Source organism: Benincasa hispida, chromosome 3 (assembly GCF_009727055.1).
Source record: "Benincasa hispida cultivar B227 chromosome 3, ASM972705v1, whole genome shotgun sequence".
Taxonomy (NCBI): domain Eukaryota; kingdom Viridiplantae; phylum Streptophyta; class Magnoliopsida; order Cucurbitales; family Cucurbitaceae; genus Benincasa; species Benincasa hispida.
Window position 1 is genome coordinate 2733684 of NC_052351.1, and position 72089 is coordinate 2805772.

At 36.7% G+C, this 72089-nt stretch overlaps 3 protein-coding genes and 1 long non-coding RNA gene across 6 annotated transcripts; 3 read left to right on the forward strand and 1 right to left on the reverse strand.

Moving 5' to 3' along the window:
• The first annotated feature begins 30291 nt into the window (after positions 1–30291).
• LOC120074725 (p21-activated protein kinase-interacting protein 1-like) lies at positions 30292–32813 on the forward strand. The gene is made up of 3 exons (XM_039027945.1): positions 30292–31076; positions 31886–32189; positions 32391–32813. Exons 1-3 carry the CDS (start codon positions 30432–30434, stop codon positions 32474–32476), a joined length of 1035 nt encoding a protein of 344 aa, XP_038883873.1. The 5' UTR covers positions 30292–30431; the 3' UTR covers positions 32477–32813.
• A 2105-nt stretch (positions 32814–34918) lies between these two features.
• On the forward strand, positions 34919–45452 carry LOC120073147 (putative ALA-interacting subunit 2). Of its 3 annotated transcripts, none has more exons than XM_039025798.1 (9): positions 34919–35237; positions 39712–39931; positions 41310–41371; positions 41475–41549; positions 41672–41788; positions 43094–43164; positions 43330–43627; positions 44211–44497; positions 45134–45452. In XM_039025798.1, exons 2-9 carry the CDS (start codon positions 39835–39837, stop codon positions 45192–45194), a joined length of 1068 nt encoding a protein of 355 aa, XP_038881726.1. In that variant the 5' UTR covers positions 34919–35237; positions 39712–39834; the 3' UTR covers positions 45195–45452. The 3 variants fall into 3 exon arrangements, with proteins under 3 accessions (XP_038881726.1, XP_038881727.1, XP_038881728.1); XM_039025799.1 differs by having other exon boundaries at positions 39720–39931; XM_039025800.1 differs by lacking the exon at positions 34919–35237 and having other exon boundaries at positions 39813–39931; positions 40313–41371.
• Positions 45453–47723: 2271 nt separating this feature from the next.
• On the reverse strand, positions 47724–53440 carry LOC120073146 (DEAD-box ATP-dependent RNA helicase 1). The gene is made up of 10 exons (XM_039025796.1): positions 53271–53440; positions 52587–52821; positions 51894–52148; positions 51180–51334; positions 50857–51034; positions 50375–50562; positions 49636–49840; positions 48658–48763; positions 48269–48378; positions 47724–47860 (listed from the first exon to the last, which is right to left on the reverse strand). The coding sequence occupies exons 1-10, from the start codon at positions 53384–53386 to the stop codon at positions 47855–47857; spliced, it is 1554 nt and encodes a 517-aa protein (XP_038881724.1). The 5' UTR covers positions 53387–53440; the 3' UTR covers positions 47724–47854.
• Positions 53441–56316: 2876 nt separating this feature from the next.
• On the forward strand, positions 56317–56748 carry LOC120072992. The gene is made up of 3 exons (XR_005480653.1): positions 56317–56367; positions 56450–56545; positions 56631–56748. It is a non-coding gene; the product is annotated as an uncharacterized LOC120072992 (long non-coding RNA).
• The last annotated feature ends 15341 nt before the right edge of the window (positions 56749–72089 follow it).

Genomic DNA, 72089 nt, shown 5'->3' on the forward strand with positions numbered 1-72089 from the left:
GTCAAAACAACTTGATACGTCTGGATGCGGTGGTCAAACTTTGCGTCATTTATTAGAGACTGTTGATCATGGTTACACTCTTTGTTTTGGATTGTTCCCACGGGTGTCATGTGAACATCCAACTACGGTTGTGTGCCAATCTCAATTTTAACTCATGATTTTCAGAGGAGTTGTCTCTTGTATTCTTTTATTTTTCTTTTGCGTTTTTCTCTTTTCATATTGCGTCGTTCTTGAAAACCCACCTTCGTTTTGGCTTGCTCCTACGGGTGTCATGTGAACATCCAACTACGAGTAGGTTCCTTTCACGACTAACTCTTATCAGGGAATGCTTTTTAGTTTTCCCTTGCGCTGACATTGGAGTTTATATGAATTATATATATATATATAGATGAAAAATGAACGCATTTTTCTTAATGACCGCATATTCTTGATCTCATCTGCTCAGACCTTCCCCACCCCCAAATTTAGAGGTACGCAAGGTCCTCATTGCGTTGTTTGGAAAGACTAGACAAGCACTTAGACAAAATTTCAAAAAAAAGGTTTAAGCAGACTTTTGAAGGATGAAAGGTAAAACATTGCTAAGTTATGAATTAACTAAGTGTTAGACAGAAAAATACAAAGTGTGGGAAATGTTTCTAACTGTATGCTTATTATACATCATGGCAGCGCAATGAATAATGCAAAAAGAAAGATTAAGAATATCGCAAAGTTGACAATGGATGATCAAGAAGAGGCACAGGCATATAAAGAGAATTTCTACTCAGTTGCATTGAAAATTAACTAAGTATACAAGTAATTACAAATATCGCAATACAGAAATTTTTGCCTGTACAAAGAATCAAAGAATTTAGTTAAACAATGAATGAAATAAAGATAACAGAATGGGCGCAATAAAAATGAAATTGTAAAAATTATTGAGGAGCAAAAGGTTCTAGATGAGGGTTCGGATGTGGTACTTGAGGAGTTTCTTCAAAAATCAGATGCTGCTTGAGATGCGGAGGTACCATGGGTCCATGAAGATATGCTGTCAGAAAATTAAAGTACTCATGTTGCACTCCGCTAGTTGTCTTTGGTGCAAGTGAATCGTATAAGTGTTGAGCTGAATATTGATCAACATCTGCCTTGTCATGGTAGCATTGCATTGTAAATCGTCGACTCGCTCGATTATCGCATCAATTCTCTGGCCAAAGAAGGCTTGTTGCTGGGAGAAGAGTTCTTGCTGTTGGGAGAAGAGTTGTTGTTGTTGGGCAAGAAGGGACCACATATCTGCTAACTCAGCAGCTAAAGAAGCAACGGTGGGTTGTGCCTGCGATGCCTCACCATCGACGTTTTGGGGTTGGGCAGAAGTGCCTTCACCCAAATCGTGTGGGTCATCAACATGCGGCTGTGGAAGGGGAAGTTGCGGTGATGATGAAGAAGGTGATGATGGGACTACTGGGTATGCGGTTGAAGAATCTGGGTGAAGGAGAACATTGGTAAAGTGCTCGGGAAGGGAAGAAGAAGGTTGTGTGAGAAGGCATAGAGGGCAAATTATTAAGGGTAAAAGGTCCAAGGGTTCTGGTTCTTGCGTTGTTGAGTCTTGGATTTTCTCCTTTCCCTTATCGTCTTTGCGCTGTTTCTTCGGCTTGGGCTCTTGCGACGCATTCAAATCAATGTTGGGCCTCTTCAAAGGGAACTCAGGGCAGTGTGGGGAATCTTTGAGAAGCAACCTCAAAATCTTGACGTTTATTAGGCCGTGAACTTCTACCATTGGCTCTTCATCAATGGCCACACCAAGTGATAGCCATAAACTTGAAACCGTCAATGGGAAGAAGTACTGCCCTCTGATGTGCCCCACCAAGGCTCTAAGCTACCTTGCGATCAACTGTCCTATATCGATTGGAATGCTGCGTGCAATACAATATGCGGCCATGACGCGATCCCTTGAAATTGTCTTATCATGCGTTGTTGGGATCAGCCGCTGTTTGACCAAGTATACCCATAATCACGCCTCAGGAAACAGTGTCTTGGACGTCAGAGTCCTAATGCCTTTTAATGAAACCATCTGTGCCCGGTTGTGTTAATATTCGCAGCACATCTTCCATCTGCCCTTCAGTGGGATCATCAATGATTTTGTTTCCTGGTGCATCCAGGCTATCCTTCATCTGGTACAGTTCATTGATGTCCCTTGTGTTGAAAGACACCATTTTCCCTTTTATGGTCACCACATCCTTGGTGCCATATAGCCGTCCGTGGTAGAAGTCGCGCACTACCTTTGAAATGACAATGGTTGGGAACTAGAAAAATGTGTCCCATCCATGTTTTACGATCACGCTCGTAATCAAGTCTGGTGGTGGCGTTGGTGCAGGGAAAAAGCCCATCTCCATCAGCAAGTCATCGTTCTCATTCTTTTTTTATGGACGCCCCTTTGCCAACGCGGGTTTGCTTCTCTCTGCGACTTCTTTGCCATTTTCCTTGGTCAACGCAAAGTGAGATAGCTGCCTTTGTTTCCTTTCTCGCTCCTTGCGTTGTTCCTCTTTTTCCCATTCAGCAAGTTCTTTTCCTTTCTTCTTTTTTAAGCGCTGCACGTTTGCTTGGCACTTCTTCTCCTTCTCTTCCTTCTTCTTTTTCTTTTCTTCTGCCTTCTTCTTCTTTCTTCTTCTGCCTCTTCTCTCTCTTCTATTTCAAACTCTTTTTCAAACTGCTCGGAGGCCAGCAAAAGGCATTGTTCCTCTTCGAGCCTCCTTATTTATTCGACTCTAGATATTTCATTATTGCGGCGCACCTTCTCATCTTGTAATCTTCTCCTTCTACTACCTTCTGCCATGATAAGTTGTGCCCACGCCATTTTTTCCTGCTTCTCATCCTCCTTCTTTCTCCTCCTCTCATGCTCTTCTAATGCGTCAATCAAAATTGAAGGGTCAACAGTTGACCCTTGTGACGTATTCTCCTTGCGACGCCGCATCAGGGGGGTAACATCTCTTCTTCTCCTTCGTCAATCACAACTGTTTGCATTGTTTCAGGTTGCGCTGGTTCTCTAAGTTATGCTAATTCCCCCTTGTCCTCCCTTACAGAAGTAGATTCTCCGTCTAGCTCTAGGCTTGCAGCCCTCTTTTTCCTTTCTTCTTCCTTCTTCATGCGCCTTTCCTCCCGCCTGTGTTCTTTCTTCTCACTCATTTCTTGCTTCTTCTTCAGCCTGGCCTCCTCATCTTCTTCATCCTCATTCTCTTTGATCTTCTTCTCTGCTTTGCTTAGATGGGATGGCTCATCTTCTTCAGCCTTATTTTCCTTGCTCTTCTTCTTCTTCTTCTTCTTCTTCTCTTCAGCCCCTTCAAGCTGCTTCTCCGCTGCCGCTTCCTCCAAAGCAACTATGATGGGTCCTTCATAGGATTCTACTTGCATAGTTTCCTTAGGATCCACGATGACCAGAGCGCTTCTCCTTGACTCCTCCTCCGTTACCTCCTCCGTAGGCAGTGGTTGGTTCATAACCCCAGCCTCGGGCAGTCCTTCTTCTTTCTCCAGGTTGATGAGAATGCTCCCAAACACCTCCTTATCATCTTGTATCTTCCTCTCACTTTCAGAGAAGATTGTTGGTGTTGGGAGTGGGGTGCTTTCAGAACTTTTCCCCCTCTTGAACTGAAGTGACCTGGCTACTAAGGGATTTCGCCGAGGTCTTTCGGCGACTCGAGGGACAGTCTGTGGCTGAGCAGCGAGACGACAACTGGTTGCAAGGAATGCTGCCTCTTACATGGTAAGCTAGGTTGTCGAAGGTGATGAAGGTGAAGAAAATGGCTAGGAAGTCTGGTCTGCCATGATTACCAGAGTAAAAGAAAACTAGAAGTCGTTAAGGTTCTGGGAAGGAAGAAATGTTTGGTATGCAAAGGCGATTTAGGGTTTCTTTTTGCAAAATGAAGCAAGTAAACGATCTGAGACGAAGAGACCCGCTTTTATAGGTTGGGCCTTGATGGCCCAACACAAATTCCTGAGGCGGCAGGCCCTCCAGTTGCTAAAAAAAGCCTGCCGTTTGCACTTCTCACAATTTATGAAGTTGCAGATATCATACATCCTGTCTTCAACTGCAAATTCATCATGTCCTTAGAAGCTGAAGCGATTAGACTTCTCAGTTTGCAAAAAGAATTTTCTTTGGAGTTTTATTCGAATGGGCGCAAGCAAAAGAATTAACGGAATGAATTCATCAACACGCAAATGCATCTTTGGACAGAGGACGGGTAACAACGCATGTATCCCCGCAACACACCCCTTAACTCAACGCATTTCTGGAGGACGGGCGCACGGTATTTCAACCAGCGCATCACTACCTCAATATAGTACATTTTTGCTAAGAACGGGCAAAGAACACATACGAGCGCAACACACCCCTCAACACAATACATTTGAGTTGGATGAACACAAAGTGTATCTTGTTGGCACAAGATGCACCCATTATCGCAATGCATACTGGATGTTGATTGTCTTATTATTATTATTTTTTTTTATTTAATTTTTTTTCCATCAACGCAAGCCACAAGGATCTTTCGGTAATAATTTTCTTCTTATTCAATCAATCATTCATCATGTTTAAGAATAACGCATTTATGACAGAAAAGTTAAAGAAATTAAAGAGAGTACAGAAATAAATGCAAGAGAATTAAATGATTCATAAATTCATAAAACATTGAAAGACAAATTGAAAGAAGCAGTAAATGACAAAGTTCATAAATCAATAAAGACAGGAATTTAAAAGAAAGCATGTAAACATAGAATTGAGATATGGACCGGAAGATAGTTTTCTTTGATGGATGCAATCCACACATCCGCAAGTGGTCCAGCTTGCCTGCCCAATGTTTTCAGGGACATTGCTCCTTTCCATGAGATCCCGGGGCTTCAGAATTGCTAGGCAACGTTTCAGGTGTTCTATTTCGAAGTTCGGTTGCCAGCTGCCCCACTTGAATCTCCAAATTTCTTATTGAAGACGCCTGTGCCTACATCACCGCATCATTTTTATCCATGTATTGCTTGAGCAGGGCCTCCAATGAATTACTAGAGGTGTTCGAAGATGAGGGTTGTTGGTTGTGCGATTGTCTCTGTTGACCCTGATTCTGATTGTGGTGAAAGGGTGGAGGGTTTCCTCGATTCCCCAAATTGCCATTCTGATGGTTACTTAACCCACCTTGATTTTGATTCCCTCCCCAACTGAAGTTAGGGTGACTCCTCCAACCAGAATTATACGTGTTGCTGAAGGGGTTGTTCTGGATTGCACATACTTGCTGCATGTTCGATGGACACATTTCCGCTACATGGCCTCCTCCACAATTAACGCAACTAATTATGGCCACTTATGCCGGCGCATTGGGTTACGCTATATTTTAGGAGAGGGCACCTTGATTAACGCCATCGGCTGGAGGATAGAGGTCACTGCGGCCATCTGGGAGGCCAAAGTATTCACTGTCTCTAAAGGGACAATGGCAGTTTCATTTCTTCTTCTTTCGGAGCCTCTTCCTCCGTATCCATCATTTACCCAGTCATCCATATTCCGCAAGATGCGGTCAAGGATGACCTTGGCCTCAGTATATGTCTTATCCATAAAACCTCATGCCGCGGAGGCGTCAGCAATAGCCTGCGTTGAACTGTTCAGGCCATTATAAAAGGTATCCATCAGGACGTAATCGGATATCCCGATATGCGGACAATTCTTCATCAGTCTTCTAAATCGCACCCAGGTGGTGCTAAGGGTCTCGTTATCCATCTGTTCAAAGTTCAACACGTCCTTCTGTCACCTTGCGTTGACAGTTGAAGGGAAGAACTTGTTCATAAATCGCTCAACCAGCTGATCCCATGAAGTAATCTCATTTGGCTCCAGTGAATGAGCCGACCTCTTGACCTCATCCCTCAAGGTGTAAGGGAAGAGATATAATTTGATACCTTTAGGGGTAACGCCAGGTATAGAGAAGTTGTAACACATCTCGATGAAACTGGTCAGGTGGGCATGTGGGTCCTCACCTTGTAGACCCCCAAACTGCCCTGCATTCTGGATCATTTGGAGCATGACCGGTTTGATCTCGAATCTTATGTTCTCCTCAATGATTGGCCTTGAAATTTCGGGCAAAAAATCATACAGATTGGGCGCCATATAATTCCTCATTGGAATTTTGCGGTCAGCGGCAAGGAAAACTGCATCATGCACTGGCCGCCCCATCCCTTGATTTCCTGCAGAAGCCACATTGTCCTTGTTATTATCTGCCATGTTAGCCTTCTTTCGCCTCACTCAGTTCTGGCGTGCCCGTGCGTGAAATGTACGCTCGATCTCTTGGTCAGCCTTGAATTCTGGGTCAGTTCTAGTACTCATAAACTGTCAGACTGCTCTTCGCGATGAACAGTTAGTACAAAGAAATCTGTCCTGCAAAATACCACAAACATATCTGATGATGGAGTTGAGGATCCATTGTCTTATAAGCAAACAATGGAATATGTTGACAAAGATGAATGAATCAAAGCCATGAATCTAGAAATGGAGTCTATGTACTTCAATTCTATCTAGGAGCTTGTCGATCAACCTGATGGGGTAAAACCTATAAGTTGTAAATGGATCTACAAGAGAAAAAGAGGTGTCGATGGAAAGGTACATATCTTTAAGGCTAGACTTGTGGCAAAGGGTTATTGTTACGCTAAATTTGATGTTTCTATTTTAGGCACACGCACTACGATATATGATGCATGATACAAGTCCATGTCCCCAGCAACGGTGCCATAAACTTGTTAAGGATAATATTTATCTTATGTCACACAACGCATGGAATGATGCGATGCGATGATTCTAAATAAGCATGTGAATGGGGATGAAAGATGGATCGAACAAGCTCATGTTTCCATAAACTTGATGACTTGGGATGGAAATGGAATGTGGATGATGTGTTATGCTTATTCAGACTTTATACGATACTACTTCTCGATGTATGCGTTATTAATGGAATGCTTGTAGTACGCTATGCGTTGTCACAAGTTTCCTTGCGTTGAAACCAAGTATAATTCCACAGTAAGTTTCTCGGAGTGATCCGAGGTCGAACACAGAGATTGTTTAGTTAATGCTTTACATTCGTGATATATGCGACCGAGGGCTTTTCAATTAATAAAAGTTGTGTGTGTACAGGTATTTAAATTACGGTAAAGTAAAATCATGCGGTAAAGTAAAGTTGCGATAATAAAATAAAATGCGATAGAAGTAAACCTAAGCTATTATGATACAAGATACAGGATACTGATACACGATGTTAAGTTTGAGACTGACTGTGAAGGTTATACAAAGGGTCGTGTTATGCAGTGGAAAGTCTTTATGTATGAAACAGAAATAGAAAAGGAAATTAATATAAACATCGCAAGTTCATTAATTGCGTTAAAGATATAACTACAGTTTCGCTTTCCCTTGGCGTACACCTCTTGGTGATCGGCCGCATTCCCACATCTTTGTGGTGAAACAGGGATGGACGTAATGAGCACAAGGTTGCTTCCATCTCTGGAAGTACTTCTCGCTTTAGTTAACGCATTCTTCCAACCTTCTCTCGACAGGAGGAATGGCATCTTCACTTTTGCTCTCACAGGTGAAGGTGTCGTCTAGCATGCTTTAGCTAAACATATTTATCTCCTTAGCATAGATTAATTTACTTATTAGATCCATGCTAATTACCAAGGGATTAAGAAAAGATCGTGGAGAAAGCGATTCATGGATAAACGAAAATAGACAAAAAGATGGAGATGAAAATGATCATGACATTCAATACTATATTTAGCATCTGATACATGATGTGAATGATCAAGATTAAGAAGATGAATACAATTGATGATGAAGAGATAGAAACAAATACAGAAGAGTGCCAACGTCTTGACCAGATCTAGATGGTGGATTTGCTTGCCAGCGAATAAATCGAATGTAGAGAAGAGCTTCCTTCTCAGGCTTGCTCGTCCAGTAGAAGTGACCTTGATACAGAGCTTCAACGGTGGGAATATAAAGGATTTGCCCTGAGACTCACCTCTCGGCCTTGTCTCTTAAATCTTCCCAGATCTTCTCTGATTAGGCTCTTCAGACCAGTCTCTCTCTCAATATACAAATATCAAAATATGCTCGCATCAAGTATATTTTCCAATAGAAATCCAGAGGCTAACTATAGGCTCAGCTTTGACTCTCTGCAGTGTGGACCCCACTTTATTGTTATGGAAATTTTGGAAATGGTGGAATGAATATTCCTTCTGTTGCGCGATCAATCCCGTCAGAAGTGCACAACGGTCAGCTGTACACGTGTCTAGATCCTCCTCAATTGCGTTACTCTTTCACATCTTCGATCGTTTACCCACATGCGGTGTTGCTTTTTATTACCGCATGCAGTTGAAGTTGCGCTAATCGCTTAGCTCTTGATCAATTTTCGCATGCGCCATCATTGCGTTGATCGTCTATTCATTCCTGAATGATGGGCGCAATGCGATGTAGATGCGTTGTTCTTTTTATCTTGAGCCATGAACAAATTTGATGACTTGATTTCCTGCAAAATAGACTTGAAATATTCTTTTCTACCATCGCAATGGTGTTAGTGGGTGTATTGACGTCAAATTATAATTCTTGCATTTCTTAGCCAATTTCTATACAATTGACGCAACTTTCCTCTCTTTTAATCGCAATATCTAAATAAAGTAGTATAAATAACTTGTATTTCTACAAGTTATCAGTTATACCTAGGTTGAGGGAGTGGACTATGAAGAAACATTCTCACTTGTTGTCATGTTAAAGTCTATCAGGATTCTTCTATCCATAGCCACATATTTTGACTATGAGATATGGCAAATGGACGTCAAAACTGCCTTTTTGAATGGTAATCTTAAGGAGACCATCTACATGGTTCAATCAGAAGGATTCATTAAACAAGATCAAAAGCAAAAGGTTTGCTTGTTTAATCGGTCCATTTATGGACTGAAACGAGCTTCTAGATCTTGGAATATAAGATTTGATACTAAGATCAAATCTTATGGCTTTAATTAGAATGTTGATGAGCCTTGTGTTTACAAGAAAATCATCAACAACTCAATAGCTTTATTCGTGTTGTATGTGGATGATATCATATATATGCATTGGGAATGATATAGGTTTTCTGACTGACGTTAAGAAATGGCTAGCTGCCCAATTCTAAATGAAAGATTTAGGAGAGGCGCGGTTTTTTCTAGGGATCCAGACCATAAAGGATCGAAAGAACAAAAGGTTGGCCTTGTTTCAGGCATCGTATATTGACAAGCATGTATATTGACAAGATGTTTGTCAGATATTCGATGCACAATTCCAAAAAGGGTTTATTACCTTTCAGGCATAGAATTGTTCTATCTAAGGAATAGTGTCCTAAGACTCCTCAAGAGGTTGAGGAAATAAGACGGATTCCCCATGCATCGGCGATTGGCAGCCTTATGTATGCAATGTTATGTATTAGGCCTGACATTTGCTATGCAATAGGGATTGTCAGTCGATATCAGTCCAATCCAGGATTAGATGACTGGATGACGGTCAAAACGATCCTCGAGTATCTTCGGAGAATGAGGGACTATATGCTCGTGTATGGAGATAAGGATTTGATCCTTACAGGATACATAGACTCTGACTTTCAGACTGATAGGGATTCTCGAAAATCCACATCAGGGTTAGTGTTCACTCTAAATGGAGGAGCTATAGTATGACGAAGCATCAAGAAAAGATGCATCACGAACTCCACTATAGAAGTCGAATACATAGCCACTTGTGAAGCTGCAAAAGAGGTTATTTGGCTTAAGAAGTTCCTTTCTGATTTGGAAGTTGTTCCAAATATATCTTTGCATTTTGTACTTTATTTGTAGTGTACATTAGTCTCCCTAGGCTTTAGGACAAGTGGGAGATTATTGGGAATGGTGTCCTAAATCTCCTTGTAATCTCATGTACAAATATATTGTTATTAATAAAATAAGTGTTATTTTATAAGCATATACCCAGTCCAATAAACTAAGATCTGAGACTATTTTATGTAAATTTAAACGAATATGTAGAGACATACAGGTGGATTTTGTTTAAATAATAACCTAAATGGTCTGTAGTAGATGGATAAGGTTGGGTACCTTATCCTGGTGATACTACGGATACGGCCCGTTTTGTAGGTGTTACAAATGTTGTAAAGTGCTACAAATGATCTGATCATAATCATTCATGTGGAGACATGCGAGCGGGGGTATCCTATACAAAGAGTTTGTATAAGACCAGACCACGAAATGATTAGTCTCTTTATATAACACCGTTGATAATAGAGACTTACATATCACTAGGATGACCATAGGTGACATGACCTAAATCCTAAGTGAGTTGTGAACTCTTGCTCATGAAGGTGATCCTTTGATTTGTATCGGTGAGAGTGGCCAGATTACCAACTCAACAAGCCTACCATTTTGGCGATTCGTCAGATTAAGGAGCTGAGAACTCAGCTACACAAGATGGAATTCACTTCTTTCACAATGCAAGGGTAAGTATTCTGGGTCTTGAACATAGTGGTCACACCCTTTCTTGGCCAGAGAGGACTCAGTCATAATGAGACTATGGCTTATTGTTCATTAGAAGAATCAGTGGTACTTAAGGAGTTAGATGTAACTACAGGGGCAAAAAGGTAATTTGGCCCAACTATACTTACGAGCAATTTGTGAAGGATCATCGTACTGTTGATTGGTTATATCCAATAGACACAGAAATATATCTATTAGTATGAAGAGTGCAACTGTCGATCTTTAGTGGAGTGCCCAATAGTTAACGGATGGTGAATAATGTAATTAAAGAGTTTAATTAATTATTCATGTACTGTTGGAGCTTCAAGCTACAGGTCCATAAGGTTCCCTTGGTAGCTCAAAAGGATTATGTTGAGAATCAGTTTTTGGGTTAATTTGAATTGTTCAAATTAATACGAGAGAATTTAATTATATATGATATAATTGATAATGTATTTGATACATTATTTGGAGGAATAAATATTTGAATGAGATTCAAATAGTTGTTAATTTAATATAAATATGATTTATATTAAATGTCATAAAATAGAGAAAAAAGAACTATAGTTTATATTGTATGTGATGTAATATTAAAAGTATAGGTTATAAATATAATATGATAAGTCAGTTAGCATATTTATTTATATTATTTATTATTTTGAATAATAATCCTCTTTCTCAAAAACTACCTTAGTGGGTGATTATGCAATTTTATGATAATTGGAATAAAATGAAAAAGAGTTTTTCATTTTAAAAAAAAAGTTTTCCAAGAAAATAAATTACAACAAGAACGCAAAGAGAGACTATATGATAGTTTACACAACAAAAATAGAGCATATACGATAGGCTCTTTGTCTATGCGATAATAGAAAGTCTATGCGACAATAATAGAAAGGCTATGCGATAGTCATAGGAAGATTTTTGCTATGCAATAGCCTAAACAATTGAAGCAATGCGATAGTGCTTCTTTGATCGTCTTCCTCCTCCAAACTCACAAATATCCTCTTAACCAAAATAGTCAGAGCCCACCATTCCTGGGTTCTCACCCTAAGTATACTGAGGAATCTGAGTGGTAGTGTCTCTATTGGTGTTGATTTTATGTCATAAAACTCGTAGTTTGTAAATTGATAAACATATTCTGTTTTGTTTTTCGATAAAATTGTTATTGAAATTGTATTCTTGAATCCAATAAACTAAGGACCTGAGGCTATTTAATGTAGACTTGAACTTTATGTGATGGCATAAAACATGGATCAAGTTCGAGTATATAGCCTAAAATGGTCTATAGTATAGGGATAAGATTGGGCGCCTTGTTCTGGGGACACTATGGATGTGACACACTTTATAGTTAGTACAAACGATGTGATCTTGAATCGTTCATATAGAAATATGTGAGTGGGGACATCCATGCAATGTGTTTGTATAAGACTGGACCACAACTTAGTCACTTTTACTTTATAACACCGTTTACTGTTTAAAACTAACTAATTAAAATTTGATGACCTAGGTAACTCCATCTCAATCTTGAGCTAACTATGAACTCCTGTTTATTCGGGATTATCCTTAGATTTGTATGGGTGAGAGCAGCTCAACAGCGTTGGCTCAATAAGCCTCCCATTTTAGGGGTAAGACCGGATAAATAGCTGGGGACATAAGGTGCAAGACGGACTTCACTCCTACCCGTCTCTAAGGGTAGTAGATAGGTTGTTCCCTTAAGTATTGACTTCAGAATAAGAACAAGGGGCCTCACCCTCTCACTAGGCTGAGAGGAACTGGATTTGTTGGTTGGACCACAAATCAATTGTTCTTTAGAGGCTTAGTGGTATTGAAGGAACAAGAAGTGTTCTCACGGGTAAAACGATATTTTGACCCAGCCAAAACCATGAACAACTTATGAAAGATTGACTTACTAGTTATGTTTATATCAGATGGACATGAATATATCTACAGTAAGGGGAGTGCAACCACAAGACTTTAGTGGAATGACCCGTTAGTTAATAAATGTTGATTAATTAGGTTAAAGAGTTTACCGGTTAATCTCGGATTGTTGGAGCCCATGATATGTAGATCCATTAGGTCCCCCTGCTAACTCATATAGATTAAACTTAGAACAGTATGTTGGATTAATTCGAATTGTTCGAATTAGGAAAAGGGATTAAAACCGACAAGTATATGTGATATCGCTATCGGTTTTTTGTATGGCGCTTTATATTCAAATGTGATTTGAATTTTGAAAATATGAATACGGATTCATGTTCGGGAGGTCAAAATTAGTCAAGAGAGCCAAAACTGTAAAAAGTCAAAGGGTTGACTTTTTCGCTAAAAGTCAAAGTTTGACTTTGACCAAATAGAAAAATACCATTTTGCCCTTGGCTAAGAGTTAGTGGAATTTCCAACATTTTTGTTGGATAATTCCACTAACTTAAGTGGACTATGTGTAAACATTATAGAATGACATATAGCCCACTTTGGTTTAGTGCTTTGTGAGATGTTGAATTTTGGTGAGTTTTTACATGCATTAGATGCATGTAATTGTTTAATAAAAAGAGGTTTTTGAAATCTTTTTCCTTCCTTCTTGGAAAAGTTTTCTATTTTTGGTTTCCAAAAATTCTCCTATCTTTCTCACATTAACCTTGAACCACCATTTCTTCCCTTTTTCATTCATTCATTCATTCACCGGGTCCCACAACCTGATTCTGAGTCCAGAGAATAGCAGGTAAACTCTAGTGGTGGTCCGAAAGAGTTCGGGTCGAGATTCAGCGAGGAAAAGCTTTTTTCGAGAGCTACAAAGGTTGTACTCTACTCCTTTTTAATTTATTGTTTTTCCTTCTTCTTTTTTTTTTTTTCCCATGTTCTTTCCTTTTACTTAAAAGCAATTAGAGCGTAATTAGATCCTTATTTTGCTGCGTATTTCTTGTGTTCTATCATGTGGTATCAGAGCATGCTTTAATTACGCTCAATTGCTTTTGGTGGGTATTTTTTTCTTTTCTTTCAAAGTTGAATGATATGTGGACTAAAGTGGATTTTTTACGATTTTGGCATTGTTTTTCTTTAAATTTCTTGTGAAAATTTGTAATTGCTCACATGTTTATGAGCATTAATGTGTGAAAAATGGTCTGTAATTTTGTTAGAGTCATTAGAGTTTAAATTAGGTTGTAATTACTCGGTTATGAAAGATAGGACAGCTTCAAAAATTGAAGGAATTTTGATTCCAGACTCGTTTTGGCCACCAGACCCAACGATCCGACCTGCCGGCCCGAGTTCCAACCCGGTTTGAAGCAGCTTCGCGTGCCATGCATCCGCACCGCCTGCCTACTCGCGCCTCCCAATGGGTACATTATTATTATTATTATTATTATTATTATTTTGCTAAACTTGATTGGATTTTAAAGATTAATGTTTTTACTAAAAAGGATATGTTTTTCTTTTCAGCATGACTAGCTCTTTAGTTCAACTATTGGCTTCTAAAAAACATAACGACGACAACTACTCAACATGGAAAAACAATCTGAATACAATACTAGTAATAGATAACCTGAGATTTGTCTTAACTGAAGAATGTCCTCAGGCCCCTACCTCGAATGCTAGCCGAACTAGTTGGGATGCTTATGATCGATGGGTTTAGGCTAATGATAAAGCCCGTGTCTATATTCTTGCTAGCATGACTGATGTATTGGCAAAGAAATATGAATCCTTGGTCATAGCTAAAGCTATCATGGATTCATTAAAAGAGATGTTCGGGCAACCGTCATCAATCCTAAGACACGAGGAAATTAAGTACATTTACAATAAGCGTATGAAGGAAGGGACCTCTGTTAGAGAACATGTCCTGGACATGATGGTTCACTTCAATATTGCTGAAGTAAATGGTGGTGCCATCGACGAGGCAAATCATGTTAGCTTTATTATGGAGTCTCTTCCAAAGAGCTTCATACCTTTTCAAACGAATGCTTCTCTAAATAAGATAGAGTTTAATCTGACAACCCTTCTTAATGAGCTCCAGCGTTTTCAAACTCTTACAAAGTCTAAGGGGAAAGAAGTGGAGGTAAATGTTGTCACCACAAAGAAAGTTTAAAAGGACCATCCTCTAAAACTAAAGTTAGACCTTCAAAGAACAAAAATGTTCAATTGAAAAAGAAGGGTGGGGGGAAGACTCCCATGACAAACAAGGAAAAGAAAGTTGCAGAAAAAAGAAAATGTTTCCACTGTAACCAAAATAGGCACTGGAAAAGGAACTACCCAAAATACCTTGCTGAGAAAAAAGTAGAAACAGAAGCACAAGGTAAATATGATTTACTAGTTGTTGAAACATGTTTAGTGGAGTATGATACCTCAACCTGGATATTGGATTTAGGAGCCACTAATCATATTTGCTTCGCTTTTCAGGAAACTAGTTCCTGGAAAAAGCTTGAAGAAAGCGAGATCACCCGCAAGGTTGGAACAGGAGAGATTGTCTCGGTCGAAGCAGTGGGAGACTTGAAGTTGTTTTTCAACGGTAGATATATCATACTTAAAAATGTTTTGTATGCTCCTAAAATGAGACGGAATTTAATATCTATCACATGTATATTGGAACAAATGTATAAAATATCTTTTGAAATTAATGAAGCGTTCATTTTCAGAAAAAGTATTCAAATTTGCTCTGCTATACTTGAAAACAACTTATATAAGTTAAGACCAACTAAAGAAAAATTTGTCTTAAATACTGAGATGTAAAGAACAGCCGAAACTTAGAATAAAAGACAAAAAGTTTCTTCTAATGTCTATCTATGGCACTTAAGACTTGGCCACATAAATCTCAAAAGGATTGAGAGATTGGTTAAGAATAGATTCCTAAATAAGTTATAAGACAATACTTTACCTCCATGTGAGTCTTGTCTTGAGGGAAAAATTACTAAGAGATCTTTTACTGGAAAAGGTCTCAGAGCCACAATACCCTTAGATCTCGTACATTTGGACCTCTGTGGACTGATGAATGTCAAAGCTCGAGGTGGGTATGGATATTTCATTAGTTTTATTGATGATTATTCAAGGTATGGTCATATTTACCTAATGCATCACAAGTCTGATTCTTTTGAAAAGTTCAAAGAATATAAGGTTGAGGTTGAGAACCAGTTAGATAAAACAATTAAGACACTACAATCATATCAAGGTGGAGAGTACATAGACTTAAGATTCCAGGACTATATGATAGAACATGGAATCAAGTCACAACTCTCTGTACTTAATATGCCTCAGCAGAACGGTATATCTGAAAGAAGAAACAGAACCTTGTTGGACATGGTTCGCTCAATGATGAGATTTGCTAAGTTACCTGATTCCTTTAGGGGACATGCATTAGAAACTGTTGTCTATATTTTGAACCTCTAAAAGTATTTCAGAAACACCTTATGAGCTATGGAAAGGGCGTAAAGGCAGTTTATGTCACTTTAGGATTTGGGGATGCCCGACACACGTGTTGGTGCAAAATCCTAAAAAATTGGAACGTCGTTCAAAACTATGCCTATTTGTAGGTTATCCAAAAGAAACAAAAGATGGTCTATTTTACGATCCTCAAGAGAATAAGGTATTTGTATCGAAAAATGTCACATTCTTAGAGGAAGACCACATAAGAAGTCATCAACCTCACAGTAGACTAGTATTGAATGAAATTTCCAAAGACGCTACAAATAGAGCTAATTCATCTACTAAAGTAATAGATAAAACTAGTACATCTGGTCAGTCACATACTTCTCAAGAGTTGAGAATGCCTCGATGTAGTGGAAGGGTTGTTCATCAGCCTGACCGTTACTTGGGTTTAACAGAAACACAAGTCGTCATACCTGATGACGGCATAGAGGATCCATCGACCTATAAACAGGCGATAAAAGATGTGGACCGTGATCAGTGGGTCAAAGCCATGGACCTCGAAATGGAGTCTATGTACTTCAATTCTGTCTGGTAACTTGTAGATCAACCAAATGATGTAAAACCAATTGGTTGTAAGTGGATCTACAAGAGAAAACGAGACCAAGCCGGTAAAGTACAGACTTTTAAGGCTCGACTTGTGGCAAAGGATTATACCCAGAGAGAGAGAGTGGACTATGAAGAAACTTTCTCTCTCATTGCCATGCTTAAGTCGATTAGAATACTCTTATCCATTGCCACCTTTTATGACTATGAAATTTGGCAGATGGATGTCAAGACAGCCTTTCTAAACGGCGACTTGAGGAGAGTATCTATATGGCTCAACCAAAGGGGTTTATTGTACAGGGTCAAGAACAAAAGGTTTGTAAGCTTCAAAAATCCATTTATGGGTTGAACCAAGCTTCTAGATCTTGGAATATAAGATTTTATACTGTGATCAAATCTTATGGCTTTGAACAAAATGTTGACGAACCTTGTGTTTACAAGAAAATCGTCAATTCTACTATAGTGTTCTTAGTTTTATATGTTGTACTTTTTGGGAATGAAGTAGGTTACCTAACTGATATCAAGAAATGGCTAGCAATGCAGTTCCAAATGAAAGATTTGGGAAATGCGCAGTATGTTCTCGGGATTCAGATTATTCGGAATCACAAGAACAGAACACTAGCCATGTTTCAAGCAACTTATATAGACAAAATGTTGTCTTGGTATAAGATGCAGAATTCCAAAAGAGGTCTGTTACCTTACAGATATGGAATTCATTTGTCAAAGGATCAATATCCTAAGACACCTCAAGAGGTTGAGGATATGATATGCATTCCCTATGATTCCACAGTAGGGAGCCTAATGTATGCAATGTTATGTACTAGATCTGACATATGCTATGCAGTAAGGATATTCAGTAGGTATCAGTCCAATCATGAATATGATCATTGGATTGTCATTAAGAATATCCTCAAGTATCTTAGGAAAACGAGGAACTACATGCTCGTGTATGATACTAAGGATTTGATCCTTACTGAATACACTGCAAAACATTGTTGATCCTTTTACAAAGGCCCTCACGGCTAAAGTGTTTGAAGGTCGCCTACAGAGTCTAGGTCTACGAAGTTTGTAAACTAGGACAAGTGGGAGAACTTTTGGGTATATGCCCTAATTTATTGTATTCATGTGTTTATTGTACTCACATGTTTCTTTTCCTCACTTAAATTTAACATTGTGATACTCCACTAGGAGTTTTAGTCCAGGTGGGAGTTTGTTGGATTTTATGTCCTAAAACTCGTAGTTTGTAAATTGATAAACATATTCTGTTTTGTTTTTCGATAAAATTATTATTGAAATTGTAATATTGAATCCAATAAACTAAGGTCCTGAGGCTATTTAATGTAGACTTGAACTTTATGTGATGACATAAAATATGGATCAAGTTCGAGTATATAGCCTAAAATGGTCTATAGTATAGGGATAGGTTGGGCTTCTTGTTCTGGGGACACTATGAGGGCATCCTATGCAATGAGTTTGTATAAGACTAGACCACAACTTAGTCACTTTTACTTTATAACACCGTTTACTGTTTAAAACTGACTAATTCAAATTTGATGACTTAGGTAACTCGATCTCAATCCTGAGCTAACTATGAACTCCTGTTTATTCGGGATTATCTTTAGATCTACATGGGTGAGAGTAGCTCAACAGCCCTGGCTCAATAAGCCTCCCATTTCAAGGGTAAGACCAGGTAAATAGTTGGGGACATAGGGTGCAAGACGGACTTCACTCCTACCCATCTCTAAAGGTAGTAGATAGGTTCTTCCCTTAAGTGCTGACTTCAAAATAAGAACAAGGGGCCTCACCCTCTTACTAGGCTGAGAGGAACTGAATTTGTTGGTTGGACCACAAATCAATTGTTCTTTAGAGGTTCAGTGGTACTGAGGGAACAAGAAGTGTTCTCAGGGGTAAAATGGTATTTTGACCCAGACAAGACCACGAACAACCTGTGAAAAATTGACTTATTGGTTATGGTTATATCAGATGGACAGAAATTTATCTAAAGTGAGGGGAGTGCAACTATGGGACTTTAGTGGAATGACCCGTTAGTTAACAAATGTTGATTAATTAGTTTAAAGAGTTTTACCGGTTAATCTCGGATTGTTGGAGCCTATGATCTGTAGGTCCATTAGGTCCCCCTGCTAGCTCATATGGATTAAACTTAGAATAGTATGTTGGATTAACTCAAATTGTTTGGATTAGGAAAAGGGATTAAAATCGACAAGTATATGCGATATCGCTATCGATTTTTTGTATGATACTCTATATTCAAATGTGATTTGAATTTTGAAAATATGAATGCAGATTCATGTTCGGGAGGTCAAAATTAGTCAAAAGGGCCAAAACGGTAAAAAGTCAAAGGGTTGACTTTGACCAAATAGAAAAATACCATTTTGCCCTTGACTAAGAGTTAGTGGAACTATCCAACATTTTTGTTGGATAATCCCACTAACTTAAGTGGACTATGTGTAAACATTATAGAATGATGCATAGCTCACTTTGGTTTAGTGCTTTGTGAGGTGTTGAATTTTGGTGAGTTTTTACATGCATTAGATGCATGTAATTGTTTAATAAAAAGAGGTTTTTGAAATCTTTTTCCTTCCTTCTTGAAAAAATTTTATATTTTTGGTTTCCAAAAATTCTCACAAAAAATTCTCCTATCTTTCTCACATTAACCTTGAACCACCATTTCTTCCCCTTTTCATTCCTTCATTCACCGGGTCCTACAACCCGATTCTGAGTCCAAAGAATAGTGGGTAAACTCTAGTGGTGGTCTGGAAGTTTTGTTGATCGCAGTATCGAATCTCATATTCCAGGATCAAGATGCTTGTTTTAACCTATAAATGGATCTATTAAGCTTGCAAACTTTTTACTCTTGACCCTGCTCAATAAACCCCTCTGGTTGAGACATATGGATTCTCTCTTCAAGATAGCCATTTAGAAAAGTTATCTTGACATCCATTTTCCAGATTTCATAACCATAAAAAGGAATCAATGTATAAGAGTATTCTAATAGACTTGATTATGGCAGCTGGAGAGAAGGTTTCTTCAATGTCTACTCCCTCTCTTTGGGAAAGGGCTTTTGTCACGAGTCTAGCTTTATAAGTCTGTACCTTACCAGCTTGATCTCGTTTTATTTTGTAGATCCATTTGCAACCAATAGATTTTACCCCCTCTAGTTGATCTACAAGTTTCCAGACTGGATTGAAGTATATTGACTCTATTTCGAGGTCCACGACTTTTATCCATTAGTCTCTATCCAGATCTTCTATTGCCTATTTAAAAGTCAATGGATCCTCTTGTTGGGGTAGATGCATTAAGTCTCATAAGGTTCTATAGTTTGTAATAGTATTGTACAAACATTTTATTTATGTAATAAAATATGTGATATTTTATTTCAAAATTAGTTGCATTAACCACAAACTAATAAACTAACATCCAAGGTTATCTTGTAGCTTAAACATGTACGTAGAGACATATAGGTGGATCATATTTAATTGATAACCTAAATGGTTTGTAGTAGATGGATAAGGTTAGATACCTTATCCTTGTGACACTACGAGTATAGCCCGTTTTATAGATGTTACAATTTTTCTAAAGTGCTACAAATGATCTGATCCTGATCATTCATGTGGAGACATGTGATTGGAGATATTCTATACAAAGAAGTTTATATAAGACCGACTACAAAATATTTAGTCTCATTATATAATGACGTTCATAATAGAGGCTTATATTTCACATGGATGACCATAGGTAACATGACCTGAATCCTGAGTAAGTTATGAACTTTTGCTTATGAAGGCAGTCCTTTGATTTGTATAGGTGAGAGTGGTCAGATAGCCGACTCAATAAGCCTACCATTTTAGGGATTTGTCTAATTGTGGAGTTAGGAACGTAGCTACACAAGAAGAAATTCACTCATTCCCCAATATCGGGGTAAGTAGATAAATTGCACACTTAAGGATGATTTGGGGCTTGAACAATGTGGCGTCACACCCTCTCCTAGTTCGAGAGGGGTTTGGTCATAGTTGTAAAGGAAATCACAAACGGAGATCTCCATGAGCAGCGGAAGCGGATCATTCCAAATCCCATTCAGATTGAACACAACGATTACAGTCTAATCGGAAACTAATAGATTATGCATCAATAGAAATTACAACATGCTATAAGAAGATTCAAGGGATAGAGTATGTGTACCCTTGAAGAACCATTTTTCAAGTATCCCTCGATCAATTTATAATGTGTCCAAACAAAGCATTCGAACGCAACGAACAGAACAACACCTCCACGAACGACTGAATGCTTCTCAAACCCAATCGAGTCCAACTCGATTCACGAACTGAGTTAGAACACCACCACGAGTGTTACCTTGGTATTCTCGATGTGAGAATTCAAGAGTCGTGGGCTTTGTATGATCTTGTATTGAGGAAGACATGAGGTATACGATCGAGTAGACGATCGAGTAAGTGGGAGATAAGAACACTATCTATCACATAGATGATGTACTCGATCGTTTAGTAAACGAAAGCCTATCGCATAGACTTTGCTACTCAATCGTGTAGCAACGATCAACGAGTAACTATCGTATAGTCAACTCTAAATGATCACTCTCAACAACTATCGCTTAGTAAAAACTATTTTTACTTGATAGCCTTTTTCCATGAGAAATTTTCGAATGGAGCAACTACTAATTTTGGAAAATAATTTTCCTTTTATCTCACGGTTACCATAAAACTTCCAATAACCTCCCACTCAAATCAGTTATTAGAGAAAAAAATTAATTATCATATAATTGATATTATTATAAATAAATATGATAACCAACTTATCATATTATATTTATAACCTATAGTTTTAATATTTCATCATATGAAACATATAAACTATAGTTCTTTTTCTATTTTATGGTATTTAATATAAATGATATTTATATTAATTCCTCCAATTAATGTATCTAATACATCACACCAATTATACCACATATAATTGAATTTCCTCTTGTTAATTTGAACACTTCAAACTAACCCAAAATTTGATTCTCAATTTGAACCCATTGAGCTACCAAGGGGACCTCATGGACCTGTAGCTTAAAGCTCCAACGGTACGTGAATAACTGACTAAACTCTTTAGTCACGAGATCCACCATCTGTTAACTGTCGAGCACTCCAATAAAGACTGACAGCTGCACTCTTTGCACTACAGATATATTTTTGTGTCCATATGACCAATCAACAGTGCGATAACCCTTCACAAATCGCTCGTAAGTATAACTGGGCCAATTTACCATTTTGCCCCTATAGTTACATCTAACTCCTTAAATACCACTGATTCCTCTAATGAACAATAAGTCATAGTCCTACTATGACCGAGTCCTATCTTCCAAAGAGAGGGTATGACCACTATGTTCAAAACCCGGAATCAGCCCTTAAGAGAACAATTTATCTATTTATCCTGCATTGGGGAATGAGTGAATTCTGTCTTGTGTAGCTGAGTTCCCAATTCTCCAATCAAACGAATCCCCAAAAAGGTAGGCTTGTTGAGTTGGCAATCTGGCCACTCTCACCCATACTAATCAAAGGACCGCCCTCATAGACAGGAGTTCACAAAATACTCAGGATTAAGATCATGTCACCTATGGTCATTTTAGTAAAATGTAAGTCTCAATTATCAACGGCGTTATATAAAGAGACTAATCATCTTGCGGTCCGATCTTATACAAACTCTTTGTATAGGACACCCCCGCTCGTATGTCTCCACATGAATGGTCAGAATCAAACCATTTGTAGAACTTTACAGCACTTGTAAATATCTTCAAAGTGGGCCGTATCCGTAGTGTCACCAAGATAAGGTATCCCTCCTTTATCCTTATACTGCAGACCATTTAGGTTATTATTTAAGACATGATCCACTTGTATGTCTCACATACATGTTTAAGTTTACATGAAATAACCACGGATCTTAGTTTATTGGATACGAATAAATGCAAATAAAATAATACTTATTTATTAATAACAATGTGTACAAAATGTTTACAAACTACGAGACCACCGAGAGAATTAGGACACCAATCTCAACAAATTGGACTATGATTTATTGTTCATTAGAGAGATCAGTGGTACTTAAGGAGTTAGATGTAACTACAGGAGCAAAACGGTAATTTTTGCCTAGTTGTATTTACGAGCAATTTGTGAAGGGTCATTGTAATGTTGACTAATTATATCTAATGAACACAGAAATATATCTGTAGTGCAAAGAGTGCAGTTGTCAGTCTTTAGTGGAGTATATGATAGTTAATGAATGGTGAATAATTTTATTAAAGGAGTTTAATTAATTATTCATGTACCGTTGGAACTTCAAGCTACATGTCTATGAGTTCCCTTCTGTAGCTTAATGAGAATTAATAAGAAACAATTTTTGGATTAATTTGAATTGTTCAAATTAATTGAGAGAATTAATTATATGTGATATAATTAATTTAATCTAATTATATATGATATAATTCCTATAATATATTTGATACGTTATAATATAAAGTTTATTTGAGAGGAAATAAATATTTAAATATGATTCAAATATTAATTATATGAATTTGGTTCATATAATTAAATTTAATATAAATGGATTTATGATTCAAATATTAATTATATGAAGTTAGTTCATATAATTAAATTTAATATAAATGGAATTTATATTAAATATCATTGATGAAAGAAAAGAAATTATAGGTTATGTGTTATATTTGTTATAACATATAGTTTAATATATATTATATGATAAGGTAGTTATCATATAAATATCTATTAAATTGATTTATGAAAATAAATTATTTTATTTTATTTTATTTTAAAAATCATTTTGGGAGGGAGTTGTAACTCCCTCCCCCTCTTTTCTCTCTAATATGTGATAGTGAGGCAGAAGAGAGTTCTTCTTCTCCTTCTTGGTGTGGTTTCATAAAAGGAATATAGATTCACATAAACGTTATGAGAAAATCTGAATCCTTTCACTTCCTCTCGTCTCTCTCAAAATCCCTCTCTTCCAAAATACCAGAGCCCACAAAACTTATGGATTCTCACCCAGAGAATACTGATGCAATCAAGTGGTGGTGTCCATTGTGAGGTTTCGAGTTCGTGATTTTTGGAGAAGAGGATACACAAAAAAAGTCGTTCTTCAAGGATTAGTTCTCTCATTACCTTTTTGTTTGCATGTTGTAAATTTATGATTATGCATAACATTTGCACTCTGTAATTTTGATTATGTGAAAATAAATTTTGGATCAATTTCCATGCTTCTTCTTAAGAACCTTCAAAGGTTCCTTTACCTCTAAGCCATCATCAGGTATGATGACTTGAGTTTCTGTTAAATCAATGTAACGGTGAGGCTAATAAACAACGCTTCTACTACGTCGAGACTTTCTCAACTCTTGAGAATGATGTGAAGTACCAGTTTCATCAACAACTCTTGTTGAAGAACCAGTTTGATTAACAACTTTTGTTGATTTATCTGTAGTTTCCCTAGACATCTCACTTAATACTAGCTTTTGTGAGGTTGATGATTTTTATTGTAGTATTCCTCTAGGAATGTTGCATTTGTCAATACAAATACTTTATCTTCCTAAGGATCATAAAAATAACCACTTTTTGTCTCGTTAGGATAGCTTATAAATAGACATACTTTCAAACGACGTTCCAATTTCTTTGGGTTCTACACTAACACATATGTTGGACATCCCCAAATTCTGAAGTGATGTAAACTACTTTTACGTCCTTTCCATAACTCGTAAGGTGTTTCTGAAACACTTTTTGAGGGAACCATGTTCAAAATATACACTGGAATCTCTACTACATGACTCCGAAAAGAATTAGGCAGCTAAGCATACCTCATCATTGAACGAACCATGTCCAATAGGGTTCTATTTCTCCTTTTTGCTACACCATTTTGTTATGGTGTGTCAGGTGCTGTGAGTTAAGACTGAATTCCATGTTCTATCAAATAGTCCTGGAATTTTAAGTCTATAAACTCATCATCTCGATCTGATCGAAGTGTTTAATCTTTTACCTAATTGGTTCTCAACCTTTGTCCAATATTCCTTGAACTTTTCAAGTGTTTTGGACTTATGATGCATTAGGTAAATATAGAAATATCTCGAATAATCATCTATAAAGCTGATGAAATATTCATACCCTCCTCTAGCTTTAACATTCATCGGACCGCAAAGATCTGAATGTACTAGCTTTAAGACCTTTTCCTGAAAAAGATATTTTGGTCATCTTACCTTCAAGACAAGATTCACATGGAGGTAAAGAGTTATCTTCTAACTGATTTAGAAGTCCACTCCTAACCAATCTCCCAATCCTATTGATATTAATATGTCCTAATCTTAAGTGCCAAAGATAGGAATTTGGAGAAATCTTTCGTTTTTTATTTTGAGTTTTAGCTGTTTTAAACATCTCTATATTCAAAACGGTGATTTCCTCAGTTGGTTTTAACATGTATAAGTTATTTTCTAAATTTGCAGAACATATTTTAATACCTTTCAAAATAATGAACACTTCGTTATTTTCAAAAAGACTATGTAATTTTGTTCAAGCAAATATGAGATAGATATTAATTCCTTTTCATAAAACGAATATAATAGACATTTTCAAGTAAAATGTGTTTATCTCCAACAAATAACTCCATATCTCCCACTGCTTTAGCTGAAATAACTTCCCCATTCTCTACCTTATAAGTTGCTTCGCTTTCTATAAACTGCCTCCAGGAACTAGTTTTCTGAGTGAAAGCACATATATGATTAGCAACACTTGAATCTATTATCCAGGTCTTTTTATCATGTTCCACTAAGCACGTCTCAATGACAAACAAATCGTATTTACTGTGTCGTACTTTCTTTGTTTCTTCATTTATGACATTCATGATTTCTTTAGCAGAAGCCATGTTCTTTATTTTCTTAGCTATTATATCATATATATTTGCTAGAATAATGTTTCGGGCCTTTTTATTTGCCTTAATCCATCTGTCATATGCATTCCAACCATTTTAGTTTGCAAAAGACCAAGAAGATCGAGGACATTTCTCTGCTAAAACAAAATTTAAACAATCGTTTGCTAGTATATTTGATTTTCATGTTGAATAATCATTACCGTTAAACATGTTGGAAGCGAGTAATTTTGCAACGATACTATAATGAGTCAGAATAAGTGCTACCAAATGGCAGTCAAATACTCATTCACTAAAGCAAGACATTCTTGACTAAATACTATATCCATAATAACTCTTATTCCTATACTCATTTAGTTACTATTTCGGTCAAGAATTTACTAACATTTAGTAATTCTGTAAGTGTAACCTTCCATTTTTAGACTTCAGGGGTCGGACCCAACGATGCTTCTGAATTGGATAGTCAAAGTTGGGAATTGACCTAAGAAATCTTATCCATTCCTGGAGTTTGAGTTGTTTCGAATTCCATGTTACGACCCTTCGAGGGGATAGCCGTTTGTTAAACAACTAGCAAATGTTGCCTAAAGTCAACAAGCAGGTGCAACATAGAAATCTCACAATCAAAATTAACAGAAGAGAATGTAGGGCACGTTGACACATATCCTTCACCCACTTACTATGAACTACTTTCCCTATTCATCTTGATATTGACCCTTGCAAACACTTTTCGAATGGAGGTCACTCCTAGAGTAACACAAAGCCGAGTATGAATCTCACAGTGTGAACTATTAGGGACGTGAGAACTAAGAATAACATATCGTATATATTATTAATCTCTCACTAAAGTGTCCTAAATGTTTGGGTATATACTTTTACTTAGGCATATTCCAACTAAAACAACCTAAGTCTATGTGGTTTATCTAAGTATAACGTTTATAATTGGATTTAATCTATGATGTCTAAGTGATAAACCGAATTTAAAACCTCAAACCGCTCACGCATGCTTATAAAACTGGTTAACAACGCTCAGTATTTCACCTATAATCCCCAGGTAGGTACGTAAATTGTCAACTTAAGTACCTCCAGCCTTAGACATGATTATAGATCGATTGAGTTTGTAATAGTGTTTTATAAGATAACCACCTATTTTAGCTATTAAAACAAGTTGTTATTAAACCTAAGTGAGCATGCATCTTATCTTTTTATAGATTTTAAATGTCTAATTCATTTTATAACTCTTATATAAAAAAAAATAGACATACTATAACAAATACTTTAGCATTCCACACATTAATATCACAATTATATTAATCCTATGAAACCCTAATCATGCATACTATATACTATTGGGGTTGATGCTCTAAATCTCGTTAGGTCCTGTAGTTTATAAACCTTGTATGAATAAACAATTATGTGACTAATAATATTTGATATTTTATTTACTTCTGTCTATGAAATATATAATATTTTAGTTGCATTAACCACAAACCAATCAACTAAAATCCATGGTTATCGTTGTAACCTAAATATGTATGTGGAGACATATAGGTGGATCGTGTTTAAGTGATAACTGAAATGGTCTGTAGTATATGGATAAGGCTAGATACCTTATCCTGGTGACACTACGAGTATGGCCCGCTTTGTAGGTGTTACAAATATTGTAAAGTACTACAAATTATCTGATCTTAATCGTTCATATATTTGACATGCGAGCAAGGATATTATATACAAAGGAGTTTGTATAAGACCGGACCACGAAATATTTAGTCTCGTTATATAACGTCGTTCATAATTGAAACTTTAATTTCACTAAAATGACCATAGGTAACGTGACCTTAATCCTAAGTGAGTTGTGAACTCCTGCTTGAGGGCGGTCATTTGATTTGCATGGGTGAGAGTGGCCAGATCGCCGACTAGACAACCCTACCATTTTAGAGATTCGTCTGATTGAGGAGTTGGGAACTCAGCTACACAAGATGGAATTCACTCCTTCCCCGAAGCAAGTAAGTAGATAAATTGCTCTCTTAGGTGGAGGCAAATAAACATAATTAATTAATTAATTAATTAGTTACTAAATTTAATTTAATATGATTATTTAATTAATGGGGTAATTAATTAAATAATGGTTATTTATTTAAATTAACCCAAGGGGTAATTTTGGAAAACTATGGAGAAAGTTTCCAAACAAATTCATCGTTTTGTCCAAAATAGGGTAAGGGAATTCATTTGGTGAAATGAAATCCTAGCCTCCAAAATTATTCTCCTCTCAAAATTTCTCTTCTCCATATTCTCTATTCTTCTTCCTCAACCAATGTGTGAGAGACCACTTTTCTCCCCTTGTTCCTAGAGAATAACGAGGTCTCACTTACGGTGGTGTCTATTTTTCGTTGGAGAATCGTTTCGGAGAAGAAGACGAAGAAAACGTGAAGAGTTCGAGAATCGATGAAGGTATATAATATTCTTCTTCCCTTTTCTTTTCTACTGTTCAAATAGCATGCTAGTTTATTGAATGTTTATCCCCTGTTTGGTTTTGTTTTTGTACTGATTTTGTTTCATTTAAACTGAAAGAACAAAATGCAAGACATTCACATGCTTCCACTCAAAATTTGATCCCTTCATTAACACCAAACTTAGTACGAGCCTTATGAACAATATCTTTAGGAAGGGAGTGATCAGTAGAGATAGACCTAAAATCCTTTTTCAAGCAGTCCCCAGTAACAGATGAAGAAGCTTGCCTATGATAACTCTGAGTTGTATTCATTGAACAATTATGGTCAGAAATGTACTTTCTAAGCATCCACAACTCACCCTTCTTGTACCAAGATGCCCGAACATATCATTGATAGCCTTCTTACAAACACTTCAACTTAAGCGACTTTGAATTTGATCGTGTAATCCTGGATTGAAAATTCTTATTCACTACTATTACACAAAAGCATTTGGACAGTATTTCTTTACTTCCAAATACATCTTTTTCCTTCAAATCACCATTAAAACCAACATCTCGCATGACTTGATCATTTGAAGAAGTAGAATAACCTAAACATAACAATCTACCCACCTCCACCACTGATACCACTAAAAGATCCTTTTACACAATGATGACTAATATGAGCAACTAAAGGATGCCTAGTCCCTGAATCTTTAGCCAAAGACAGATACCAACTAACGTCCTTATCTTTTTTTATTCATAATACAAATTGAATATTAATTTGACCAAAATCCAACAATACTAATAAATCTATAGAAACATCTAATTGAATTTCACCCAATATCAAACTAATTAAACCATTGAAGTCTATCATATCATCAATAAAAACTCCAACAACACTATAATCTTCATAAGAATTGTAATGAGTACATTGTCCACTATTAAAAATAACTATAGGAACATTAACCATAGTATCAATTTACTGCAAGAAGAAGAAGAAGAAGAAGAAGAAGAAGAAGAAGATTGTATATGAAAATATTAAAATGTATATAGCTCTATAACTTTATATCAACAATAGACAGTGATAGAGTTCTATCACTTTGTATAGCTGATAGACAGTGATAGAGTTCTGTCACTGTCTATCAATGGTAGAGAAATGTTCACATCCATACATATTAAACACAAAAAAACTATCTGCACAACAACAAATAAAAAACAAGGAAGAATAATAAAAGTAGAGTCACTAGTTAGTAGAGCAGTTTTATGGCTTTCATGGCGGACATGCTTTAAATACATTTAAGGTGGTTGTATGTTCTTTTCTTACATCATAAGAATTTAGATTGAAAAGAACACAAATACAACAAGCAAATTTAGAGAAGAAATAGAGTTCTATCACATTATATCATGAACAACAGTGATAGAATTCTAAGATTCTAAAAACCTAGAAGAGAATGAGAAGAAAAATAAGAAAGCCTACATCATACCAAGAAGAGAAGGAGAAGAAGAGAAGAGAAAATACCGATGATGAAGTCGTCGAACAGAAGGCAAGAAACCGTGGACAAGTGAAGAATGCCTAATCGATGAAGGAGAGCATTTTTGGCAACAAGGACGTGTGGACAAGGAAGAACCGTAGACAACCACACACACAAAATTGAAGAAAATAGAGGAAAAAGACGTCAGCAAGGTCGAGGAAACATTGTGCCCACATAGCAAAAATTTGAAGAAGAAAATCAAAGTCATGCTTGAGAAAGAATATGGCGAGGAAGAAGACATAGACGATGAATAAGAAGCGCGTGTGGAATTCAAATTTTAGGAAATTTCAAAAAAGGAAAAAACCTAATTAGCGTGAGACATTTTTTTGCTATAGATTGTAAATAGTTTGATTATTTTTCTATTAATATGAATTACCCTTTAAATAACTTATTTTTATTAATAATATAATTACATTACACTAATTGTTAGAAATAAAATATTTTTTCTTTATGATGGGAACTTAATTGGGACTGGTTTTAAATTAGAACTATTGATATTTTTTTTAATTAAAACACAAATTTGAAAGTATAGACATAAAATGGTTGAATATTAGGGGACATTTGGGGCAAAAACTATCCTACGATTATAACAACTACCTATTACTATAATAAATACTATTTCGAAACCTCAAAATAACTACACTCAACACTATTTCAAAACCCCATTTGCTACGTATTTACTATTTGCTACCATTTTTACTATTTTATATTCATTATTTTTTTTAATTTTTTGCTACAATATTTATTATTTTCTTCTCAAACGAAAAATAATTTACATCTCAAATATATACTATTATAACCTAAATTAAAATAATCTTCATCCCAAATACAAACTATTATAAACATAACCATAATAAACTATAACTATAATAATTCATTATTAACATAAACGCCCCGAGTTTTGAGATTAAAAGGGTTGAATATTAAAATGAAAATTTACAAAAGAAGTGAAAAAAATGGAGTAGCAGCGACTGGTGCGTTTCCTAAAACCCTAGCCTCCGCTCGACTCCTCTCTGCTCCGCCTCCACCTCCCCCCACTCAGCTCCACCACCGCCTCCGCCTCCATGAGTCTCATTGCAGGCTCCTATGAAAAATTCATATGGGGGTTCAAGCTTAGACCTTCCGAACCCCAAACTCTGACTCTAACCCCTATTTTCTCCTATCCTTCTCATCTTTCCGTCATCAGAACCCTCGCCGCCGCCGGCCCCGTCGCTGCTTCCGGTGGCGCTGATGATACCATCCATCTCTACGACCTCTCCACCGCTTCCTCTCTCGGATCACTTCACGAGCACTCTGCATCTCTAACCTCTCTCGCCTTCTATACACCTCCTAACCTATCATTCCCTCGTAACCTTGTCTCTGCTGCTGCAGATGGTTCCGTATGTATCTATGATGCTGACCCTTTTGTCCACCTCAAGACTGTGTTGCCTCACAGGAAGGCTGTTAATGATCTCTCTATCCATCCCTCTGGAAAGCTCGCGTTGACTGTGGGCCATGACGAGTGCTTGGCCATGATCAATTTGGTTCGTGGAAGGAGGAGTTTCTATTGCAGGTTGGGTAAAGAGGCCAGTTTGGTGGATTTTGACGTTGGAGGAGATAAGTTTTTCATGGTTATGGAAGAGAAGGTTTCGGTTCATGAGGCAGAGGATGCACGGTTGTTGTGCGAGTTCGAGAACAAGAAGCGGGTTCTTTGTGCCACTCCTTGCGAGGTCAGTCTCTTTCGTAGGCTTTTTTCTTCTTCTTTGGATTCTGAACACCGTGTTTCATAATTGTGTTATAGAACTCCGTTTTCCTGTCTGGTTGGTCTCAGATTTCTGAATAACATCGAAAATAGAGATAATAAGGATGATTTATCCTAAGATTGTTACTTAAATTGTTGTACATTTCTTAAATAAACCGGTTCCTCTGGCACTCTGAGATGTTTCAAAAGTTCTATTGGAGTCGTATATTCCACTTTTTAAGGATCCAGTTTGATTTATTTGCATTGACCTGGATGTGCATTTGTACTTTGTAGCTATCTGTTTGTGTGTGTGTGTGTTTTTTAAAGAAAGTCTAAGAGATTAATCCTTTGGATTAGATAAAGCATTCTCCGAGACCAATTAGGTATGAGAGGAATTCTTCTAGACCAATTAGTTATGAGGGGAGTAATTCAACTAAGATTGTGAAATATCTTATAGGTGAAGTATCTTATATGTGTGATACTCAACAGGCCTCTCAAGATGGTGGGTTTATAGGTTCACCATTCTTGAGATGGATCCCAAACTTTTTTTTATCAACCATCTCAAAATCAATAGACTATGAGGGGATCAACTCATTTGTCTTATAAAAAGTGTGAGGTTTCTTCATCATTTCCATGGGGATATTAAACAATTTGGTCATTGATCCTTCATTGGAATTGAAGTTCATAGGTGGTCTCAGAGACATGTAAATGTTTAAATCTCTCATCCTTTTTTTAGTTCTTATGTTCATAAAAGGCTTCTTTTCTCCTTGTGTTTAATTGTTATGGAAACCTGGTCAGAACGGCATCCTGCTTACTGGTGGAGAGGACCGTTGTCTTACGGCGTGGGATGTAAATAGTGGAAAGGTGGCATATACAATAGAAGAAGCACATGCTGCCCGTGTCAAAGGGATTGTTGTACTCACAAAGAATTCCTCTAGTACTTTCTCTGATGATGATCCCCATGTAGTTGCTTCTGCATCAACAGATGGAGTTATACGTGTTTGGGATGTTCGAATGACTGCTATTAAGGACAAGCCAAATCCATTAGCTGAGGCAAATACAAATTCAAGACTGACTTGTCTTGCCGGATCCGCTCTTAAATGTATTATTTCTTGTCTTTTCTCTCCTTATGTTGCTTCGTCTTTACCTACTCTTTTCTATGATTCATTTTCACCATTTCCCTTACATGTTGCACTTTGATATCCTTACTATCCTCTGTTGTTTTTAGTATGTGAAAACAAAATGTATGTGCCACTTCACTTATACCTTAACTATTCTAATCAATTTTTCCTGTCTTAATCAGCTCTTAGGCGACGGCAAGTCAGGAAGAACACATCAGATGAAGGGCAGGGCGTACTCAATGCCACTGACAAGAAGTCGGCTGAGTAAGGAAACTATGTTGTATACATTGAGTTTGGCTGATTATTTGGTGATGCTGCTGGCTGTTGGGGTGAGAATTGTTCTTCATATGGTTTCCCCTATGTGCCTGCTGTACTAAATTTTGACAAGAAAACAATTTGTTTATATCGATTCGCATAGGAGATATTATTTTATCTTTCAACTCCAATTTTTGTTAGTGGGATTGGCAACGGTATACATATTGTTGGGCTGTGACTTGCTTTGTGATGCAGTAATTAGTTTGTATCTAAATGGTAAGTAGTAAACATTTTGGAATCGACGACTTCCCATTATAGTCAATTTGAGTATAGTCTAACTAGGTTGGAATCGCTCACTCTTCCCACATATTATTGAAAAAATAAACTTCTAATTATATAAATGCTTGTACTGGAGTTTTTTAAGCCTCTTCATTGAGCGTCAAAAGAAATTTTTAGCGCTTCAAGATTGAACTTGCCAAAACTGTTATGAAGACCTGTTATTCTCGAACTTGCAAATGCAGTCTTGAGAGTTTTAAACAAAGAATAAATGTGGAGGCCATAATTGTGAAGTTCTTTTTCTTCCCTTTTCTCTGAGACAAGATGTATGTTGGATTGTGTTTGGATGATTGTTATATTGTTGCTTCACAAGCTGAAACACATGTATATTAAAGAGAAGAGATCTCATGCATCTATGTGATGTAGCAAAGATTGTATAAGCAAATGGATTGGTCAAATTTAAATATAGTGAAAGAATGTAACAATATTTTTCTCATGATTGGTTTTTCTAGTTCACTTAATTTAAAATCAATGCATGTCTTGGAAGATGTCAACCCAATCATTAAGAGGTCGTTTGATTGATAGGCTTTCTGCATTGGAATTGGCATAAAGGCATTTTCATTTTCCACGTATAAGAGTTTTCTATTCTCTTCCAAAATTATGAGTTTTTTTTTTTTTTTTTTTTTTTCATTTACATATAACTTCACTTTGAATATAGTTAATTAATAAATATTAATTTACTAAAATATTTACTTGACTTATTTTTATAATAAAAATTTATTAAATGAGTGAAATTATTTTTTACATAAATTATTAATTTATTAACTAATTATACCTTAAATATATTTACTTAGTAAACTAGGATTAGTTAAATTTAGTTAGTATTAAACTTCATTTTCAATAATAGTAAATTATTACTTTATTATTTTTTTAATAATTAAGTAATTTATGAAGATTAATTTTAATTTGATCGTTCATTATGAACATATAATCATCACTAGTTATTTATAAGAAGTTAATTATTTATTGTGATTATTTTTTATTACCCCATTCGTTATTAACATATCATATTTACAAAATACTTTTAGTATTCTTTATTAACATATAATATTTTTATTTCATTTTCTTCACATTTTATATAATATATTGTCTATTTAAATATATTTTCTTATATTATTTAATTAAAAGTAAAATTACTAATGTTGAGCTTAATTAATAATAAAAATGATTAAATGTTAGATGCATTAAGCGGTTAATTTTATGACGTTCATTAAATGCATTAAGCGGTTAATTTTAATTTAAAAATTATTAAAATATTATAGTTATAATTAAAATATTGAATAATTATAGTTATAATCTTCAAATATTTATAATTCTAATTATTATTGATCATAATTAATTACTTTTTTTTATTGATATATTGAATATTATTTATTCTTTAAATTATTAATCTATTACAATTATAATAAGATTTTTATGCTTAATTTCATAAATTAAACACAAACACAATTTTTGTTCACAAAATTATGATAGTATTTTCATGCACAACCAAACATGGTCATCTTTGGTTCCCAACAATTTTATTCTCAAACATATAATTCTCAGGCATCCTTAATTCATGGGTATCGAGGAAATCCCAATCTAAACGGCCCCTAAGTCGTGATTGTAATACTAAGACTTCGCGTTTCCTCAATCTTGGCAGTGCCAAAAAACAAAAAGGTAGGTAGTGGAATGATAATGCAAAGTATTTAGAATAAAAGATACCCATAACCATAACCTAACATGTAAATTCGTTTAAGGGACTCGTTATTTTTTGGTTATGGTAGGAGGACAGTAGCTATGATGCAACCATTCATTATTAAAGTTCATGAAATGAAAAATGAATATTTTAAAACTAAACTTGTAATTTAACCACAACCGTATAATGAAAATAAAAAGAAGAATAAAAAAGTTAATTTAAAAGTTAAAATGAATTTAGCTCAAAAATCAAGAGGTATACAATTTGAATCATCTACTTTTATTATACTTAAAAAATCATGTCTAATAATTAGTCACAAATTTGCATGAATTAAATTTTTTAATGAAGAAAGGAAAAGCAAAATTTATAATTGAACAATTTAATTGAGAAATGCACCCTATCATTTTTCTTATTCATATAGCTCTAAAAAATTGTGGTGATTTTTAGAAGCATGTACTTCGACGAGGAGGTCAAACGTCACACCAGACGGATACACGCGAATATTTTCCACGAACAAACAATTGGAGATCGAGAAAAATGGAGAAAAGGGTGGGAGCAGAATATCTAACTATTCTATACGCACAGCGCTTGGTGCTGCACAGCTTCTCGTTCGAAAAACCCAAGATTTCAGTACTGATCCCACTTTCTCTTTGCCCAATCAACCTCTGATAGCTTGCATTCACGCATCATCTCATTGGATTGAGTGCTGTAATCAAATTATTCTTCTTTCAGCTCCGTTTCTCCTGTCCGACGTCTCCAGGTAACCCCCGCGCATCTCATATATCCAATTTTCGGTTCTGTACTTCTGACTCATGTTTCGATTCACGGTTATCACTTATGTTTGGATCATGTCAGTATTAAGTAGAGTTATTATGTGATGCATATTTGTGGTACCTTTATCCACGAAAAATCCTGTTTCTTGTCTTGCATTGTACTCCGGAATGGTTTGGCTGTGAAAGAGAGCAGTTAGGGGTTTTTTTACTACCTGCTATGTATGTGCGTAGTCAACTTAACTGGCTAGCCATATTCGAGATGCTGTCGTTATTTTGGATACACGTAGTTGATTTTTACGTTCTCTTCGGGTGGAAACTACGGGCATAGAGAAGGTTATAACTTAATATATTTTTTTTTTTTGGTTATTGGAAGGGAATGCTACGTTTTTTAAAAGAAAAAAATAGAAATATTTCATTTATGAATGAAATAGGTGGTTACAAGAAATCTCTCCAATGAGAGAGAAAGAAAGATAAACTATAAGAATTTACAGGAGACTCAAAACTACTCAAAGTGAAAGCATGAGTAAGCACAGATTCAAAAAATCTGTCAAAAGGAAAGAATATGTCTCAAAAGATGCGACCATTGCAATCAAAGAGTCTAAAAGAAACTCCTCACAATAGCCAACCAAAGAATTCTTCTAGAACCACCAAAGGGATGCCCCACGAAGAGAGTAGCCAAGAGATCAAAAATAGAATTAGGGAGAACCAAAGACCAGCCTAAAACATCCAAAATAATATTCCAAAAACCTCGCCAAAGGAGCAATGAGCAAACAAATGAGTATGAGATTCAGAACTATGGCAACGCGTAGAGCACCAAGAAGGGGAGAGATGCATATAACATACGACGTTCCAATCTATCAGCTGTATTATTGCTCCAAGACCGAGTTTCGATAAAAAAAAAATTTAATCTTCTTTGGATAGAAGTCCTTCCAAATAGCATAATAAAGGTCCTTCCAGTGTGGATCGACAGAACCAATCAAATCAACCATAAGGGAATTGCCAATATAGCACCTGAAGAATCTAAAGGCCAGAACCAGACATCGACAATAGAACGGTGTCTTACTGATGTGAGATGGTGCGATAAGACAACCCATCCCGAAATTTCCTGATCATTAATATTATGACGAAGGTGAAGGTCCCAAGAATCAGTATCAACAATCCATACATTCGCCACCATATCATTAGGAAGAAGGGCAAGACGGAACAAATGAGAGAAAGTAGTAGACAAAATACCACAACAAAGCCAAGGATCCATTCAAAAAGTGGTAGTAGCACCATCACCAATATGTCGATGAACACGACTAGCAATCAACCCAATGTTCTGACAAATATATCTCCAGGGGGAAAGATAAGAACCTCGATATCTAGAAGATGGCCAACCCCTAGCAAGCAAATGATGTTTAGCTACAATAACTTTGTGCCATAACGCATCAGGCAAAGTAAGAAAACACCAAATCCATTTAGCCAAAAGCGCAGAATTTCAATGATTGAAGTTACCAATATATCAAGGCCACCCATCAATCGGGGACGTTGTGTAGTTTCACCGTTCAAATTATGTATGCTACCCTCGTCACAAGAGCCTTCCTAAAAGAAATCGCAAACCAATTTATCCAACAAAGAAATGACATAGCTGGGAGCTCGAAACAAAGATCAGTAGTATGTACTATGTAGGCAAATTAGACAAAGTAGCCTGAATAAGCGTATGTCTTCCACCTTTTGAAATATATTCATATGTTCAATTATGAAACTTGTGCTTAGTTTTCTCAATAACGAGAAGTCAAAAAGCCATAGACTTAGAATTACTAGTAAGAGGTAAACCCAGATAAGAAGACAGCCAGGAGTCCTTCTTACAACCAAAAGTGTTCAGCATCCACTGAAAATCAGGATCAACAATATGAATACCAAGCAGCTCACTTTTAGCAAGATTGATTTCTAAACCAGAGGCATGCTCAAAGATACCAACAATATCAAACAGATTCTGCAAAGGTGAATTATCCACAGTAGAAAATAATAAAGTATCATCAGCAAATTGAAGATGGCTTAAAGTGAGAGAAGAAGTACCAATAGAATGAGAAGCAATATGCCCCAGAGCTAAACTATGATCCAAAAGGCGACTCAGGAAACCAACAACCAAAATAAAGAGAAAGGGAGAAAGAGGATCTCCTTGTCGAATACCCCTAGAAAGAATAGTCTTCCCTCGAGGACGACCATTAAGAATGATAGAATAGTTTGCACTAGCTACACAAACTTGAATCCACCGACACCAAATCGGTCTAAAACCTTTAGCCCGACATCCAAGAAATCCCAATCCACAGTATCAAAAACCTTCTCAAGGTCTAACTTAACAACCACACCAGCCTTTTTATTGTAAAACCAGTCATGAATCAGCTCATTGGCCATTAAAGAGGCATCCAAGATCTGTCTATCAACCACAAAAGCAAGTTGATTTGCAACAATAGTATGTGGAAGGACAAGTTTCAATCGATTAGAGAGCACCCGAGCAATAATTTTATATGCACAAGAAATAAGACTAATAGGTCGAGAATCAGAAACCGATTTCAAATCAACCTTTTTAGAGATTAAGCAAATGTACGTCTCATTCAAAGAAGCATTGATGATACTAGAGGAGAAGAAATCATTGACCATTGTCATGATATCATACTTGATAGTGGACCAAAAAAACTTAAAAAATTCAGCAGTGAAGTCATCAGGACCAGGGAATTTAGAAGAAACAACAGTAAATATCTCATCCTCAGTGAAAGGCCATTCGAGGCCAATAGCCTGAGAGGGGGTTAGAGGAGACCAATCAAGATTAGTAAGAATAAACCGTTGTGCCATATCCTTACTGAAAAGCTTCGAGTAGAAATCCAAGAATTCCTTTTCAATCTCTTTCGCAGATAACAAACTATGGCCATCTCTTGAAAGAATTTCAACAATCGAACTCTCTCTTACGGGCAACAACAATACAGTGGAAAAAACGAGTGTTGTCATCCCCTTCTTTAAGCCATTTCAATTTCCATCATTGTTGCCAATAAAAATGTTCCTTCGCTGTCTCAAACTCAATTTGTTCTCGAATCAGACGAAAGAGGGCCATTATCCTCCAGATTATCCAGATAATGTAATTGAGACACAAGAGATTGAATAGATGAAGCCTCTAATCGTTGGGTTCGATGCCAGTTGCGGAGAAAAAATTTGAGTTCCTTAAGTTTCATCATGAGACTATGTCCACTTCGCCCAACACAAAGATGGCTAGTCCACCAATCCTCCACCATATGACGAAAAGATGGAATTTTAAGCCAAGCATTCTCAAAACGGAAAGGAGTGGGGCCCCCGTTGATGTTACCAGAAGTCAGAAGCAAAAAGTGATATGAAGTAACTCTATCAAGCCGTTTTAAAATTACTGAACCAAACTTGTCAAGGCAGGTATCAGTGAGAAAGAATCTATGAAGTAAGACATATATTGAGTACGGCCCGAGCTAGACCAAGTAAACCTGCTATCACTGAGAGGGATGTCAAGTAATTTGTAATCGGCAATCCATTGATTAAAGACCCACATATTGGAAGAGACAGAATTATCATGGCACTTCTCCCAAGTCTAATGAGCCACATTAAAGTCGCCAGCAATAAACCATCGCTCTCCTCCCAACCCAACCAAGTCATCAAGCTCTCGCCAATAGTCAGCTCTGAGTACACCATCGGAGGGGCCATAAACCGATGAAAGCCAAAAAGAAAAATCACCAGCCAAAGATACATGATCAAATATGGTAAAGTGACCGTGAATAACCTTGGTAACAGTGTAATCAGGTTCACTCCATGATAAGAATGCCGCCGGCCCGCCGGAAGAGTCAATAGCATGAAGCACCGTCCAACCAATAAAAGAAGAGCTCCAAATAGGTTTAATAATAAAATAATCAACTTGTGGCAACTTTGTTTCTTGAAGAAGAACGATTCCAGGATTATGTTGTTGGATCAACTTTTTAACCAGAGCCCTTTTATGCCAAGAGCAAAGACCATGAACATTCCATGAAAGAAATTTCATTTATCAATTGGCTGTCCCTCCATAAGGGCCAACATGGCCGATTTATCATAGTGTATGGATGAGTGAAAAGGGAATGCTACTTCAGGTTGCTTGGCCTGGCGATATGGTTTGCATTTTGTTTGCTTTTATTTATATAAAAGCTTTCTGTCTTGTAGTTGGATTTTAAGGGGGAAGAAACAGGGAAGCAAGTTCTGAACTGAATCAACACAGATTTTTAAAGAACTACTGTTTTCAGACAAAAAATAAGTACACAATTCATGTAAATATGTGCATACACACGTTTACATATATGCTTACTTATTGTAATAATAAACATGTATTGTATTCGTACATTTTTGTTTACAATCACTGTGAGGTGAAACACCAATTTGCCAAACATTTTTTTTTTTTTTTTTCTAAAAGAAGACTCATTCAACTTGCAGTTTGGCAGGGCCTCGGTAGCTGACAGAAGATTCTGGTCCTGTCTTCTGGTGCAATAGCTTTGAAACATAAGGGCAAGTGCAAGTTCCTAGAACACTTCTTTTAGGGGCTTGCCATTTAAAATTATGAAAACTATGGAATTGGATGGAAGCAGCAGTTTAATGGCTCCTGAAGGATCTGGATCAGTTCCAGCAGAATATGTACAAGCAAGGAGACATACAGGTAACCTCCATGATAAAATAATTGATACAACTAGTGAAGTCTTTTCAAACCAAATTCTTGGACATAATAGTAAAATCCTTGCATGATTAAGTGGTCCTGGATTGAAAACCCCCGAACAACTATTTACCTGGAATATTAAATATCCATCGAGTTTTTTGGCTCACCAACTTTTGAGGTTTTGGCGGCAGTCTAATTTTTAAACTTTGTATAGCTTCTGGTTTAGTTGATATGAAGTGTGTGTGCTGTAACTTTTACTATCAACTGATTTGCTGGTTTCAAAAAGCTGCATATTGTGGAGGCTTGATTAGTGTAGGATGAAGGTATCTCTTTTGTCATCTTTTCTAATTACTAAAATATCCCGCGTGTTCCCATTGGTTATAGGTGAAGGTACTGTTGTACCCTTTTTTCTGCTAACCTCTAGATGTAAATTGCAGACTTCAAAAGTGAAGGTTTACTATAAAGGGAAGTTTCCAGTCTCCACGTACAAAGAAAAGCATCTTAGTATTCATAATTATGGTTATATCAATTATACCAGCCATCCTGGGATAAAAGTAGCATTCATATCTTTGTTTTGGGTTTTTTTTAATTTTTTATGGAAATTATGACGTTTGTGTGCTTTTGGATATTTGATTAAAACTTAATATGGATACTAGCACAAGAATAGTGTTTCTAGTATGCACAAAGAGAGCATGGGTCATAAAAAATTTAACTTCCATGCCTGATGATGGGAGGAACTTGGAGATCGAATGGGTTAATAACTAGTCAAGTAAGGAGGGTAGGCATCAAGTTCTTATGGATGGCTTGGTTACTCTTAGTATTGCATTGAATTTGAAGTATAATATAGGACTTTTGATGAATGGTTTGAGCCTAAATTTTAACATACTTGGAAATGGTATCTTGAACCCTTGCTACATGGTTGCATCACACGCTCCTTCTTCCAGTCCAGTCATCTCTGTCTTCTGCCTATGGTATATTTGAGCTCCGATTGGCACAGTAGACTTCAGGGTGCTAGTATATGCAATCATGTTAAATGACCACAGGAAAGGTGGATAGTTGGTATAATAAGATGCGAAGCTTGATCTTGTGAAAACGCATTCCTTTTCTTTTTGGGCCTTCGGATACGTGGTTCATCTTCGATATGTTTGAGAAGTAGGCAATGAACAAGACATTTGACAAACCGTTTTATAGTTCGTTGCTTTATTTACAAATGTTAGGGAATCATTATAATTTGGTCTCTTACATGCTTTATTCTTTTATCGTTATTATTGTTGGCAATTAAGTTTAGAGTTTGCGACAACCTTCCAAGCCAATTTTGTTGACTTTTTTCTCTTCACTTGATGTATTCTTGTAAACACTGCAATTTTTACATTAAATGCAGCCTATTATCGTTTTACACAACAGAGCCTTCCAGCTTGTAAGCCTGTGTTGACACCTACATGGGTGAGTTTTTGAATGTCGCCTGACCTGACACATTAGTCCTTTATAATTCTCCACTGTACATTAATTATTATGGATTTTGGAATGTTGGTTATCTCTTCTGTAGGTTATTTCTGTTTTTCTTTTAATGGGACTTCTTTTCATTCCTGTTGGGGTTGTTGTCCTTCATGCTTCTCGCAGTGTAAGTGTTCTCTATAGATCTTAAACATTACTCTTCAACTGCTTTTCTTTTACTTAGCTAGATACATTGTTCCATTCAGTATGAGATAAGTGCTGCAATGACAGTTGAAAATGCTTGTGCAGGTTGCTGAAATTGTATACAGATATGATACTGAATGTGTACCTGTGTCATATAAAAACAATATGGTGGCGTATATCAAAGATAGTTCAGCTCCTAAACTTTGTTCCTTTCCCTTAAAGGTGTGTTTATCTTTTGTGTGTAGCGCACTTATATTTAGATTCTGCATTGAACACATTGTTCCATTGAGTATATTTTTCGCTTCAACAATAGATATAAAGATACAATTCTAAAAGTATACATTGTATATTTTTTGTGCTGTGGATTAGTTTGTTACCATGAAACTATTAGGGATCAAATTGGGTGGGGGTGGGGTGTGGGTGGGGTGGTGGGGGTATGCTTGGAAAGGAGCTCAAGTTTTCAGGCCAAGTTAAGATGGGAAAGGGCAGTAGTCTCCCTATGGAAGGAAGGATGATAAATTTGTGGCTTTCAAATATTGATTCGGGCTAAAAACTCCACTTGTGCCAATAAACAATAGTGTAGAGTTTGAGTCAGAAAATTCATTTGTGGTTAATGTCAAATAATTGTTCTGTTATCAATGCCTTTTTTATGACTAAGAAATAAGGGTAATGGGAACAGGCCCCTCTCTTTACCTAAGAAGCACAAATACCAATGACAATCATTTTTTAAATTCTAGGACACGGACATGACAATACATGTTTGTAAAAATATACATTTTCAATATACGAGAAGGAAATCTAAAGTCAAAAGTTCTATGCAATTATGTGCTACGATGTTTTCCACTCTTAAACTTTATATATATTTGTATCTTTTTTTTTGGTCTTATATTACTATTTATGTCCATTATTATGCCTTACACTGCCTGATAAATGTCTAACAAGCGTTGGGCCCTTAAAAAATGAGATGAAACCCTTTTAAATACACCATCAAAGCCTTCTTTTGGCTTAGTGGATTGATAGGAACCATTTTTGTCATTAAAAAAAAAAAAAAAACAGGATTCCCTTTGGGGACATCCGATAAAATTGGAACGATACAGGGAGAAAAAGAAAAAAATGAAAAAAAAAAAAAAACAGGATTATGAATAGGCTTTATGAAAATACTGTCTACCCAGCTCTATCTTTAGGTGTAAACTGTCACTGCTTTTTCAATTTTATAATGTGCTACCTTTCTGTCCAATTGGATAAATTTTATCACTCCTTTGGATTGGGTCTATCTTTTCTCCTTGTTTGTAAATTTCGTTCATAATGAAATATTTCTAATCGAAAGGGGAAAAACAAAAACCATGTTAGACTCATATTCACTTCATATAACTATTGTCTAACAGTGCTAACAATTATCCAATAAATGTTGTACCGTCCTACAAATGGACATTTTTCAAACTGAAGGGCCAGTGTTTCTTAGCCCTTAGACTCTACTTCTTCTCCATGCTCCTTTTTGCTACTGATCTTATTTTAATACTTTTATAGGTCAACAAGACTATGAAAGCTCCAATTTACATCTACTATCAACTAGATAACTACTATCAGAACCACCGAAGGTAATAACCTTCTGTTCTTTGTAATGATGCTTGATTTTATATTAATTCATCTCTTTTCTTTGAACTATTATTTCAGCTGAAGAATCTTTATTCTGAAATACTAATTACGTCAGAGTATTCACTGTTAACAAGCGCACTTAATCTTGTACTTTTCCTAAACTTCAGGTATGTCAAAAGTAGAAGTGATAAGCAGCTCTTACATGGACTGGCATACAACGATACAAGTTCCTGCAAACCAATCCAGTTGCATAATGGTCTTCCAGTTGTCCCTTGTGGGTTGATAGCATGGAGTTTGTTCAATGACACATACAGGTTTGTCCTTGGGAAATCTGAATTGAAGGTGAACAGGAAGAACATTGCTTGGGAAAGTGACCGTAAACATAAATTTGGAAAGCACGTATATCCTTTTAACTTCCAAAATGGAACCTTGATTGGTGGTGGAAATCTAGATCCAAATATTCCTGTAAGTGCTACAAGTATGCAGACATTAATTACATTGTCCGTACATATTACTTTTCCGTTATATTAGAGAATCATTTAGTATTTTTTTTTAATTAATATATTGAACCGAGGGGAGAATCTGGGTTTGGGGCTCAAACTCAAGGCAACAATAATTACAAAAGGATTTTAAAAGAGCTCCAAGACAGTAATCAAATGGTCCGCACATATAACTTCTGGAAGGGTCGTGGAAAATATTTTTGCTTCAAGGGACTATCTATCCAATTTAGAATCCAATGATTAATACCTGGGTAAACATGTAAGCTTGTGTTGTGGTGTCAACTGGGAAAGGAAGAATGGCTAAGATATGTAAGCTTGTGTGTGGATTTTCATGTGTTACTTTTCTAATTGAATGAATAGAAATTTAGGTGTATCTCAGTATGTATATTCACATGATTAAACTTACATATGGATTATTTAAGCTACAGGTTAAATATTTAGTTTCAAATTTCCTTTTCAAATTCCATTTGAATAATCTGTCCGCGACGAATATTTTGGCTTATTTTGTTCCTTTCTTTTTGGTTGCTGGTTCTTTTTTCATATATTAGTTGAGTGATCATGAAGATCTAATTGTCTGGATGCGCACTGCTGCTCTTCCAAGCTTCAGAAAGTTATACGGTAGAATTGAAGAGGATTTGCATGCTGATGATGTTCTAGATATCAAGATAATGAACAACTACAACACTTACAGCTTTGGAGGTAGAAAGAAGCTTGTTATTTCAACATCAAGCTGGTTAGGGGGAAGAAATGATTTCCTTGGATGGGCCTACATTTTTGTGGGATCTTCTTCGCTCATGATTTCTATATTCTTCACGTTGCTACACATGAAATCGAGGTAATATACCAAAGCTGAGCATTATACAGTCACTGGGCTTAATTATTACATATTTCAACTGAAGTAAGATTTAATGTATTCTATAATGACTTTACCATAACTCTAGTCCCTACTACCCTGCTTATGCTTGATACCCTACCATTGTGTCCCACTAATTGGTTGGTCCTCATGCCATCTTATTCTCTTATCAACCAGTCTTTTAAGTTATAAACATAAACTATGAACCAGTTTGGAATGACTTTCCAAGTGCTTAATATAAATTTTCGTGATTTATATCCAAAAATCAGTTCGAAATTGAAATAATTGGATCATGAAATTGCGAAACATAATTTTATCGAATTGGATCAATACTTCCTATGGAAGGAATAAGGGATCCATAGGTGTTTGGACCAAGGAGTTGGGAAGTAGGAAGTTTGAACTTCACTCCTTGTTTGACTCAAGGAATTCATGGGTACCACTGCGGGCCTAGGAGTTCACTTCACAATTTCACTCATTACTCCAAACACCCCCTAAAAGTCATTCGAAACTAACCTTGTGTTTACTATTACTGTTCATAGCTAATTTCCTTGGGGGGATTTAACTTGGTTTATATTTGATCCTCTATTCTTCTCACTTTTTTTTTTTTTTTTCTGGCAGGCCCTTCATGGAAACAAACTTTTCATCTAGGAATAAAAGAAGCAGCTCGGCCTCGGATTAATGATATATTACTGTGAGAAACATCAAGGAACTAGAGCCAGTTAGTTTCATAGAGAGCACAGGCTTCTTTAATGGGGGTGTAAGCTTCCAAAGAAAGAAGGGTATACTTATTGGCCGCAACTGTTCTCATTGGTATGTTACGTTTTAATCTCAATCCTGTGCAAGCCTACCATAATGTTCGTTATTACACTCGAGTAATGATATTGAATCCTGGATAAAAATTGAAATGCTGCAAAGGTTAAAAGTTGGATTAAAAAAAGTTCGTGATGTGTTGGTTTTAAATAGTTTGTTCATGGAATTCTGTTTGAATTTTTTGACAACGTTGATGGATATTTCTACCAAAATTACAGATATAAAAAAAAAACACAAGAAAATAATTCTTGAAAGCTCAAGGACAATTTAAATTGCTTGAATTTCAAGAGCTTCACGTTTTCCTTTACTGAAAAAAGAAATCGAATCTTAAAGCAACCAATAATTCAACATAGATATTTTAGATATTCCATTGGGATCTTGGTACCTTACCAACATCCATATATATCTTATTGCTCAATTAATACAGCAATTTCGTTCCTTGAAGATTCTGACACTTGTCAGAAATTTTTACACAATTTTCATAACCGACTATAAATTTTGCCAGCATTAACATATTGATCGGCCAGAAAATTCAGAAACGTGGCATATGAATTCGCCAATCATAGTTGAATTTTGAAGAGGGCAAATGCAAAATCAATCGGTCCCAGCAAATTTTGGACTATATCTCCAAATACCACAAGTAAAATCTCCTAGAAAGGTCTAGGGAAGAGATCAGTCATTTGAGAACTACAATAATCACATGTTTGTGAATTAATTCTAAAATCATTAAAATAACTAAAAAAAATATTTTTAACCATTCAAAATTGATTTCAGAAGCACAAAAAAATGTGATAAAAATAAATCCTAAAACCAACTATTAAATAGTCTTTTTTGACCAATTTGTGGAATATGGATTTACCTTTTTTCTAAAACCGGTGAAACGATTTTAGAAATACTGATGTCTATTTTTTCTATCATTATATTGCATCAGTGTACAAACTATCTTTTTTTAAAAAAAAAAAATAATAATACTTGAGCCATAATTTTAAATTCCACTATTTCATCAGAATATGATATTTAAAAACATTAAATGATAGATTGTTTAAAACATATCGTCGAACTTTTGTTTAATGAAACAACAATAGGACATCGTATGTAATATTTTTTAGATATAAGAAACAAAATGAAATAGAAGATTAAGTAGATCTAAAAGAATAGCCATAGAAAGAAAATAAAAAAAGAGAAAGGAGTTAAGAAAGAAAAGGGAAAATAAAACTCATACGAGCCCAACAAAGAAAGAAGATAGAAAATGCGATTGACGAACCCGACGACAAAAGAAGGGAAAAGATGAGAGAAGGGGAGTAAATGTGAAAGAGCATGAGAGATAGAAACGACAAAGTAATTGAGAGAGTTGGAAGAATAAAAATGCATGGAAAAACGAGTTAGGGTGTGTGATAAAATGGTGGGTAATTAAACTCACCGTTTATTTTTATCTATGGTCGCCAAAGTTGGACACACGAAGGTGGTAGGCAAAATGTCACCGAAGTTACTTGTGCGAAAGTAGTCGTTAGAGTTGTCGCCGAAGGTGGATGGTGAAGCTTGGAGTTCTTCGTCGAAGTTGGTCGTGCAAATGTGAAAGTCAAAGTTTTTTTTTTTTTTCTACCAAGGTTGTCGGAGTGTCGTCAAAGGTGGTTGCTGGAACTCGGAATTGGTTGTCGGAGTTGACCACTCGAAGGTGGTCATCAAAATATGTCGTCAGAGTGTGATAGGAGTAATCATCAACAAAAACCGATGGGTGGAACCATTAAAAACATTGGAGGGAGAGAGAATTTGGGAGTTGGTTCTCAACCCACCAGCATTTAAAATTGGTTCTCAAACATTAAGTTGATAAAAAATACCAACTCAATCTAACTCTCCTTGGTTATCAAACACCCCTAAAGGTGTGTTATGGAGTGATTTTAAACATAATAAAAATAATTTTAATTAATTCAAAATTACTCTCAAGATCAATAGTAATTACTCTAGGCGGCACCACCACCCAGAGCCAAAATATTGACTTCAAGTATCCCCACTTTCATTAAATTCCTTATCCAAGAAGATCCTCATAAATATCACCCGAAAGTTTGCATTCACTCTCAGGCTCTCGGCCAGACCAATCAGAGCTCCTAGAGGCTAGAGCATCGACATTCTCAACCATCATCCTCAAACACCCAACCCCCGGAATGGCGAATTCCCGTATAGCAAGGTTCGTTACCGAGGTCGCACCACCACAGATTATCAGTGTCATGAGACGGCGAACATCGAAAGTGTTGGACACCATCAGTGAAGAGGAGAGAGAGTGCAGTAAGAATGAGTATCCTGCTGCTTCCCCAAGAAGCCTATCATCATCAACTACCCCTGCGTCTATGGCTGTTGGTGCCAATAATATGTACGTCAGAAACATAAGTAGATCTTTATCCAAATTCAGTGATTGAATGCCTAGTCTCGAGTGAATTAGAAGGCTTCATCACCATCTCCTGTAGTTGAATTTTCATGTCCTTGTCAACCGAGTCCCGGAAATTTGTACTTGCACAGTTTCCAGTGAACTTGCTAAGACTGTAATGCAACCATATATTTAGTTAGTCGAGTTTGAAATGGGGAATTTGTAATGTTCTAATGCATAAGAGTACTGTCATTCAGCCCTCCATTAGTTAGTAGTGTTTGTGTTTTAAGATGGTTAAACATTTAAATCATGCCATTAGTAGTGTTTTTGTTTTAACTAATGGCAATCCCCATTAGTTAAACATTTAGTCGAGTTTGAAATGGGGAATTGTAATGTTCCAATGCATAAGAATGCTGTCATTCAGTCCCTTAGTAGTGTTTTTATTTCAAGATGGTGAAACATTTAAATCACGCCTCCCATTTAATCTTCCCAACATGGCCACCATATTGATTCAAGATGTTTTTCGTATATTACAAAATGGGAGACTAATCTCTCATATGAAGTTGTTTGTTAATACCAACCTTTCCTTTGGAGGAGTTCATATCTTTTCGTTTGCCCGCTCTAGAAGAAGACGTGATTGTACTCTTCCTGAATGTTTCTGATTCGACCTTTTCCTTCAGTTTCTTTAGGGCTGTTAATCATTAAGAATCAAAATGAGAAAAACATCTAGAAAACATTTGTATGAACAAAAATAGTAGAAGATTATTTATTAATCTATGCAGCAGGTTCACTGAAAACAACACATCCTTCCCAACAAATTAACCCTGCAGCCTTCTTTACTTATGATTAATGAGGAACGAGCAGAGTCGATTTGATGCACAGACCAAAGGAATATGGAGCCAACAGTTTAAATTACTTGGGCTAGTTAGAGAAGTTTTTTTTCGAATGGTCAAAAGGGACGAGGTGTTACCAGAGACATATGTAGGCTGGAGCAACTCGATTGAACTGGAAGGTAAGGAATGTACGGGGCAAGAATCAGTATCAGCCTTTTGAAGTAATTTCTTGAAACGCTTAACCTGAAACACAAGAATTTAAGAATAAGCAAGTTGGACTACGATATATAGCTCAATTGCTCACCTGTAACTTTTTTTAACCAGAAACAAAGAAAGATCAAACCAAAAGGAATTCACCTTCTAACTGAACTATAAACCCATAAGTATGTACTTGTGGATTATGCATTACCAGTAACAGGCCCAAGGTCAAATAGTATTATTATCTTGCATTAAATTGCAAGGGTATTCCCTAAACTTTCACATTTGTATTTATTTAATCCTTCCTCGTTGAACTTTAAAAGGTATCAGTAATAGATCCGTGAACTTTTAATTCTGGGTCCAACAAGCGTTAAACTTTAACAAGTGTTTAATAGGTTTCAAAAACTTTTAATTTTGTTCCCAATAGGTCCCTGAATTTCTAATTCTGTGTTCAATATCTCTAATCTATGGGTTTTTTTTTTTTAATGATTCAAGCAAATACACAAAATTGGAAGCTAATAAGTTCATGAACTCTCAAAAGTCCAGTTTTATGTCTAATAGATTTTTGGATTTTAAAAATGTCTAATAAGTTCTTGAACTCTCAATTCTGTGTCTCAAAAATCTCCAATATATTCAAAATTTATAAAAGGAACTAATTGCAAGCTAAGCATGTTAGAAACATTTTTGTTTTGGTAAAAAGCAAAGATAAAATCAAAGAATACATGGAAAATAAAACATTAAAGAAAAACACCCCAACAGAATCCAACTAATCTGAAGAGGGACTTCAATCAAGTAAATAAGACCTAGAGGGACAATTACAAAAGTCTTTACAAACAAAAGTCCAAAGAGAGGTATGAAACCCCAATGAAAGTGTGAAAACAACATAATTCACTCGTAAAGGCTTGATCACAAAATACCTCATCTTTTCTCAGCAATGTGAAACAACGCCCAGACTGCCCAGCCCTTGCAGTCCTACCAGCTCGATGAATGTATGTCTTTATAAATGCAGGCATATCGTAATTAATAACATTTTTCACACCCTCAACGTCCATTCCACGAGTCATGGCATCAGAACTAACAAGTACTTCAATCTCCCCTCCCCGGAAAGCATTCAGTGTCTTGCTGCAGAACGTATGTCAAATCAAATCTCAGCAATAAAATGAACATTTGTAAGAGAGAATGAAAGCAAAAATGCAGTATGCTCAAATAAGAACATGTTAAAAGATTAAAATGACAAATGGTACAAACAGCAATACTTGATCTCCATGGGACAAAAACACTCATCAATGTAAAGCTAACTAAAGAGTGTCAATAAAAGGCAGCTTTTCTCACAGACAGCATTTTCTATTATAAAATTAAAATAATAAATAAATAAATATTTTTAAAAATGAAAATAAAAAACCTTCTATGAAACAGATGTGGTCCAGGTTTAATTGGTAGTACAATCTGAATATGTATTTTATAACAACATTACAGTTTCTTGTCTAGGAAGCCCGTGCACAGAAATAAGTAGGGCTGGCTGCGAAAACCATGAATTAGTCCTTGAAATTTAGAGAAATTCCAGGCTTCATGTTCCACATGCTTCATTACTTTCTGACAATACACAAAATGGAAACGGAGAAAGCACTAAAGTTAAAAATAATCCTCCAGTGTTACCTTCTTAATGATTGACGTTGAAGCCCTGAATACTCTTTAATCTTGAGTTCCAAGCCGTCAAAAAAGTTAAGTAAAGAGCATAGTCGATGAGTAGACTCCACGGAGGATGTAAAAACAATACATTTCTCTCCTCCTAAACTCTGAAGTAGGGCAACCAGATATAATGGTTTGAGTTTTGATTCACAAATCTGAAAAGAAACAAATTGAAACTAAAAGGTTACTTAAGAAAGTATTGAACATGTCATCAAAGAACATTAAAACTAACAAATATATCTCCTAGGATCATGTCGCCAAAAATCAACAAGTATAAATGTTTATGAACTCATTGGTATCCAAAGCCCCAAGGCTAGGGTTAAACCCCTCGCCAAGACCAATGCCCAACAGTGTCCCATTTTTATGGTTAAGTGTACACATTTTTTCCTTTCTAAACAAGCACCCAAGAAATGATTCGATCACATTAATTAAGAGATGGGCCAATTTACCAACATGTATGATTCTAATTTCTCCGGAAGTTTATATCTTCTTTTCCCAGTTGTTAATAATAGAGGTTGATGCAGATCAAGCTGAGCAAGCTTGCCTGGATCCTGTGTAAGTGTTGCAGATAGAACCATCTTTGCAAGCCTAGGGTAAGGTTTACCCTTAAAACCCCTCTCAACACCACTGCATGAATCCAAACAGTAGATGCAGTTAGCACTAAAGTTTTATAACACGGGAAATCTTCAGATACACCAAAAAGAACACAGAGGAAAAAAAATAATGAAGATCAATTATAACGGTGAACGTTATTACAAGAAGTAGAACTTACAATCTCCTTATGGTTTTTAAGGATCCAGCTGAACAAGGATGTGAAATGTAGGAAGGAAAGATGATACTGTCATCATCAGCATGAGTCAACTGAAGCACGGTGGGTAGCCAAGATTGATATGCTTCCCTCAATAACCTATCGGTCTCATCAATAACCTGAATAGTATATCTCATCAACAGACTGTATTGAGACACCAACAGCAAAAAAATTGGTATACAAATAATCGCTTATCCTAAAACATGATAGCAGACTTGTATGTAGACTGTTTCAGCTTATAGAAAATCAATGATCCCTACCCAACAACTAACACAAAACCAGCTTACCAGCTTTACATTTGGCGTGCACTATGCAGGATGAAATCAACAATAGGGGGAATTCACCAATGAAAACAATTAAGAAGGCTCGCCCAAAGAAGCTATATTGATTTTTAAAATGGTATATAATTCAATCAGCCACATTAATTTAAACTACTACTACTAATAATAATAATAAATAAATAAGTAGACAAAACGTGTAGCCAGTGGAATGTAAAATTTCTATAACAAAGAGATTTTGGTCAGACACGGTGATTAACACCATCCTTGAACCATCATTTAACACATTATATCCTTTTTTTCAGATAAGACATCCGCCAAATTATATAACATCAACATTAAGCCTTCTCAAATATAAATGTAACTAAAAATATTAGGTTATAAAACAATGGGAGCTTACAAGATAACAGAGATGCTGAAGAGTAAACCCCTTCGTGAAGTTAATATGGTCCATCAATCTTCCAGGTGTTGCCACCAATATGTCCACAGAACTCTGCAGCTCAACCGAAAAATCGTCGGGATCATAACAGATACCTGCGTCAAGCTTAGGTCTCTTGATGAGCTCAGAAATCTCATCTGCTATGGAGGATTGACCAACAGCCAGACCCACAGATAAGCCCACTGCAGGTGCGATTGCAGTAAAAACCTCTTTGACCTGATTAAAAAGAGTTGTGGGTATATTTCATGCATTTCATTAATAAGAAGAATTTCAGAGTTATTATAAGATTCTTACCAAAGAGCAAAGTTATTCTAAGATCAATATCAGATCTAATTCATCCATCAGTTGAATAGCATCATTTAACACTGTTTAGCCCAGAATTTCCTCGTAAATTTCCAACAAAAAAAGAACCCCCCCCCCCCCCAAAAAAAAAAAAAAGAACACTGCTATTATTTTTATCATTTTTTATTTCATTACTCAGTAGCAAGGTTTTAGGATAAGTTCTGTAATAAACTACAGAATATTAAAACAGCGTTGAATCGGGGTAAAAACATTAGCAGATTCCATGTAGAAGAAGGGGCATAAACTCAATAGACTGCTTGTTCGCACTTTATTGGAATTTATATCTTAAATAAGTCATAGCAAATGAATAACCTGCAAAGCCAGATCACGAGTAGGCAGCACAACTAAAGCACGCAAGCATTTGACTGCACGACTTGACAGCATTTGCACTATTGGTAGGGCATAAGCTAAAGTTTTCCCACTTCCAGTTGGTGAATTAATACATAGGTCTCTATCAAATGAACCGGGTCCAATTGCCTCTTGCCAAACTGCGAGTTGCACTGGGAACAGTGAAGAGATGCCCATGTTCTGCAAAGCTACCTTCAATCTAACGTTGGTAGAAAAAATTATGGGGAAAAAAAACGTTAAAATTTGACCCTTCGGGAAGAGGAAAGCATCTAACTTAATTTTTTCAGTCAGAAAAATACGAAAAGCTTTATCAAATGCTGTAGAAACTGGGCAACTAGACTCTAGGAAAATGAATCTCCCGGCACCAGAAAATAGTCATCTAAATCTCGAGCCATATGAAGCGTGAGCTAAGCGATAAAATAATAACCAAAATTTTAATTACTGTCGATACAATTCACAGAAATATTACAGCTCAACGCTCTCAATGAGATATCCAACCAGAGATTCACTTGTCTCCAATGGAGTGCTATAGATGATGAATAACAAACGAAAAGTTGCAGAAGTCAATTTGAGGCCATAAACAGAAGAAAAGCTCGAAGACAGGAAGGGATTAAGTGTACAAATGATTAAAACGAAAGAGAAAATTGCCTGGAATCGAGCAAAGGGAGGATCTCAAGAGGGCATTCCTCGATTAGAGAGACGTCGACAGGGCTTCGCATCCATGGTAGAACAGGGATGCTCTTTCGTTTCTGCTTTTCCGCCATTGTTTAACAAACACAGCTTCAGAATCAAAACCCCACAGCGTTAGGGTTTTAGACAAAAGTTGGGTAATTGACAAAAATAGGCCAAAATATTTTCACTTCTGGAAAACAGACCCAAATTTGAAAATTAAGTTTTTTGGTCCTTTCATTTGGGAAAATTGTAAGGATTACCCAATTTTAGGGTCCAGAATGTCAAATGACCCCTTTTTAAAAAATAATGTCAATTGACCGTCTGCTTATGTCATCACGAAAATAGATTACAAAAATGCCCCTATAGTCTATAGCGCTCAACTCAAACTCAACGGTCGTCCCCGTCCGCCAATATTAAGGAAAACAGATTGTTATACGTACAAGTATCATTCATCTCGCTCTGCAAAGCCATCAGTGTCGTAATCGAAGTTCTCTACTGGATTAGTGAATTTAATTTTTGTCTTCTATGTTTAGGGTATGTTTAGGTTGGTATTGTTTGATCGGTCTTTTATTTTGGGTTTCGATGTGTTCTTCATTTGTTGAGGACGAAGAAGATGTAGTTAGATGACAAGTTAGTGGACAAGTTTTGCGAGAGCGAGATGTGCGAGAGCGATTCGAGCTAAAGCAAGATGTGCTAGAGCGATTCGAGCGAAAGCGAGATGTGCTAGAGTGAGATGTACTAGAGCGAGATGAGCGAGATTAGCGAGACATTTACAGTATATTTTGTTAGTGATTTTTTAGTACGGACCTATTAACGGATAAATTGAATGTTCATTGAACAATGCAAGAGTAATTTAAGATGTCAAAATCTTTGAAAATTCGTGAAGTTGATAGGTTTCCTGGCCAAGTAACTTGTTTGGCCCATGTTGCCAATGCCAACAAGATTATAAAGCATAAGCTCATCGAAAGGCAGTTAGAGATGTTCAAGAGAACAGTTTTTGGTCAATTTCTAGACATTGAACTTGTATTCAACAACCCTCTAATCCACCATATGTTATTGAGAGAAGTGAAAAACTCAGGAATGGACTCAATCAGTTTCTTTGTTAGAGGAAAGGTCGTCACATTTTCGAAGGACGACTTTTTGTTGATCACTGGTTTGTGGCGGTCTCCTACGCGAGTTGGATGGAGTGAGGAGTCCTTACACGAACTTTTAGTACTTTGGTAGTCGGTTGGCCTCAGACGCATTCAACTTGCATTTCTTGAAGAAGAATACAAAGAATTGGTATTTGAAAATGATGAGGATGCAGTGAAAAAACCCTAGTATACTACACAGAGGTTGCAATGATGGGTAAAAACAAGCAGAAGAATGTTGTGGATCGTACCTATTTGATGATGTTGAGGACATCGACTGCTATAACTCTCTTGATTGGGGTACAATCATTTAGCAAAGGACACTTGACTCCCCGAAGACCGCACTTAAAGACAAGGTTAGTCTATACAAGGAGAAGGTGAGGGGAAATAAAAATTATGTCGTGAAGTACTCGCTCCGCGGATTTCCTCAAGCATTCCAAGTAGATGTTCCTTAACCTAACATTATCTTTGGTTTGACATTAACATAGTTATAAATTTGAGTTGTTTGGATTTAGGTGTGGACGTACGCGATCCTTTCGTCAATAGCACGAAATGTTGCCACTCGAAAGAGCAAGGTAGCGATTCCTCGTATATTACGGTGGTCATGCTCCCACTCGGTGTCATTCAAAACACTCGAGAGAGACATTTTTTAGTCTGAAAATGTAAGTGTAATCTATGTAGTCACAATATGTTTATTCTGTAGTTAAATGTACACTAACCATCTTACTGGGTTCTTTAATGCAGACAAAAGTCAAAGAGGGTCTTGTCATGTCCGAAGCTGAGAAGAAGTTTAGGGACGCCTCAATTGATAGACGGCCGGTAAGATAAGCCCACTCTGACATCGAGAGTTCAGGGAGCTCGAGTAGTCCAAATAGTGACGGTGGTTCAGATAATAATGGTTTAGAAGGTGGGGAAGGTGAACAGGAGGGTCATTTAGAAGGTGGAGCGAGGGATGAAGAATCTGATGGGGACCAAAACATCCACCAACCTACTTACACTCCCATTGAGGATATGTTTCATAATGTGCCGGTGGTTGGTGACATACGTCCTAAGTTTGAGGAGGAGTGTCTGGAGGATTCGGGCCGTAGGGAGGGAGCCAATTTTGAACCTGATGTATATGCCTACCTGCGGAGCATCGATAACTCAATATCGAGCTTGGATGCCCATGTATCGAACCTAGAGACGGACGTGAGAGACATGAAAGGCCAATTGTCAACTATTTTGTCTCTATTACTGTCGACGAAAGGTTTCATGATGCCGACGAGTTCTCCCACTCCACAAGATGCCACTATGTCCCCCATCCCGACTGTACGTAGGTCACCTACCCCACCTGTACGTAGGTCACCTACACCACTTGTACGTAGGTCACCTGCCCCACCTCCAACTCCACCTAGGTCAACTCCACCACCTCCACCTAAGTCACCTACCCCACCTCCACCTAAGTCATCTACCGCACCTCCACCACCACCTGTACAGCTCGATATCACGACCTCCTCTAACATCCTACATCTCGATTCACAGGTATGATCATTATGTGATTCGAAAACTTCTTTCTTCATATTTGTTATTTAATATGTTCAGGATTTTGTTATATTTCTGTAGGTTATGGTCGAGAGTAGAAAAACAACGCGTAAGAGGAAGATCGTTGATAAGTACACACCTCCCATTGAACCAAAGAAGAAAAAGAGAAGGAAGTTAGGGTTGAACTTCCTTTGGATCGTCCAAATATTAAGTACCCTCTCCCTGGGGTACCTACAATGCAGTTTAAAGTGACGATCCAATACTCCTTGGAGCATGAGGCTCCAGCGGCTACATTAAAAGAAATGGTGAACTGGATTGCCGATGAGAACACGGACAACGATGTTCGAAAAAATGCAGTTTAGCCATTATCAAAAACCTTTTTCCAGGAATTGACTGAACCAAGGTCATGGGTTGAGTGTGACGTAAGTTTACGATCCTTGTCATTTTTACCAAGTACATACAGTTATAAACCCTCTCCTAACGTATATCTTGTTTTGGATGCAGACCCTAAATATCATTTTTGAGTTCATGAAAGAAAAATTCTATAGGCGACTAGACATGTGTATGGCTCGCTTCACCATCCTACCAATTGGAATAACGGTAACCATTTACTGCACTTTTGAATAAGAATACGTTGGTTGATTATTATGTGTTTTAATGTTTTAATGTTCTTTTCGTTGTGTAGAGTCATCTAAATTCTCGAGATGGGGTCTACAAACATATCAAGAATAAGTCGACCTTGAAAGCTGCCGTAGCATGGGTGGATGAGACGTTACCGGATTATGTCATGGGTAAATTTGATGTCAAGTTGTCAAATGTGGACTTCATATACATAGCAACAAACATTGATCAGCATTGGATGTTGGTAGCATTCGATCTAAATAGAGACCGGTTATTCGTATTTGATTCACTGCCTTCCATGACATCGAACAAAAAGCTGGAGTCTTTCCTTAAATCATTAACTTACACCTTACATTCGTTTCTTCATTATGACCTGAAACGTTCGAAGCCGGACATCGAAACATCTCAATAGAAGATAACCCGATCTACTGCTACGAATACACAACACGAGTCGTTAGATTGTGGAATTTTTGTTGTAAAATTCTTAGAACATTTAGTGACTGGTAGTGACTCATCTGTAATGACTCAGGATAAGATGACTGACTATAGGATGCAATTGACATGTCAATTGTGGACAAACACTCCATATTATTGACGTACGTGTATATTATGTATATTATTGATGTAATTTAGCTTTTACTAACATGTTATTTAAATTGTTAGTGTAGAACTACCATGAATACAAAAGATTCATTCATGTAATTTAGCTTTTACTAACATGTTATTTAAATTGTTAGTGTAGAACTACCATGAATACAAAAGATTCATTCATGTAATTTAGCTTTTACTAACATGTTATTTAAATTGTTAGTGTAGAACTACCATGAATACAAAAGATTCATTCATGTAATTTAGCTTTTACTAACATGTTCATTCATTCAGAATTTAACTTAAGTTTAATTTAAGTAATCAAACTTTAAAAGAGATTAAATTAATTTAAATTAAACTTATAAATCTGATTAAATTGTTAGTGTTAAACTACTATGAAATAGAAGAAGATTCATTCATGAATAGCCAACAAGCTAAATTAAACTTAGATAAGCGAGACATCTGAAGGGATTCATTAATTACACTTATAAAAGGGATTCATTGCCAACAAGTTAAATTAAAAGTGAGATCGACAGCGAGATGCGCAAGAGCGAGAAGTTTCCATAATGGATCAAGAATAGCCTAACTCTAGTAATCAAACTTATAAAGTGAGATATCTGAAGAGATTCATGAATAGACAACTTCTAATAATCAAACTCATACGTGAGACATTAGAAGTTTCCAAAATGACAAGTGGCACATAAAAAATTACAGTTTTGAGGATTAAAGTGGCACATAGAATGTTATAGTTACATAGACAAGTGGCGCTTAGACAATTACAAAGACAAGTGGCACATAGACAACTACAATTGACCGACATTTTGCCGATTATGCCCTTAGTTCCCACACCTACCACATTTTATTTGTCTGCGTTGTTCTCCTCTTGATGGTATTCTTTGTACTCTTTGCGCCCGACCTGTACCACTATTCTAGGAGGTGCAATATGCTTTTCCACATATCCCGAAGGTCTATTCCATTCAGATATGTGACCGAGTGGATTTACAGGCTCTGCATAAGCAGCCATGAGGGAGTCAACGCTATAGAATGAACTGCACAAATCATGGATGGGGACGTTTCTTTCTCGCGCAGCCACAATCGCATGCGAACATGGGATACCGAGTGAGTCAAATTCCTTGCATGTGCATTCCTTCGTATGGAGGTTCACAATACCATCCAATCGATTATCCCGCACATGGATCCTATAACAATCAATCGGCTCAACTCGATATCGCCTGCCTTTGTCACACTAAGTTGCTAATCGGTTTTCACAGTAGTCTGAGTGTGACGTCGTTCGAGATGTTCAATAATTTTTCCATTCATAAACCATGACTGGATGAGGCCTCGAACGTGTTTCAACAAGCACATTATGGGCAGTTATCGATATTCTTTGGTCAATGAATTGAAACACTTTGCACTATTGGACGTCATGTTATCGTATCTTCGTTCTGTTTGGTAAACACGCACCCACCTTTCAAGACCAATATCCTCCAAATATCTCGATATTGCACCATTTCGAAGAGTACGTAGTTGGTCCCATTGTGCTTAGAATCTTGATATACGAAATGCCCTGGCTGCATCCTTGAACATCCCAACAATCGTGATGTCCTTAAAGTTAGAAAAAATATAATTTTCTAAGTGGTAGGTGCACAATCCATGAAATGCTGTCGGAAAAACTGCACGAATGGCATTGTCAATAGATACCGCTTGATCGGACACAAACACCAAGTTAGGGGATTCTCCAATGGCACACTTCAAGTTCGACATAAACCACTTCCAAGCTCGATCAGTTTCATTATCCACTATGGCATATGCTAGTGGATAAACTTGGTTGTTGCCATCCATGGAGACGCCGACCAACATGGTCCCTTTGTATTTTCCTTTCAGATGGGATCCATCAACAATTATCACCGGCCGACAACTTGAAAAACCTCTAATACAAGGTCCTAATGCCATAAAACATGTACTTGAAATGGACATCATTTTCAAGTTCGATTTCAAATATTGTACATGGATTCTCCATCTTTAACGCTTCACCACATGCATGTAGAACAACGTAAGACTCTTCTGGGTACCCCTAGCGAGAGCATAAGCGGTTTCCCTTGCACGCCACGCCTTATCATAACTTATGTTTACGCCGTACTCTTTCCTCATATCCTCGACAATGTGACGAGGTTTATAAACACGTCCTATGACTGTAAACTTGTCTTTGATTAGTTCACACTACCACAGTCGTTGCTTGTCTATGGTCATGATTTAAAATTCCAATAGGAACATGTGTGCGACCGCATATTACTTCGTGATCTTAAATATGTCACACCCTGGAATTTTAACCGCACGAAGGCTCTACTTACAATTATATTCTATACATTTAATAGTGAACAAAGACTTAGTTGATTTCCTTACCTTATATTCAAAATTATTGTTTATGCACAGAATAAACAATCTCATTTTTAAACCACTCTTACTCAAAAAAAATTGACCAACTTCAACATCTGTCTCGGATGAAGAGGTGCCAGACATAATCAATTCCCCTCTACGACATGAAGACATGGAATTCAATCCTCCTGATCTCTCAGTAACAACCGCTGCAGGTCTATGCACCTCTGAATGACCACAGTCCATAGAATTTAATCCTTCTGATCTCTCATTATCGACCACGAAAGGATCACGCTCTTCTGAAGGACCACAATCCATAAAATTCAAGCCTGCTGATCTCTCATTACCAGGCACAAGTCTGTTACATTGAGTTTCTCTTTCCAAGTCCACTGCATGGATGTTGTCGTTGTCTATTGATAATGTTGATGGTTGAGTGTTCATAGACAATGGGATATCACCCTCTTCTCGATTAAGCTCATATGATGCATCGTATTGTCTATCTACACCTATATGATCATCACTTATATTCACATTTTCGTCGCGATATGATTTTAGTGTTACATATATCTGAATTGTAGGAAAGATCGTCTCGGCAAAGAACGAAGTCAACATCACCATCATTTCGTATATAGTATGGAAGGGCTTCAAAGTCAAGCTTATATTTAACTCTCATAACAACATCAAACTCTGAGCAACTTACATTTGCAATCCTATAAACGTGAGTTTTAAGTTCTTCATACTTCAAGCTAGTAGGCACAACGATTCCTGTTAGCTCGCCTCCAACATACAAATTTTGGTTCTCATCCCAATGACCTCCGTATCGAATTAGTACACACTTTCGTGTCATCCTACAAAACAAAAGAACATTTTTTATTAAGCAGATAGTGATATACATGGATCTCTCTCATGCCTCTCGCTCTCTTGTCTCTCGCTCTCGCACTTCTCGTTGTCGCTCAAGCCCATTCTCTCGCTGTCGCTCAATGTCGCTCTCTCCACCTTTCTCTTTGTCCCTTTTTCTCACACCCTTTTTGTTATGCTATTTTACAATGTCTATACATACCTGTTTTGAGACCACGTTTCTACAAACACCAATGAGACCAAGTTCAAGAAAAGTCTGTTCCGTTCTGAAAACTCTGTCTGGTTCAGAAAACCTCGTTCAATAAATCTCCATTCAACAAAATGACAGTTCAAATGAAGTTTAGATTTAAAAGAATACACCATTTTTGTGTTAACGATTTTAAGTTGTAAATAGATTTCGTGAAAATTATCAAATCAATCGTACAATGACAAACAATCACATCAGATGGAAGATGAACAGACAGCGAGAGCGAGAGGGTTATCAGGGGCGATTTTTGTAATCTATTCCCGTGATGACGTAAGCAGATGGTCAATTGACATTATTTTTTAAAAAGAGGTCATTTGACATTTTGGACCCTAAAATTGGGTCATCCGTACAATTTTTCCCTTTCATTTTGAGAATAGATGTGAAAAATACCAAAATGTCATTCCTTCAACTTAGTTAAAATACTATTTTGATTTCTATATTTAAAATTAAAAAAAATAAAAATAGGTCCCTATATTTTAAAATTTGTTGAATCTTAATCCATGTACTTTTGAATTTTCAATCTTAGGTTATATATTTTAAATAAATCTTAAAATTAATTATTTAAAGTTAATTTTATCGAAATTGATTAAATAATTTACTAACTTTTGTGTAATAAAACATACATGTGAATGTGTTCCATAATTTATGGTAGATAAGCTTATAGATAATAATAAAAAAAAAAAAAAGTCAACAATAAACAAGCAGTCAAAACGAATTTTGAAATTTATTAAAAATACTTAAAACTAAAATTACACATTTGAAAATAAATAGAATAAAATTGAACATGTTTTAAAAACGTAAACTATGAAGTTAATTTAACCTCTAAATTTAAAAAGTAATTGATTTAAAATACATGCATATATATAATTGAAATAATTCTTTGGCGCTCACAAACATTCAATATATATTTTTTATATATAAATTTCAACTACATGTCTACAACTAAGAATGGGGCTTTTTTAAAATAATATTGTTTTAACAAATAATGACAAACATGGTGTACAAGAAAAGATATCGACAAAAATGGGGTTGTGAAGAATCTGTGCACCAATCTCTACCCCTTCATGCGACATCTCTTCCATCTTTTTCTCTCTAATTTCTTCCATCAAACTGCACCACTATCGAGTTTCTCCTACCTGTTGCCGCCCACTGCCATATATTGGATGCCAACACTCTTTCTCTCACTGTTTTTTTTTTTTTTTTTTTTTAAATCTTTGGATTATCCCTCTCTTTTTCAAATGAATCCTCACTTTTTTTTTTTAATCGTGATTATCACTCATTTTTTTAGATTTATGGAATCTATGAGAGCATCCCCACAACCTATAATTAGTATTATTTTGCATATTTTGTTTAGAAAAAGAGCAGTAGTCCGTCGTCGAATTTTCCAGTCGTTCTTCTTGCCATCTTAGTCTAATTTTAGAGCGAGCTTTGTGCATTTTTGCCATTTGAGGAGATCGTAATTTTAGAGAATAGGGGCAACAACTTCACCACTTTTGTGGAGATTTTATTTCTAACACTGATCGTGGATTAAATATTGAGGATTTTTCTAGATTCTTTCACTTTCCATCTCTATTTCTCCCATTTTTTCCCTTTAGTTGCACTATTCACAATATTTTTAAAGTTTAATAAAATTTCTCACAGGTAGATCGATAAATCAGTCGGGAATCAAACTTGTTTTTAAACTATAAGAAATAAGTCATTACAGAACAAATTGACAATAAATTTTTAAAATGGACTAAGCACTACAACAATAATAACATACTTATCACCAAGGTTGTCGAGTCTCTCTATTTCCCCAATTTTATAAACCAATTGTCATTATTAATTTTACGTTACATGTATGAGAAATACTTATCGGTTTGCATCCATTTTTATGCAGCTCACCTAGTAATTCAATTACATATTTAAAAGTTTTTTTAGTTTTTTTTCTATGTGATTCGACGATGATGCAAAAAGATGAGTGCAACTTACGTACCCTCTCTACATATAAAAGTACAATTGAAATGTAAAAGTATAAAAATGTTATAGAAATTCGACTAATAATTAAAACACACTGTACGAAATATAATTATGAAATAGATTTGTTGTATATATTAGTTTTCTTTTTTAAGATCAGACAATATATAAGATGAATGATTCAAACCTCTGAGTTATGGATTGACTCAGAAATGGTTGAATTCTAATGTACCACTATTATTTCATTTGAAGTCAATATTTTGAATATGTAGCCTCCCGTATACCCAAATAAAATAAGCCCACTCCGAAAAACCACCTCAAATTTCACAACAAGGTCATGTGGTGGTGGCATGATCCAGCCAATGAATGTCTTGTAAAAACAATTTACAATTTAAATCACATAATTAGTCTTAAAGTTTGATGTTTTTGTCCGTTGTTCCACTACTGTACACAAAATTGTTGTTGCACTCGGCTTTTGAAATTGTTTTTACGAAATTTGTCTTTAAATTTTTTAAATTATAAATTTAAGTAAAATCGACGTGTCTTTTGATTTTTGTCAAAATATGAAAATAATAAGATTTTTGGCAAAAGCATACTGCACACGTGAGATATATTTTTTAATCCCCAAATTGTCCCTAGTATGGTCAATTAACATTTTTTTTAGTACTGTGCGATTGTTATATTGTGTATAAATTTCCAATAGAAATACAGTATAAATGAATCTTCTGTTATGAGACTGTTGAATGGGAAATTTTGGACTAATTATAGATCGTCGCGTCATTTACCAAATTAATTACGAAATTATAAATCATGAAATTTGAGAGTAATTAAAAGTTGACATGTGTCCTAAATTGAGGCTGAAGACATAAATTGACAAATCTCAATGACACCACGTACTTTCATCGTGACCGTTGGATTGAATAAAATAATTTGGTTCAATTTGATATTATTATTTGGTCTAAAGTCCAATTGAGTCTAAAAGTAAACTTAATTTGACCCAGATGTCAAGTAAGACCAAGTCCAATTAGTTGGGCCATGTCCATGGACCATCCAAGCCCATGAAGCTCACTTGAGAACTCTATAAATAGATGAGTTCTCTTCATTTGTGGGGATTAACAATTCTACACTCCAGAGAGCCTAAAGGGAATTCTCTACAATCAGAAGACTCCTTGACTCCTGAAAACAGAACACTCCTTTAAGCTCAAGCTCCGAAGATACAAAGATTCTTCCAGGACTTCAAACTTCAAGAACATCACGCGTTCCACTTCCTCAAGTCAAGCGTATGCATTCAATTGAGAGAAAATCAGAGGATCAAGTATTAGAGGTTGAACTACATCGCATCAAATCAAAACAAACATAAGTTCAACTCACGAAATATATTTCTCCTAAAATCTCATACGAACAAATTAGCACGTCCAGTGGGACCTCTCTACCTCCCATCCCTCTCTCAATGTTTAAACAAATCAATAGCACCAAAGAAAGTTGTATCCAAAGTAACTACTGCAAGCGACTCCTACACGGGACCTATCGCCCGCAAATCGTTCAAATAAAGTTATGCAGGAGCAAGAGCAAGGTTCCGTTGTCTCACACAACATCTTCAAATAGATGACAAAGTTCCCTAAAGGTAGGATTGTCATCAAGGAAAATCCTTTGTTTGACAACTCTACTTTTGCCTCCAACAAGTCCAAACGGGAATCACACTCGAATGTAATGTCTGTCATGTTGGCAGATGTAACAGTTGATGCGACCATGGCGGAGATAAAAATAAATATAAATTTTATGATGAAAGTTGCGGAGGAGCGGGATCACGAAATCGTTGCCTTAAGAGAACATATGCAAGCTCATGAAACTACTGAGTCAAGCCAAACTCCTACTGTCAAAGCCAATGACAAGAGGAAAACTGTGTTGTAGGAAAATCTGTCGCAACAGTCAACTTTTGTTGCCTTATTGTCAATCCAACAACTGTAGGATATGATCACTAACTCCATCAGAGCTCGTTATAAAGGCTCATCCTAGACTTCTTTTATATACTCCAATTTGTACATCGAGAGAATTGACAACTCAAAGATGCATGTTGGGTATCAACCCCTGAAGTTCTAGCAATTCGATGGAAAGGACAACCTGAAACAATACATTGCCTACTTTATTGAAATGTGTGAGAACGCGAGAACTAGAGAAGATCTGCTAGTCAAGTAGTTTGTCCGAACTCTGAAAGGAAACACTTTTAACTAGTACACTTATCTAGAGCTTGAGGTGATCGACAATTGGAAGCAACTTGAAAGAGAGTTACTGAATCGCTTTTATAGTACTAGACATACTGTTAGCATGATGAAGCTAACAAACGGCAAGCAGTGAAAGGGAGAGTCAATCATCGACTATATAAACCGATGAAGAGCTCTAAGTCTTGACTACAAAGACAGACTCATCGAATTGTCCACTGTGGAGATGTGCACCCAAGTCATGCACTAGGAACTCCTCTATATTCTACAAGGGATAAAACCTAGGACATTTGAAAAGTTGGCGACTCGCACTCACAATGTGAAGCTAAGCATCTCCGATAGGGGAACTGAGGATTTCCTAGTCCCTGAAGTGAAGAAAGATAAGAAGGAAGTAAAAGGCACCAAAAATATTGTGAATAGTGCCATGAATGAATCAATGGTTGTTAATATGACACCACTGATTTTTTTTCCAAAGAAAAAGATTAAAAAAAATTGAGAAGAGGGACGATGAAGGTGAAAGACGTCACCTAACTCTAAAAGAAAGGCAAAAGAAGGTTTATCCATTCCCCGATTCTAATGCTGTAGATACACTCGAGCAACTCTGGAAAAGCAACTTATTTAGCTACCAGAATGCAAACGATCGAAACAAGCAGAAAAAATGGACGATACTAGCCATCCAATCGAAAAATGCCTTGTATTGAAGAAGTTGATTCTAAGGTTGGCATGTGAAAAGAAGATTGAGCTAGAACTGGATGAAGTAGCTCAAGAAAATCACGCTATAATCGTAGTGACTCCAAGTGTTCCAATGCCAAATACGCTTTATGATGAAAGAGAAAGCTTGGTCCAATTTGGGACCCTCGAACCTATAGTTATTCGGTTTCAGCGAGTGATCCCAACGACAGATTCTAACAAAAAAGATGAGCATGTTGACGATGATGATGACGAGGGATGAATCCTTGTAACTCACCGAAAGAAAGAGAAAGTCGAGTTCTACCCAAATAGAATCGTGTTCTTATCAATGGTATAGAAGAGGGAACAAGACTCGGAGAAAGAAGGGAAATAAAAGGCTTGGAAGCCTAAACTTGTCGAGGAGGAATATGAGGACTTTTCTCGACCCAGGGGACAAGTCACGCTAGCAGATTTCTTTCTAGAGAACTTCTACAACAACTGTTCGAAGAAAGCAATACAAGTCATTACGTGTCATGTTGTCAGTACGATAGAGAGTGAGGATACTCATCTGAGTTCTTTGGAGATAGTGGAAGAACTAATAGACTTACCATCGTTTAATGTAAATGACTTGTTCTCACTTCCTCTGGCAACTAAGGCAGTCTTCATCGATGCGTTGATATGTTCAAATGCATTTAGTGCTCCGACCTCTATGACGCGCACATGTGCCTTTTGTTGTACGTCTATAAGCTTCTCATATGAAAATATGCTATTAGGATCAAAACTCACAATAGGCCATTGTATGTCTCAGGATACGTTCGAGAACAGAGGGTTGGTCGAGTTCTCATCGATTATGTATAAGTCATCAATATAATGCCTAAGTTAACTATGAAACAATTAAGCATCCTGATAAAAGAATTATCAAACAACAAGTTAGTAATCCAAGGCTTCAATCAAAGCAGCCAAAGAGCGGTAGGCATGATGCGCTTAAAACTTATCATTTGCGACCTGAAGGCCCACACATTATTCCATGTCATAGATTCGAAGACCACATATAAATTATTATTGGGTCGTCCTTCGGATTCACGAAAATAGAGTGATATCTTCAAAACTACACCAATGTTTCAAGTTTTACCAAGATGGCATTAAGAAAGTTGAAGTAGATTCCAATCCATTCTTAGAAGTTGAGCCTCATTTCGTTGACATAAAGTTTTACTTGAAGAATGACAGCATCGGTGAAGCAACGCCTACGAAGGCCCTTTTAATAAAAGTTGAAGGTCAACCCAAGCCGAGATCACAAGCAAATGCAAGGAAGAAGCAAGCGGGCAACTGTCTCTGACTCTAAAGAGAGTGAGGCATCCACTACCACTACAAAGATTACAATTTTAACAGATGAAAAAGGCTTCAAGCCCTCCAATCTTGCATCATGTTTCATTGTCGAGACGTGGGAAGGGTGAGTCACCGTTTGTGGAATGCTCGAAGGGGTTGACGATTGATGATATCAAAACCTTAAAAGAGAATTTTGTTACACCGTGCACAAAGATAACACAACAAGAAATCCATAAACCAAAGGTAGACCTGACAGAAGTAAACCTACCTGAAAAACAGACAAAAGATGGGTTTGATCTTAAGGCTTACAAGCTGCTAGCAAAAGCAGGTTATGATTTCGCAACTCACACTGAGTTCAAGAGCTTGAAGATCTATGAATGGCATGAGCTTTCTCTGACCCAGAAGAAGCTTTGCAGGAAGGACATGCTATACCTACATCGAGAAAATAACTAGGATATAAGTCACCAAAGCCAGTTCAACCAGAAGGTTGAGGGGAAAGGTGATTGACAACAATCATATAATTGCAAAGAAGGTCGATGATGCAAAAGAAAAGGAGAGTAATAATCGAAGAACCTGGGCCTTTGACCGCATTAAACCATTTATCGCACGTGCTTTAGTCTTTGAAAGATTAAGTATAACGGTAGGAGAAAAAGGAAGTCAACATCTGATGCGTAGCTTGATCAACGTTTGTCCTTTCGAAGGTTGACCAAGCTTTCGAAAGTAGAAGATGTCATTTGTCAAATGTCAGTAGGAACACGACCATTAGCCTTCAAAAGATTGAGCACGACTACAAAGAAAAATGGGATGGCACTCCGAGTGTTAATTTTCGATCGTCTCAAACATGAAGGTGTCGAGAGTTGCTATGACAAGAAATGTCCAATGAGACAAAGAGTGAAGGGAGAAATTCGCTGAAGGAGAAAATCGCAACAATGTTCCTAATGTAACTATAAAGAAGGAGAAATCGATATCTCGCGCGTCAGTTTGGCACTACCTTAAGCATAAGGACGTTAAAAGTCAATCAGGTGAGAAGTCATCTTGTGAAACAAAGAGCGGTAGAGAAATTCGTAGTGTTGTGCCTTCGCAAATGAAAAGAAAGATCTCTATTTCTCTCAACGCAAATGAAGGTTTGTTAAAGGTAAAAAGACGTGATGTTCTCTTCACTAATCCTGAAAAATGAAAACCTAGAACAAGAGGAAGGTGAAACTTCATGTCACCAAATTTTCGTCATCGAAGAGTCGAAAAATTAAATGTATGAAGAAGATGTAGAGGATGCCTCATAAACACTTGAAGATGGTGGTTGGTCCATTATGGATAAGCTTAAAGAAGTGAACCTTGACACAGTAGAGGAACTATGCCTAACTTTCGTTAGTGCATCTCTTGAAGGAAATCAAACACGAGGATTTCCATGAGCAGCGGAAAGATCATTCCAAATTACAATCATATATGAACTTTACAATTACAGTCATAAACAGAAACATACAGTTATGCATTAATCACAAAAATTACAGCATGATACTACAAATGATCAAGGAGAAACGCTATACACATTTGTAGACTCATCGCCAAGCTTCTTGATCACGAATGCTCGAACACAGCAACACAGCAACTGATGACATGCAGAAATGCATGTCATCTTAGGTCTTTTATTTAGAATTATGAGTGATGTTAAGCAGATTATGTGCCAGTTATATTAGAAATTCATGAGAAAATGAGTTTGCGTTGTTCAGAATCTCGGCTAATCCATTATTATACGTTATTATGGATTGAATTATCTATTTTTGTAGCTAACGCAGGAAGTGGACGCAAACTCGGAAGTCGTGCTACCACATAGACGACCGCATGCGAAGGAACTCTCTATCGCATAGGCGAACGCATAGATCATGGGTGTTGCGGTGATTAACCGCATGCGTCCATCGCATAGGAGTTGCGATCATCAAGCGATGGCGGTCATCGTGTAGAAGTTGTGGTATTAAGTGAATGTGACCACTGCACGATTGCGGTTACACGATAACGCATAATAGAGGGATCAACGCAAGGTTGATGGAATGAACGCATCAACGCATATCTCTTGGGAAAATCAAAAAATGATGTTGAAATTTCACCTACCACGTTGTTAGCAGTAGAGATTCAGAAAAGGACTAACGCGCCGCGAATGTCAGAATCAGAGTAGTCCATTAATGCTGTCGGCGATTCAAGCTCTATAAATAGAAGTCGATGAGCAGAAATTCAAAGGATCCAAGGTTTTCGCCTTAGGGCGGATCCTTGTGATCCAGACAAATGCATTAGAAGGAAGCTTGAGAGTTCTTCATGTCCTTCATCCATTCCAAGTGACGACTGAAACCTCCGACTTAAGTTAGATCTCGAGAGAGTCAGCTCCACCGCCCATCCATGGCACCATTAGCAGCCTTGACACACATCCGCTGGGAGCAAGACATTGCTTCCAGTTGGTCATTTCATTTTCTCTTATTTTTCTATCCTGTATTGTATTACATTTTGTGATTAAGGAATTAATACATTATGTGTTCAATGCATTTCTATGTTTCCTTCGATTCCATCTCCATCTTCTGTACTTAGCATCCTTAACTTTCATTGCATCACTTAGTGAGATTGCTAGAGTATCACATACTTAGTCATGTGAACTAGAGATATGAAGCATGTAGCAAACCACCGAGAGGTATGCGTTGCGTGAGTGTGTGAGAAAACCTTCTTTTCTTAGTGTGAGGCTGTAGCAACGCTTGTCTATAGGCGAATACAACAGTTGTCTATGAGTAAAGTCAGCAACAACTAACTGCCCGGGAGGATAAGTGATTGGTTGCATTAAGCAATGTAAGCAAGTATTCACTAGAGATAGGAATAATCTTACGTCAGCCAAGTTTATGCGGTTATCTTGTCTTATGAGTGCATCATTCATTATTTAGGCATACTTAAGAGAGTAGTCTAAAGATCAAATCTAAGACTCGAGAGAGCGTATTGGAACGCATAAGCAAGAATGGGGAACTTAGAGATAAGCCCTATTTGCTATTACATGGTGTATACACTCTACGGATAGGATATTGCATGCGTCCAGAAGTAGAATACGGTGGTATGCGGCTATCAAACTCATGCGGCGAGAGAACGTGAGTGGGTTATGGAGGTTTAGGCATAGGCTTCTCGGCACTATCGCATATACATCACATGCATCCTAGAATTAGGCTCAAGTGTGTGTAGCATGATCGCATAGCTTGCATTGGTTGAGGTTGCCCTTGCGGTCAAACTTAGGGTTGCGATGAAGACATCCTCACATTTTATCTATTTTCCATCCATTTACTTCGTATCAACAGTTGTCGTGTCTCTACCTCTTATACATACTTCTCATTGCGTTGTCATTAGCTGTCTCTTATACACATCTAGATGTGTATAAGAGACAGGGGTTATGGAGGTTTAGGCATAGGCTTCTCGGCACTATCGCATATACATCACATGCATCCTAGAATTAGGCTCAAGTGTGTGTAGCATGATCGGATAGCGTGCGTTGGCTGAGGTTGCCCTTGCGGTCAAACTTAGGGTTGCGATGAAGACATCCTCACATTTTATCTATTTTCCATCCATTTACTTCGTATCAACAGTTGTCGTGTCTCTACCTCTTATACATACTTCTCATTGCGTTGTCATTAGTTAGGAGTAGGAGTAGTGTTAGCTTAACAACCCCTCCATCATTCTTTTATTCAACCGCCACATACACATTACCGCATACATCTAGCTACAAGTCCTTAAGTTCGACCTCAGATTACCCGAGAAACTTGCGTTCGTGTTATACTTGGCGTGAGCGCAAGAAAATTTGTGACAGGAACACATGGTCATCGCATACATTTGTTAAAGCATAGTTCATTCCAACGCATGACCACCGACGCATGATAATTAACGCATACCTTAAAGAACATGCATCGCATATTGCGTTCACCTAATTTTAGTGATCAAGTCCTTCACGATTTGGTTCACTAATTTTCGTCACCAGCAACCTCGAACGCTCGTCCAACGTGACCGCTACACTACACGAACACTGCGCACTCGAACTCAGCAATCGTCTCGGTCACAACACCCCAACAACAAAAATGGCCTCCACAAAACCTCGACAGTGTCGAGTTGAGTATGACACCACCAAGAAGGCTACCTTGGTATTCTCGATGTGAGAATCTAGAGGGTGGACTCTGTGTGAACTTGGTTTGAGACAGAAGACGAAGGAAACCATAATCGTGTAAACGATTGAGCAAGTGGGAAAAGGTAGAACCTATCGTATAGATCGATGCCCGATCGTTTAGCAAAAGCTACGTGATCGTTTAGCTCATCGCTTAGCTAAGTGTCTGTCGCGTACAAAACACTGCACGATCGTTTAGCAAGCTCCAAATTGTCGCTTAGTAAATCCTATTTACTTGACAACTTCCCGTGAGTAATTTATGAGATTGGAAATCTCAAATTTTTGCCTTTTCTTTTCTTACTAAAATTAAGAAAACATTTTTCCTTTTATCTCATGGTTACCATGAAACCACCAGTAACCTCTCACTCAATTGGTTATTAGAGAAAAAGAGTTAATTGTCCAATAATTACTATTATTATAAATATAAATGATAATTAACTTATCATTACTATATTTATAACCTATAGTTTTCATATTTCATCTCATGAAACATACAAACCATAGCTCTTTTTCTATTCCATGGCACTTAATGTAAATCTCATTTACATTAATCCTCCACTAGATGTATCTCATACATTATACCGATCATATCTTATATAATTGAATTACCTCTTGTCAATTTGAACATTTCAAATCAACACCAAGAACTAATCCTCAACTGAATCCATTGAGCTACTAAGGGGGCCTTATAAACCTATAGCTCGAAGCTTCAACGGTATGTGAATAACCGACTAAACTCTTTAGTCATGGGATCTACCATCCATTAACTGTCAGACACTCTACTAAAGACCGACAGCTGAACTCTCCTTATCACAGATATATTATGTGTCCATCTTAACCAATCAACAGCGTGACAACCCTTCACAGATCACTCGTAAGTACAGCTTGGCCAATAACTGTTATGCCTCTGTAGTTACATCAACTCCTTAAGTACCACTAATCCCTCTAATGAACATAAGTCATAGTCCTATTATGACTGGGTCCTCTCTTCCAAAGAGAAGTTGTGGCCACTATGTTCAAGCACTGGAATTAGCTCTTAAGAGAACAATCTCTCTACTTGTCCCTACTTCGGGAAAGGAGTGAATTTCATCTTGTATAAGTGAATTCCCA

Bases quoted from the DNA above. Each gene is read 5' to 3' on its own strand.
- LOC120074725 (XM_039027945.1), top strand. From the start codon at position 30,432: ATGAGTCTCATTGCAGGCTCCTATGAAAAATTCATATGGGGGTTCAAG. The intron at 31,077-31,885 runs GTCAGTCTCTTT...AAACCTGGTCAG, and splicing joins TTTGTGCCACTCCTTGCGAG to AACGGCATCCTGCTTACTGG. The intron at 32,190-32,390 runs GTATTATTTCTT...TGTCTTAATCAG, and splicing joins TGCCGGATCCGCTCTTAAAT to CTCTTAGGCGACGGCAAGTC.
- LOC120073147 (XM_039025798.1), top strand. From the start codon at position 39,835: ATGAAAACTATGGAATTGGATGGAAGCAGCAGTTTAATGGCTCCTGAA. The intron at 43,165-43,329 runs GTAATAACCTTC...CCTAAACTTCAG, and splicing joins TACTATCAGAACCACCGAAG to GTATGTCAAAAGTAGAAGTG. The intron at 43,628-44,210 runs GTAAGTGCTACA...TTCATATATTAG, and splicing joins ATCTAGATCCAAATATTCCT to TTGAGTGATCATGAAGATCT.
- LOC120073146 (XM_039025796.1), bottom strand. From the start codon at position 53,386: ATGGCGGAAAAGCAGAAACGAAAGAGCATCCCTGTTCTACCATGGATG. The intron at 52,822-53,270 runs GCAATTTTCTCT...TACCAACGTTAG, and splicing joins CTCCCTTTGCTCGATTCCAG to ATTGAAGGTAGCTTTGCAGA. The intron at 51,335-51,893 runs GTAAGCTCCCAT...TATACTATTCAG, and splicing joins TTCAGCATCTCTGTTATCTT to GTTATTGATGAGACCGATAG.